We start from the raw sequence: 72,089 nt of genomic DNA on the forward strand, positions 1-72,089 counted from the left end.
AACTGCAGCTTGAAAGATCCACAGCTCCAGAAAGAGTTTCCAGAAAAGGAAAATGCTGTGGAACATCAGAATATACAGATGGCAACCTAACTGATCACATACCGGTGCAGCGAGGGGTACGACAAAGGTGCATACTTGTGCCATCACTCATCTCGTTGTGCAGTAATCTTGATTGTGGGTGTCAAGGTGTACAGGAGATACAAGGCAAAGAAAGGGGTCTCTCAAAAAAAGGAAGACTGAAGCCAGAAGGGAAACAGAATGAATATTACAATGAAAGTAAGCGTTTGGAGGAGTTTAAGAGAATTGCAATTGCCAAGGCAAAGGTTTACTTGGTTAATCTGATATAATCAAAACATAAGATTAAGAGATTGTGTGATGGCTTGATTCGCTATCAGAGGAGAGATTGGAGAAGTGTAATCTTGATCCCATCTGAGATACCGTAGTAGAGCATCATAATCATGAGTAGCCAGCACTCAAATATATTCTGTGTGATTAATGTTACTAAGGATAGTGCAGTATTGCACACTTAAAGTACTCCATCTGAAGAATTTGTGTATATAATGTGATTAATAAAGGTGTATGTAACATTTATGTATTAATGTGAAAGGAGAAGTTAACAAAATATGTCCAGTTGTGAGGTTAATAAATTAGATTGTGTATGTATAAGGGAACATTTAAAAATGTATACATGTGGCAAGAATTTTTTCCCCTGCAGCTGCATTTAGAATGACATCTTTATAATCCTTTACAACTTATACTTGTCTTAAGAAGCAGTATTTATTGTGTGTGTAGAAATTGGCACATTTACTGTAACCCTGTGCACTGTTAAAGTTGACTAGAGTGGGCCTCGAAAAATTAGTTCAGTTCATGCTCATGTTTGTTTCCACTGATGGTATGGACACAACCTCATTAGTTAGCATAGTAAGGTTTTCATTAGATAGCAAGGCATGAGAAGATAAAGCTGTCAAGGAGAAGTGCGGTAATGAGCAAGGAGGCAAATTCTCATGGAATAGGAGAAGAATGATCAAGGACGAACAAATTTGCGTATTATCTATGTGGGAAAGCTGGTGCAAATATCCAGTTGTGCCGGAGCCGTGGAAATTCACCAGCAAGGATCACATGGGATCATCTACCCTGAATGCAATTGATATTTTATGCTGAAACATAGTAAGGGGCAGATAGTCGTCTTTCGATTTCACGGAGAGCAGATCTATGCTTCTGCTTTTTGTGGCTTTATGCTACCTGACCCATGTTTGGAGTTCCCTTTTACTGAACACTCCGACAGTTGACACCTTTCTATTTTCACCTTTACCAAATGCATCTTAGTTTAGGGTCGCCCTTTTAAGGTAGTGTAGGGATAGAAAGCTTGTTCATGCTGACATTAGATAATTATATGATGCAATTTAATACTCAATTATTTTTTCTGATCATCTGTATCGTCAACATAGATTTGGTTGCTTGCTTTGTAAATGTAAATGTAAATTGATACTTGTATAGCGCACTTCTCACCCGCAAGGGTCTCAAGGCGCTTGTACGAATACTGCTGTGGAACCCATCCTGGCTTTCCCTGTGAGGCGTCCACTCCTGGGCACCCCCAAGGCGGAGGCCAGGCATCCTTAGCATTGTGGGGGCCGTTGTGGAGATTAAGCAAGCTATTGCCCAGAGTTGCAGAGTGGGACTCCATGATTGGAATGGCACCGAGGCGAGAATTATCAGGTCCGTAGAATTTTTGAGCCCAAGGCGGGGAATTGAACCCTGGTCCCGGGCTAGACCTCTGCATCAGGGTCTGCCGCTCTAACCATTGAGCCACACTTCTCCACTCAGGTAAACCTCTTCAGGAGATTTGGACTTATCTTTCTCTTTCTGTATTTCTATATGGTCATCTTGAGATTGGTCTTTATTGATTTATTTCTAAATTTATAATTAAACCATACTAAACTTAGATAAAGTGGCTGTGTGGGTTAATGTGTGACCACATTGGTTACATTGTAATGAGATGTTAACAAGTGATAGTTTCCTCCCCTTACTTCTCATGCATCGACAATGATCATCGATCTGGAGATAAATGTTTGAGTGGGCCCGAGCTCCAGGATACATCTGCTTTGCATTTTGATGTAGGATTTGAGGAGGTGCCAATGTTTCAACATGGCCACCGTATTTGCAGGTCAGACATGGATTCACAGATAGGAAATCATTTTTTCATTGTTTCATCACTTTATTTTTAATATGTATTTTTCAAGAGGGTGTTTATTGTGTAGGAAGCCCCAACCACCCTGCAGATTATATTGGTATAGCATTATGTTCGGCTTCCCTGGGAAGATTTGCGTGGGCATTTTCTCAGTCAGCACTTTCTGGTTGTATGACAACATTCCATTATGGTTAACTGCTTTTTGGATAAACTCTAAGCTGAGAAGAGTTATCCTGATAGGGTATTAAAAGACCACAGGATGTCTTAGAGCCCCTTTCTTTTTTGATGAGGTCTTTATGTGTTATTGATGAAACAGTGTGTAGCTGTATTTGAAGGTAGGGGGTCTGCTCTTATGTGCAGACTCCACATAGCACAATCAGTAGCTTAAAGTCTTAAATCAAGGGAATAGTGTTTTTGCATTTATAATCATAAACCACCACAAGAGTTTAGCCCTTTCTAATGCATTTTGATGCTAGCGTTTATATACAGGGTTTGAGCATGTTCAAGCAGATATGCTAAGCATCAGTTATGTGGGTAGAGAAGGTTCTTTAGCAGGGTTTACTTTTATTATTATTCATTTGATGCAATCAAATAGTCTCTTGAATTCAGCTCTAAGCAAATTCTTTGACAACATTGTGTATATGCATGACTTTAGCATGAATAAGCAGACAGGCGAGGCATTAGTCATCTGGACAGTGAGTTCACTTTTGAGCAATAGCCAGATTCGTGATTATTAGGATTATCTTGTACACATCGAGCAATATTTCAGACATTGCAGAGCATTTCGTTGAGTTCAGCTTCAAGTTTTGCTAAATGATTCTATGAAAGATTAATCGCTGGGGCTGTTTTTTTCTTTTCTCATTCCTCCTTTTAGGCATTATGAATAATGACCTGTTAACCATTTTAATAGCCAAGTGACCCCTCAGATCATATTGCATTTCATTTTCAGTTATTTGGCCACCAATATATCTCCTAGTTCTTTTACTCCCTGTGGGGATTACATCCAATAAATGGCACTTTGATTTGATTTTATAGAGATGTTTTGGCATCTTGCCCTTTTCCCTCTCTTCTATCAAATTTTAGAGATTATTTGAAATTTGAGGTCCTTTGAAGTACAGAGAAGATTCTTGGATGTAAGTTCGATACCCTCTCAAGAAGTTTGGAAATTTTAAGAAACTAAAATATAGGTGTGTAATAGACCCTTGTGATAGCGGATGGTTTATGACGCTGGGGTGTTTGTCATAAGTATCCCAGCAGATGATATTTTTTCATGTACATGCCATAAAATTGGGTTCACTTCTTTAATGGCTTAGCTGGTGAAGGTTTCTGTTTAACTATCCTTTTGGGTGCTCTTTGGTGTCGGGCCCTACACTTACATGAAAAATATGTTTTCTCACGGCAGGTGGAGATCATTTTAATATTTATTTTGGAGTTTTATATAGCGCTAGCCAGACCCAAAGGTATCGGAGCACTTTACAACATTTGTCAATGACAGTTAAGTAACCAAAGAGTGGTACAGTAAACACAGTGTTCAAAGGTGGGTCATTGATCGGTATAAGTCATGTAGCATTCGGATGCCGTGTAGTAATGTTCGTGGTAAAAGTAGGGGGAGTACTGTGCAGGTCAAGAGGAAGATGCTGTAAGGAGTTGTTCTTTTCGTAGTGACTGGATCCTCTGATTGGTGGCAGAATATTATTGTAGGTCCGTTGTCACTTCGCGAGGGCTTGATTGAGGAAGAGCTGGCTTTTGAGTTCTTTGAAGGAAGGGTTAGTCCTGATATGTATAGGGATGGCATTCCAAATTCTGGGTTCCTTTCCGGAGAAGGTCCGAGATAACGTCTTTTGTTTGCGGGTTTTCGGGGGGATGAGAAGCAGAGTGTTGGTGCTTCTGAGATTTCTTGTCTGTCCCGCTTTGTTGAGTTTGGCGGCTAGATAGGTGGGTTTACCAGTGTGCAGAGCTTTGTGGGTGAGAAAAGCAGTTCTGAAGTTAGCCCGCATTTCTATTGGGAGCCACTTAAGTTCTTTTAGAGCGAGGGAGATGTGTTCATATTTCTTTACTCCCATCACCATTCTGGCTGCTGCATTCAGGGGAGATCTAAGAGGGGCAAGGTGTAGTTTAGCCGTGCCTGTGAGTGTGGCGATCCCGTAGTTTAATCTGGATAGCACGAGGGATTGCGTGACTTGCTTAAGGTCGTTTGGTGGGATGAAGGGTTTGATATTGTTTAGTAGTTTTAAGTTGAAGAAGGCATATCTTGCCGTGTTCTTGATGTGTTTGACCATGTCAAGGTTGGGGTTTAGAGTGATACCCAATGACTTCACGGAGTCTGCTGGGATGAGAGTGCAGTCGAAAGCATCAATAGACTTTATCCACTCCGTGATTCGGGGGGGTCTGTTCTTTGTTGGCTATGAGGAGGATTTCCGCTTTGACTTGGTTGAGTTTCAGATGGTTTTGAGACAGCCATTTTTGGACTTCTATTAGGGTGTCATTGAGTCTTTGCATTTCTGCTATGGTGGAGGATTCGAGGTAGATCTGGGTGTCATCGGCATAGAGGTGGAAAGGAATGTTGGCTTCTTTGAGGATGATGGTGAGTGGCTCCACGTAAATGTTGAACAGTGCGGTTGAGAGAACTGAACCTTGGGGAACGCCTCTGATTATAGGGTGTAGGTCGGACGTGAAGTTACCGATTTTTATTCTTTGAGAGCGGTTTTGCAAGAAGGAGGTGAACCATTGTGAGACCACCCCTTCTGCTCCTACCCTTTCTTGGAGTACGTTGATGAGTAGTTTGTGGTCGACCGTGTCAAAGGCCGCCGAGAGGTCCAGGAGTATGAGTAGACAGCAGCGGTCCTTGTCCAATGATTTGTGAACGTCGTCAATGACATTTAAGATGGCAGTCTCCGTGCTGCATCCTTTTCTAAAGCCCGATTGGTGAGGGTCGAGGAGGTCGTTGTTGTCCATGTAATGGGTGAGTTGGCGGAGTACACATTTTTCTAGTAGTTTTGCTAGGAATGTTAGATTGGAAACAGGCCTGAAGTTGTTGAGATCATTAGGGTCAGCACCTGCTTTTTTTAGTAATGGTGTTACCTGACCGATTTTGAGGCAGTCAGGCATGATTCCTGTTTCCAGGGAGCTATTTATAATCTCTGACCAGAGTCGGGCTAGGGAGTGTTTGAGTTTTTTAGCCAGTTGGGCGGGGAGGGGGTCCTCAATGTGTGATGAGGGCTTGGATCTGGTAGTTAGTTCAATAATTTAAGTTTCAGTGATGGGTTCGAAGGTTAGCCAGTTGTTGGTGGATTGCCTGGGTGGGTTCATGTCTTCTTTATTAAGTAGTGGGTCTTCATTTGAGGGGCAAGAGTGGTCCTTAAGTGAGAGCTCAATCTTTAATATTTTTTTATTGAAGAAATTGGCAAATTTGTTACATAGGTCTTTGGAGGCCGGAATTGCAGAAGGTGATGGTTTGGATGTTTGCTGTCTGATGATATTGAAGAGTTCTTTGGGGCGGTTTTTAGCATTATTAAGTGCATCTCAGAAGAAGGTGCATTTTTAATGTGCGATGTGCTTTTTATATTTCCTACGTTCCTTTTTTAGTAGCTCGAGGTGGGTTGAGGAAGGGTTGTTGCGCCAAAGTCTTTCTGCCGCTCTTAGTTGTCTTCTTTCCAGATTTAGGTCAGTGTTGAACCACGATCTCGATGGGAGGGTCTTGTTTTATTTCCGTTTCAGGGGGGCTATTTTGTCCAGCATGTCGGTCAGAGCCGCATTTTATTGTGAGGTAAATTCTGTTGTGGACCTGTCTCCTGCGTTGGAGGGGACGAGTGTACTTAGCCTTTCTTCTAGTTCTTCGAAGGGGATCTGTCTTAGGTTTCTCGTCCAGTGAAAGTGATCATTTGAGCGAGGCAGTCGATGTGTCTTTTGATTGATATGGAAGAGAATGAGATGATGGTCTGACCAGTCGACAGGGAGGGTACAGTCGATTGTGATTGCATCTTCATGAGCTTTGATGGCATCCAAGATTGAGCCTTTGTTGTGGGTTTGTTCGGTGCAGTGTTGGGTCAAATTGTTATTGTGAAGGAGCTCATTTAAAGTTTGTATCAGAGGCTTGTTAGTCTCATTCCTGTGAAGGTTTAGGTCTCCTAGAATTAGGTTGTTAGCGTTTGAGAGTGAGCAGTGTAAGATCAGGTCAGCCAGATGTTCACCAAATACGGAAGTGTTGCCTGGTGGGCGGTAGATGAGGTGACAGTGAAGCATTTTGTTGTCTGACGTTTTAATGGTGGCGGTTAGGTATTCCAGTGTGTGGTATTTGAAGGAGTCAGTTTCTGTTATAGAGATGTTCCTTTTAGGTATGATTGCTGTCTCCCACCTCGCTGTTTTTTTCTGTCCTTGTTGAGTATAGAGAACCCCGGGGGTACGAGCATATCGAAGATGGGGGGTGAGGATTCGTTCAACCATGTTTCTGTGATGAACGTGATGTCTATGTCGTGTGTTAGGATGGTTTCTGCCAGTTTGGTTGCGTGTTTGTTCGCAGATCTGGAGTTTATGAGCATACATTAGCCACCCTCTTGTTGTTGAGATCCTTATTTGGGGGAGCCATAGGAATATTGGTGAGGTGCACTGGAGGTCTCACTGTTTTTGGAGCGGTAAGTTCTCAACCAAATCCAGTGATTACTGGGATCACAGAGCTGGGGGTGACTGTTGGAGCTGCTTCATAGGATTAGGGGAAATTCCACGCCTCTTGCATGGACATTGCAGCGCTCGTCCTTTTGGGTCTATGTAGCTGGGTTCTAAGGAGGTTGACTTCCATCTGAGTTTTTGAGTTTTGTGGTGGTATCTGTGTTTATTAGGAGTGCCAGTGAGTGTGAGGGGTGGGCGTTGGGTGGTGTAGGTGTTGCGGTTGGATAAGATTTTGTTAATACTCTGGATAACTATTTCTAGCTGGTATTCTAGTTGAGCCAATCTTTGGGTTGTATTCATGGAGGGAGCAGTGGGGGAGTTTGGTCTCGGTGTGCCCAGAGCCAGGCCATTTTTGGCTGGGGGGTGCCTAGTTGTGTTCGGGAATGATAGTTTGTCTGTGTGGGTGCGACTCCCTGTGCCTCTAGTATCTGAGTGGTTTGTGGGGGTAGTCGTGGGGGTAGGTTGTGATAGATTGTTTCGGAGATTGTGCAGCAAATTCACTGGGTTTAGTGCAGGAGGGGAGTTTGGGGCTGTTGTCTATGGGTCGGTTTCTTTGGTTGCTAGTTGGGGGTATTGGGAGAGGGGGAGACTGGAGAAGGGCTGTAGTGTGTCTTCTTGGATGAGCCTAGTGTTGGGTGTCTAAGAGGGATGATTTGCGTGGCTTAGGGGGGGAGTTGAAGGGGATGGTGGGGCTGGGGGGAGATATGTTGGAGAATTGGGATTGAGTCGATAGATTGATTTGATGGTTTTCCTGGGACGCACGACTTGAGGATAGGGTTGCTTTCGCAATATGTGCAGATATGTTTATATCCCTTTTTTTACACTCAGAAGGCTCTTATATTATGTTCGCTGCAGGTCTTTTGGTGATAATCTTGCGACTCGACTTTATATGGCTTTACTGATGAAGACATGTCCTCCGAAAGGTGGGCATATATTTATAGCCACTCAATGAATATAAATAAATGTATTAACTATGCAATTATCTGCAAACCATATAGGGTGATATTTATAGTCACTCACTGAATATAAATAAATATATTAACTTTGCAATTATTGTTGAAATTGGGCTATTAGTTGTTAGTTGGCCATCACAATCCAGCATTGGTCTCAGTGGGAACCAAACAACCTATTGCAGAGTTTGACTCTCACAGAGTTGTGAAGCGGAGCAGTCCAAGGCCTAATCAAGGGAGGTGGTGTGGGCTAGTTATCACCAATTACTGACACGTGATAATGATTGTCCAATCATTACTTATTATTTAGAACAAAAAGTACATTTATTATGCACACATTACTAAATACTATGCAGCAATTTCCAAATGTACATTTGCAGATAGAATACCATAGATGACATTGTGTAATCACTAGTGACCACCCAAGCATATCAAGTGAGTTTCAACAGTAATTGTGTAATAACTATATTACTTTGTCATGAATCATTGTCAGAATTCTGACAATTATTAATCAATTAAAGATATGCAATCATCAGGAAAACCCACTAAAACATTTATCAGAAATAAACTTTGGGTTGGTGCATTCTTTCATATACTTGGTATTAAACTGCAATGGTCACAACAAGCCTCAGAGGACATCACAGCAAAACAGCATTGTGAAAAAAGTGTTGCAACCATGCAAACAGCCCTTAGAGGGTATAACTACATGAAAAGTGCATTATACCTTTTTAGGCCTTCCAGGCCTTCTAAAGTGTTTGCTGGCACCACCCGGGCACCCCAGAGATTGCCTCAGTCGGGAGGCAGCTGGAGTAGCCTACTCCTGGTTGCCCTCACCGGCTCCCTGCTCTGGCAGTACAATTGCATGCTACCACAGGAGCCAGAAGTCCTCTTTTGTGACTAGGCAGACATTTGCTGTTGTGGCCACCTCCTGCTCCCCCCTGATGCGGGGAGATTGGACCGTGTGGTAACCACCAGGCCTCCTTACCTCTAAAGTGGTGCAGTTCTCAAAACGTTCGTCCTCGTGGCTCCCTCCGCCAGTTCTCCTTTGTGACGTTGTTGGTGGGCACAGAAAAGTCCAGGTCTGCCCCCAACTGGTCCTCATGGGGAGTAAAGGGGCCAACCACACTGGCCCTTGATGCGATCTACTGCTCCTGGGGTCAACTGGGCAGAGTTCTGGGTCCTCAGTGGGGGTCAGGGGATACCTCCTTCCAGTTCTCCATGGCAGTACCAGGATCTAGCAGTGAAGTAAGTAGAAAATCCGCAGTCTTGAGAGTCTTTCCCCTGTGCAAGAGTTTAGAAAGTGGAGAGGAAGGTTCCAGAAGGCAGGCACCCCTATCCAATGCTGGGGTGCCACATCATCTCTCTACCCCTGTTCCAACCCTCCTGCACAGCATGTTGGGACAATCCAAAATGGCATTATCCAGGAGCCAATGGTCACTTCAGCTCCTGAGGTCTTAGCTCCGCCCCTTTTTGAGATCCCTGCCATGGATGAGCACACTAGAATTTGAAAGAGAGCCCCCTCTTTGTTGGCTCCAGTTGTTTGGGCGCTCTCTTTTTTTCAGTGAGCTTGGGTATGACCATCCCTGATACAGTGTAACAGTTGAGTGATTGATGGAGATCCTTCTGCCCAACTCCTTTCCTCCTCTGGAGCTAGGCGAAGTACTGCTAATTGCTCTCTTCTTGTGGGGTGGCCTTTTTTCCTGCCTATGGAGCGAACTGTAATTAACTGGACACAGCAGGGTGACAAAAGTCCTGGGCTCAGATCTTGAGCAGAACCAGGAAAATATGGAAGCTCTGAATGACCAATAAGGTGTACAGTTATCATGTTGGAACTTATATATTTGGTATTCTTGCACAGGTTACACTCCTATTCAAGATATTAATGGTCTCTGTAGGCCAAGGGGAGGAGAAACTACACTCTAAGGCATTACTCAACCTCTGTGTTTAATTGGGTGCCACTATAGTTATAACGATAAAGCACACTGACTTTCCCTATTAGTGCACACTACCCTTATAAGGCCTATCCCAGCTAAATACCTATTCGTGCAGAGTGCCTTTTGCACCAGGCTGCCTGTGCGCTGTTACAGGGCTGTGCAAGAAAGTAGTCTCCCACGTGCAGCCTGCACATTTGTGTTCATACTTGTTCACGTTTAACCAACCAAGTGCTCTTTTCCCTTGGTGGATCACAGCGGCCTTATCTTAAAAGGCTGACGTTGGCCGTAACTAAACCTGGGCAAAGCACTACGCTACGCTCGCGTAGTTTAGCGAAGTTCGCGCTACTTTGCACTACGTGAATTGCACTAAGCACAGTACAAACATGCGTAGCGTAGTATTGCGTAGTGCTGCGGTCATTTTTTGCTTGCTCGCGGTCCTCAACGTCAAGTTGGCGACCTCGAGCAAGCAAAATGACATCCCGGCGAGACTTTTTCCTTGTTCGCGATCAGCAACATCAAGTTGGCGATCGCGAGCATGGAAAATAAACCTCCCGGTGAGATTCCCAACGTGAGGAGGTCAGGTTTCTCATTGTGAGTGGTTGCGTATGCTTGCGACCGCTCGCGATGAGAAACTACCAGTTTGCGTTGAGAAAGCTGCCGCTCGAGTAAAAATCTACTCGAGCAGCAGAAAACTACAGCTCGCACTGTGCAAGATGCCATTTTCAATGATTGCACAGTGCCGGTTGCTTGTCCGCACAAGGTACTACGAAGTTCGTGAAGTGCTACGCGTAGCTCGCGAAGTGCACTTTGCGTAGCTTCGCGAAGTGCTACTTCGCGAACTACGCCCAGGGTTAGCCGTAACACGTGCAGTCCGTTTGCCATGTGATTACCGTGGGTGAGACACCAATAGTGAGACTCATCAACAGTAAAAAGTCAATAAACCGGGTAATCAGAAAAGCAATAAATACGGGCGCACTACAGGGGCAGAACCCAGTGCAACAACGATCCACAAAATATATATGGTCCACAGTCGCTTCAGAGCCTTGAAAATAATTGTGAATTGACTCTCATGTGAAATATTGTGGAAACTTGTGGGATATTAATTACTGTTGTGTTTTTACTTGTAGTGAGGATGTGAAATATGAGACTGTTATTATGACTGCCGTGTTTTAAGTTTGTAGAGTGTGTGTTAGTGGAATTGGAGGTCTGCTTTTTATGGTTTAGTATGTCTATCACAAAATTGAAGAACTTATGATATGTACTTCTGCTAAAAATGTACAAATGTAAAAGTATGTTTATATTTTCCTTCAAAAGGAATAATAAAATATATTGGAAAAAAGAAAAAGATTTGCAATAAAAACATATGTATGAACAATTGAACCTTTTGAACATGTGGCATACAAGCATTGATTTGTAAGGTTTAATTGTGGGAAGGTCAGACGGAGGTGTTCTTGTTACTTCCCTGCCCCTGTACCCCATCGATACAGTGGTCCTTTGTCTTAGTTCAGTGAGTCTTCCTGTCTACAGTCGTAATGAAGTGGATGTCTACTTAGTAAAGCAATGAAGCTCATATTTGGGTGGTAATGTAGTGTCTTTGTGCAATCATTAAGGAGTACTTTGAAAGCAAGGACCCTGCACACAGCTGTTACTTGTCTATCTTACTCAAAGCATCCTCTCTCTGTCTCTTGTCATCACGCAGCTCAAGCCTTTGCTCCCTGCTAATAACTTGATCACTGCCATCCTTCCACTCTTTGCTTCTGCAGTCCTGGATTGAATTTCCAACATCCTGTAACCGAGCCCAAGGAAACTGCAGAAAAAGAAGCAGTGTGGGTGTAGTCACAGAATGGAAATGCGCTGCTGTACTTGGGTAGCAGCACAGTCATTCAACTGTGTCAGACCATTGTAAGGAAACACAGATTCAAGTGGTGCTCTTACTGCTGAGCACTGGCTGCTGTGAGAGGTAAGTGAGAGTACCCTAGCTGAGCAGTGGTGATAGTTCTGTCTTCAGCTACATACTCGAGGCAGGAAATAGGCAAAATGTGATGAATCCAGCACAGCAACATCACATCCAGATTATCAGCCACACCAGGGCTCCTAATGGTGTAGCTCTTGGACACTCTTAACAAAGCGGAATGTCCTTCCCGTTGTTCCTTTGTTGTAACCTTCCACATCGTGGATGGACACACACGGACAACAAACTAACGCTCGGTGTGCATTTCCTATATATATATATATAATGGGAAATCTCTCCAGTGTAATGTTACTGTGAGCATCAATGCAAAAAATATATATGAAGCCAACCCGTACCTCGGCGGGTGGAAAGGGAAAATAACCCTTTTTCTTTTAATTGCCCTCACTCACTCTAATAACCATCAGCTCTACAGGGTTACAGAGGCAGCAAATTAATGTGCCAACCTTAGATTAAGTGTGGGTGGTGTTGTGTTGTAGCAAGCAGAAGGGGCTACTGTAGGAGGTGAGGCCAGCATCCAAAATATTGATCAAGGAGGAGAAGAGGCACTGAGGTGTCGTGGTTATTCCCATCGTCAAGAAGCATTGTTGGTTGTCAAAGATGTGGGGCAGGACATGGCGCTCAGCTTGGAGCATCTCTGCGAGCACCAGATATCTCTAATTGAGGGCCACTCCAAAACAAACTATCCCCAAGTATGCTAGGAATGAAATTAGAATAATTTTAGAACATTCCCTCCTGGCTTGTAAAACAACTCTCCTATAATATGTGCATGATTCATCATTGCTGCTGCCTCTTAAATACATGTTGAATATTGTGGGTCAGACATACACAGAATTAATGGGTTATTTGCAAGAGAATGCTTAAGGTTTGAACATCCCAGGTGATAGCTCTCACCGCACAGGGTTGAAGTGTCTCTTGTTGAAGAAGAGGTTACTTTAAAAACCTCAAGCTGGCTGATGTATTAACTCCTGCTGGTCAGGGCATTTGCAAACTCCATGCACTAAGAGTCTCCAGGGGGGCATGGCTAGGTCTAAATAATTCATTTGTTGAGATTGGAAGTATATATCTTGTATGAATTCACAGATGCTCCACTGACAAAAATATCCTTAAACTGTTAAATGCCATGCATCATTGATTGACATTGCCAACTGTGAATGGATAAAGTAAGTGGTCGTAAGAAATTGGGTTATTGATTAAGGGGGTGAAAATCCTACCCAAGCAACAACCAAAATCTTTGTCAAGTTGAACCACAAAAGGTACTGAATTAACCTATGTTTAACCCTCTGGTAGCATGGCACAAAAGCAATCATGCTTAACTTAGATGCACTGTGTGGAGTATTTATGCAGTACTAAAACAGTAATAAAAACACCACACAACAAAATTCCAACACAGATTTAGAAAAATAGAGAAAACTTTAATAATAAAATGACATCAAAGTAAATTAAATCCAATCAGTGGAAACAGTATTGAATTATTAAAGGTTTCTATGAAATATACTGCCTAAAAGATTAAAGCACCGACAGCAGGTATCTGGTCACGTAAGACCAGGGCAAAGTCAAAAGTTAAGGCAAAACTGTGGTAAGCGTGGTTTAGATACAAGAAATGGATTGGGCCCGGTCTCAGCTTACCTTTGGACTTAGAAGACATTCTGAAAAAAAGTCAAGGAGAAGGTAAAATTCAGCGGGGCAAGGCAGCAAGCTATGTCTTAGGAGGAATTGTTGTCCCTAGGAAGAACTGGACAAGGTCTTGTTGAAGGTACCGATGATTGAGTGAAAAAGCTCCAAGTGGGAGAACCTGGATTTACTGGATAAGGAGGTCGTAGTTATTGATGGGAGCCTGTCACTGTCAAGCCTGGTTAAGATTTTTCCATTTGGGCTTAGACAAAGTTTTAGAAGTTGAAAACCTCCAGCGGGATGAAGCTGCAAGCTGTAGTTGAAGGGGGCCCTGTAAACGTGGATACCATTGCTCAGAGGTCCTGCTGAACAGGCTTTGCTGCTGTGCTGAAGACAATGGTGTGAGCTACTGCAAGGTCAGACTGGATGGTGATGGATCATTGGTGGATTAGCTGGCAGGTAGGTACCAGTCTTCTGTCAGTTCATTTGGTACTTTTTGGTGTAACGTTTTCTAGGTCCCAACTTTTAGGTTTAGGCCGGATCAGCACCTGTAATACTACTTCCACAGGTCCAAGACATGGGGGGCACCACTTAATGGGTTTGAACTCACTCCAGCTGAGGCCAGTTGCAGGATTCAAGGTCTCGGAAGCGTTTTATGTCACTGTAGCTCACAGAGGGAGCCAACCAACTAGCTCTTGGAGTCACTCTGGGAGCCCTGGTTTCAAGGAGATGGTCCTCTTTCCTTCAGCAGCAAGGCAGAGCTCACACAGCAGGGCAGTCCTCCGAAGAACAAGGCAGGACTCAAGCAGCAGTGCTGTCCTCTGCAATACATGGCAGTTCTTCTGAAGTCTTCCACAAGTTCAGGAACGTACTGAAGAGGTGGTTCAGAAGGTCCAATATTTATACCTGTTACCAGCCTTTGAAGTGGGGTGACATCCTAGCTAGCCCTGCATCTGGTTCGGGAAAGTTCTTCCCTTTCCCTGCCAAGTCTGCAAGTAGACTGGTGTCAGGTTCCTTTGTGTGTGTGCTAGAGGCAGCCCTTTGGAATGTAAATGGGCCAGGGAACAGCTCCAACCAACCCATCCCAGCAGTATAGCCCATCCTGCCAACAACTTCCACCTCTTTGTCTCACAGTCTGAGAGGAGTATTCTGACAAACTTTTCAGTCATGTGACACAGATCCCGGGCAGCAGGCACCAAATGGTTTGAACAAACAAATGTCAACTTTTGAAAACAGAGTCCTAATGCCAACAAAACGACTTTCAGTAAACAGGAGGGGTGAAGGCAAATGGTGTGGTGTGAAGAACACACCAAGGATGGCAGGTCTGACAGTGGTGTGCCACAATGTGAATGACTATCATAACAGTATTAACTCAGGGGTGCTTCTTCACTTATTGCATTGCTATGAAAGTCTGCCACAGCTGAAGTAATACATGCAGACTGGAAACCACACAAAGGTGCCAGTGGTTGAATGAGTTATCGAAAATATCTCGTGCAGGACATGTGATAGATGTGGTGAGAATAATTTTTAAAGGAACTTAATATTGCCCGCAAATATCTCGTCTTTCTGTATTATATTTTGCAAGGATGGATAGCTAATTAATCTTGTATGTGTGTAGTTTCAGGGCCTGTGCACATCCATCGTTGTGAATTCCCAACCACGCGACTTCCCTAACCACTTCTGTTTCTCCAAGAAGGAGCGAACACAGCAGACATGCATTAAAGCACAGCTCAAAGGATAAGAAATCCTCATTGCAGACCTCTCAATTTGTTAATCGCATTCGGACATTAGTGAGTTTCACAAAACCATATCAGGACCACACAAATTAAGTGTCCCTTACTGCTTTGCATTCAAGTGTGCCAATTAGTTAATGACTGCACATGCATCAAGAAGTGAAAAAAGAACATCTGACATTTCACTGCACAGACTGATGAAGAGCCCTCGAGGAAAATCCTTATTAAGGGATCTTAAAGTTCTGAGTGCTTTCATGATGGCCTAACCTGGGAAGATAATTGAGATACTCAAGTGATGTCTCATAGATGTAGGGCTTGCAGGTGTTTTAAGTGCAAGCTCTTTTTCCACAACACTAATTTGGCGGCATTTGTAAGAATTATATTTTAACATTTAATAAAAAAAGGTTTCAAAGATGTTCAGCAATAGGAAAACAGGATTAACAAAATGTTTTGATGGTGGAGCTGAGATCATAATCCCTTTGAGTCTGCTATGTACATTCTTGTGGTGTGATAGTGGTATCGTGCATTGTGTTGTGGTTTTTAAAATAATGACTCTTGAGACACAATCCCTCTCTCAGCGCTCACTGAGCAGCTATGTTAAAAGGCAGGCAACACAGCTGGTCCTAGTGTTTTTTCATAGGTGTATCTTAAGACAAATGCCTGCGCCTAGTCTTTAAATTGGTGCTTGTTTGATTTATAAGTCACATAGTAGTCAAGACTAAAGGAGAATTTTTTAATTGTGATTGTATTTTTCAATTGCAGATTTCTGAATTAAGAGCTAAATTGCACGGGCTTTCCTACAGCAACATAAAGTGGTGCAGAATATGATACGAAATAGTTTCACACAATTGTTGCTGTATTTACATAAAAGGAATTGAAAGACTGGCTATTATATGGCAAATAATGTTGCTTTTATTATTTATTACCTGATTGGAAGAATAAGTTTCCTATATGTGAAACAAATGGTTTGTTCATGGAGAGGCATTTGCTTGATACCTCAATAATAATATATAACAATCCACATTTGTAAACCGCGAACTCACCCGTAAGGGTCTCTAGGCGCTGTGGGCCGTAGGGAAGATTAAGCAAGCTATTGCCCTGAGTCACAGGGTGCTGGGCTAATCTGCCGCCAGCGCCGGAAATCGAACCGTGATCCCCGAGGCAGTCGCCCTGTCCACGGCGCCACACCTCTTCCCAACTGAAATAAATAGTGTGTTATGTTTCATAATGAAGTCACAATCAATTTTCTAATTTTTCATGTGTGCAAAACATTTCCTGTGATATAGGCTGGGTCAACATTTGGGTGCTCTATTTGAATACTACAATGCAAGCAAGATAGTTTTGGCCTATTTTCGTCCCATCTTTTTAAAGTTTTAGAAATCGCCCCCAGGACATCAACAGGGCATTCACTGCAACCACCCTAAGCAGATGTATGAAAATGCAAATTTTCGGATGTCACTGGACAAGTTAATGATGCAATACATAAACAGATATGTGAGCAAGTTCAAATATTGAGCTTTGGGTAATGATTAACAACTTAAATCTAAGTCAGTGAAATTGTTAGTCGTAGGACAGTTTCCTCCCGATTATATAGACGATATTTTATCCCATGATCGTTGCTACACTATTGATTGTTTAAATTGGCGGAATTTGATTTAATATTTAATTTATTTAAAAGCAGAAGGAATTAAAATCCTACCAATGGTGAAATGGGAATTGGAAACTGACTTTAGAAGTAACAGTAGGCGTTACAGTACTTTAAATTGCCAATAACATGAAGTCCCAAAATACAAGTATGGGAGACAAATAGCAGATCTTTTGAATGTGTTTTTGTTGTCCAAGCCAAATGTTATATCGAGTTGAACGAACAATTCTGACTAACTTATTCAGGGGTCGACAAAAGGAATACTATTCTGCAGGAAATATTTATAATAAAACATATAAATGGAAAATTCTATTGTCGAAGACTATATTGAAACAAAATGGAAAACGTCGATGTCAAGGACTATATTAAAATAAACTAATATTGTGAATGAACGATGATTTTTCCACATGCGTTCCATCAAAATCCCAAAACATGATTTGATGTTTAAATGAAAATATTTTCTGCCACAAAAGTACTAGAATGGAACCTGCAGCCACCACAAAGGAGGAACAACGACTTCTTACAGTAACTCATTCTTGATCCTTAGTAGTAGGCACTGCCACAAGATTCCTTTCTTGTGTGGTGTGGAGTGAGAATAAAATAAAAACAAAATGAAACAAATAGAATACTGTACAAATAATTAAGAAAAAAAAAATCCAGGCTAATAAAGTCAAGTCAAGAGGATTAATCAATTAATAAGGCTAAACTGTATTAACCAATCTTATAAAAGTCATACATACAGTAAATTGAGAATGTAATTGTGGAGTGGGTTGCAGGTGGTTGTCGAAACACAAAAAAACAATGCAAGTTGTGTAGTATCACATTTATCCATTATGACTAAGTGCAAACTGTTAATGATGCACACCCTTTATTTCATTACATGCAGCAAGAGGCTTACTCATTAAGTCCCTTCTCTGAAGAAACCCTCAGCAGGTTTTGGAGATATTGATGACTAAGGGACAGATATACTAAATATTGCAATGGTTGTAAATACTCAATTTCAGTGTTTGCTACAGTTAAATTGATTTTGCTAATGTACTAATTCCATTTGGAGTTAGAATCGTATTCCCAACTCCTTAAATTGGATTGCAGATAGATAGCGCTTCTTTAGCTGGAAGGAGAGTGCTCAAGGCTTCCCCTCCATATGCTGCACCCATGTCTAATGACCCAATATTTTGTGACTGAAATCCAACTGCAAAACACTGATATTTTACCATTTCCTCATAGGAGGTGGTAACCCATTTACAAAAGGGAAGGGGTCCTCAGACAACCTCTTCAAAATTGGGGTAGTGAAAAAATATGATTTGGAGAAGGCACTGGTCCAGGGGAACACTGCCTCCTCTTGAACAAACTTTTTAAAAAAGCACGAAAGAAGAATTTTTACAAATACAGCCCTGCTTCCTTTAAGGCGAATGCCTTAAACAGCATGGGCTTGCGAGTACTGAAATGAAGAATAGAAAGTAGAAGCCAATACCCACAAATCACATCAAAGATTAGCTATAAAGGATTTAATGTGGATTTCCATTGCTAAGTTTCATCAGATATCTTATTTCAAGGTATGCTCTAATCCGTCCAGCAATCATGCTATGTTGAGAAGCACCCTCAACCAACAGAGGGCCTAATTGGAACAAGACAAGCATGTAGGAACCCAGGCTAAAATAAAACCTATTAAAAAGTTAAATGGTATATAACAAATTACAACCATTTTGCACTAATTAACAAAACATCTTCTAGGAGACTTCATTAAGAAAATAGGAATCCAACTGCAGAGGACCGGCCCCACTTCCTGTTGCCCATAACACAACTTCTAGCCCAGGAACATACTTCAGATCTCAAGGGTGTAAATCACAAATGCCACACTTCCACAGGGATGAATGTTAGGCTGCTAAATGAGAACTAAGTAAGCTCCTTAGGCTCCAAAACCCACACATTTCTGACATTGAAATTAAAAAGAATAAAAAGAAAGAAAAACATTACAAGAAGGTGCCTGAAAGACATTGACAATGCATATAATTTTGGCTCCTGCTTCCTTGCCTCCAGCAATGGAAGATTATGGGTGCTTGAGGAATAAAAGGAGTTAGGATCAACTACAATTTAACAATTACAGTGTAATCCATTTGGCCTCAAAGTAAAACTCTGAGTCGGAAGATGGAATTAAGTATTGATTTATTACAAATTCAAAGCCAAGCTGATATAAATTAGGCTCATAAACATAGTATATAAATGCAGCATCCCTAAAGGTTTTATGAATCTTCTGACAATGTGCATCCCCAATAACAGAAAGCAAATGAGGAAATCTGTAGGTGCAATACAAGGAATGAGAAACAAAGTCTGGTTTGTAGATTGAAAGTTGTGATCCTCTTGTTATACATGAGGTTGTCTAAGAAAATCTATTAAGCCCTAATCTAAACTAGGATTCAGGAAAACCCTCTTTAAGTAAGGGACGTAGAGAAAGATGTTAGCATAGCAGAACCTCTGTAGAAGTGCTGTAAAAGGAAAGAATATTGTATAGCATGAAGCAACACAATAGATGTTGCAAAGAGGTCTGTAACTGTCAGATTCTAAAGAAAATCTGAATAAATCTGAAGTATATTCTCAAGTATAACTACAACAGAACCTTTGAGAATCCCATGTGACATGCCTCATTGTTTTCCATCTTCAAACAACAAAACTTGGCAACAACATTTTGGTCCACACATTAAAACATCCTTGAATTCCACCCATCTTCCTATTCCGCATGAACAGTAATCCTCCCTTCGTTCGTTAAAACTCCATATCCTTGCCAAAAGATACTCCTGTTGAGCCTCACTATCACTTTCACATAATGTGCCTTTCTTGAACCATGAGCTCAAGCAACTGCACATGCAGAGGAGAGAAAAACAGGAGTGTTTTACCAAAGCTAGCAGGCACTGCAAAGCAAGTACTTCAATTTGCAGACTATGTTATTGAATCAAATCCAATCAGTCTGCAAAGATCTCTAGAAATCCCTGTTGAGTATTGCAAGATGAACAAGATCAAAACTAACAGTGGAAAATGAAAAAAAATAGAAATTGGCAGTGTAATTATTAGGAAAGGCTTCTGGTTCAAAGAAAAAGGAGAGAATAAAGAGGGTTAAATCTTACAAATATTTGGGAGTTTGGATAAACAAATGGGGATAACTTTGAACTCATCTGAATAAGTGCAGGAACACTGCAATTGCAAGGATCTGTGCATTCCTTTGGCTATCAAATAATTTAACACATCCAGATGTGGCAGCTCTATGCACTGTAATTAGGAGAACATTTCAGCCCTCAATAACTTCCTGGAATCCCTGCTTAATGAAATAAACTGAGCAATTGGCTTGAAATAGTTCAATATAGATGTTATCTTCGGCTACCCCATCTCTCTAACTACACAGACCAAATCTGCCTTGAATTCAATTTATAAAGGCAAGACCTAATTCTTTATACTAGATCTGTAATGTTGTGTGAGAAATTAAAAGCAGCTGAGGTAAACTTGTTAAAAAACATCTATTACAGGACAGTCTAAAAAAGTCAGAAACATGTCCTTGGGAGGATTACCTCTAAGAAGCAATCATATCCTTGAAAGCCCATGAACCATAATAATGATATTATTCCCTTTCAAGACAGCTTTCAGGGGTGTTATTGAAACAAGCAAATCTAATATCAACATCCCAGGTCCTTCTGGAACTTTAAAGGCAGATGCATTTTGCCAAAGAGTTTTTATGATCACCTGAACATGCCTGTAAATCTAAGCCAACCTCTTCCCCTGGCTACAAAGAGACAACGTGCTTGTCTAAGATTCGGCTGTGTCCCCTGTTAGATCTGGCATCCTTAGGGTGGTCTTCCTCTAGACCTTTTGGCTTTTACCTCCTGTTTTGTTTTTGATGGCCTTAGGACTCTGAACACTCTACAACTACTAGCCAGTGCTAGAGTGGATGTGCTTCTCCCCTAAACATGATGACATTGATGTATACCTGAGTGGAATATGTGATTTACTGATAATTCCCCTGTAATTTGGTATAACATATACCCAGGGCCTGAACTTCAAATGCTACTAGTGGGCTGCTGCTCTGATTGTCCCACCCACAGAAGTAGCCTCTCAATGTAAGACTGTGGTGCATCCACTCACCTGAAGTTCAGGTTGTCTGCAGGAGTGATGAACTGACCCCTCTCCTCCTAGAACACCTCTCGGCACTACTGAACTTGCTACAGGAGTCCCGGCAGGTGTCCCAAAAGGGCAGCGGAATGGGGCGAGAAACAGTGAGAAAACACACAGCCTGGCCCAGCCAGACACCCTCGAGGGGAACTGTTTGCAGAGTAGTGTCGCCTTTTTGAGGACTTGCCTTTCTTAGGTCCTAAAGAGGAGCTGAGATACTCTCTCAGCCTTTGTCTGTAGGTTGCAGGAGAACACAATCCAAATAATAGTTCTCTAAAAACAATGCTGCCAAAAAGGAGTCACTGGCTCTGATTATGTGTCATATACAGCCAGGTAAATGAATGGCACCTAGACACGCCATTTTGTTAGCACAAAACACCCATAAACAAATATTCACATCTGGGAACAGGCACAAAGGGCTACATAGCTACATGAGCCAGTGCCCCTGCAATATGATGATCAGAGGGGTAACAGGATGATTCCATGCTCAAAGCGTGGTATCAAGTTCAAAATGTTCATCTTAATATCAAAGTTCTATGCAAATTGAATAGAAACAAAACTCTCAGAAGTTGGGAATGAGTTGAAACATAAAATGACCCCAAGTGCTAAGTGCATTACAAATATGAAATGAGTTCAAACATAAAATGACTCCAAGCGCTAAGCGTAATACAAATATGAAATGATTTCAAACATAAAATGATCCTGAGCGCTAAGCTCGAAACAAATATGTAAATGCCATAGCCTTAAATCTTAAGTCACTTGTGCAATATACCAGATGGGCAATTTACATGGCAAATATACAAGGACGAGCCTTTCCTATACCAACAGAAAATGTAAAAGTCACACAAACTTTAACTTTACTCACAGCCTTGAAGCGCGCAGCCCTTAGCTGTCCGATGCTTTCTGCTGTACCGGTGCGTGCTTCTGTCCAATGGTGAAGGAGGAAATCCTGAAGCGGTGACAGAAGCAGTCTCCAGCTGAAGCAGGAACCAGGAGATTAAGCCAAGCCTTGACAGGTGCGAAGCTTGGGCTTTTATAGCCAGTTCAGTGTCAGTTAACCACACATGGCTAGCCACGCCCATAGGCATACTAGGTGCCTTTGCCACGCTGATAAGCATAGCAGGTGCACATGTCCAATAATGTGACACTGTTACTAGCACCCGTAAACAACAAGCATTGGCAAAACAAGCACTGGCACCAACATATACGGTAAAAAGAAACAAACAAGAAAAGAAAAAAAAAAGAAAAAACTTAGTGGACAGAAACGCAAGCAAGCAGGGACTCCTGAGGGTGCTGACATACCAGACAGGACAGATGTCTCCTGACACTCAAATCTTTCACAGACCTGCCACTGCACTGCCTGTGTGTGCAGTTTACTATCACTTCACCTTGGCATTTACAACTACTTGTCAAGCCTTAAACACCCCTTTAATTACATATAAGTCACCTCTAAGGTAGGCTCTAAGTAACCCTAAGGGCAGGGTGCTATGCAAGTACAAGGTAGGACATGTACCTCAATGCTTTAAATGTTATGGTAGTGACAAACAGCCTTTTTTTGTGTTTCACTGCTGAGAGGCCTACTCCTCTCATACGCTAGCATTGGGAATTCCTTAATACACTTTTAAGCTGTAATTTCTGATCAGAGAGGAGTAGCTTTTTAATGTTTTATGTTTGGAATAGTAATGATAAATCTTCTTTACTGGTGAAGTTGGATTTACCATTGGTGTTAACATGCCACTTTTAGAAAGTGGACATTTCTTTACACTGCTCTGTGTGCCTGATAGTCTGTCTTTAATATATGCCTGGAGTGGATGACAACTACACTTTGTGCATTCCCTCTAGACATTCATAAACACAAAAAGTATAGATGTGTCTGGGTATCCATCTGCATAAATCTGTATTCTGATAGACTTGCTTGGGCAGGATGGAATGAAAGGCTAACACTTCACTTGAATAGGCTGTGTCCTGTCCCCACACAAGCAACTGATTACCCCTCCCACCCCCACAGAAAGCCTGGCAGACAGGACAGGGTAGAAAGGGATACTTGTGCACTTCAGAGAGTTGCTTTAAAGCCCCCCCCCCCCCCCCACAACAGGCACTTTTGGGTATCAATACTGGTTCTTTGAGCCCCTAAAATCAGACACTACTGGACTTGTAACTGAAACTCTGCCAGATTAACTTCTGTGCTGCTTAAAGGACTCAATTGGACTGCTGACCTGAAAGAGCTAATTTTCTGTTTGTTGCCCTGCTGCACTCTGACTCTGCTGAAGGAGAGCTGGAATCTGCATTCACTCCAAGTGATCTCCAAGGGCGTGTTGGCTTGCCTCTTGTTCCTTGAGACTCAGGGATGATAAAGTCTCCACCTCTGCTCCTATGCCTGGCTCATTGGAAGTGGCCCAGATACTTGCAACAGGGATTTTGACACATTTACTGTTTGTGTTCCAGAACCGGCAAATCGACCTGGTTGCAGGAGTAAAATCGGCACATTGCATTAGAACTAGGCCTGGGCGGCGGTTGTGGAATTCTGTGTGAAAAAAAACTCTGTGGAGTTCTGCAAGTGGCGGAGTGCAGGGCTGAGTGAAGCGCGAACTGCCGTTAGCACTGATCTTCCTGCTGCTTGAGTAGAAATTCTGCCGGAGCTGTAGTTCGCGCTCGCAAACTTACTGTTGGCAAGCGCGAGTTGGGTAAAACTATGCTGCACTACGTGGAGCATAGTTTTCTGTACTCCGCGAGCTCCGCAGAGCGTAGAGTGCGAATGAAGCAGAATCCACTAACCAGGCCCAATCGGAACAAGCGATTTGCCTCTGGAGATAAATGCATCAGACAGCGTATTGCTGCCTCTGCAGCTTGGCGAGATCAATGAATCTCTTCAACTGCATGGCAGAAACCGGTGAATCGCTCCATGCCTCTCAACTCCGGCACCCATCTTCAGAACTGACACATCGTCTTCACTGCATGGAGAAGATCGATGCATTTTGCTGTTGCGATCAGGAAAGTTATTTTGTTCACCGAGGCCTACGTAGGTCCTGTAGCCCACTGGTGCTTCATCATGGTCGTCCAGAACTTTGACTTTGTCCCGGTCCAGCCTGACTTTTTTTTAGCGCTATTTGCTTCTAAGTGCTTTACTGCATTTATTCCTTTATAATTCAAAATCTAACTTCTATACATTGGATTTTTGACATTTTGGCCTTGTGTTGTTCAGAATATAATAATCTGTTTTTCTAAACTTATGTGGCATCTTTTCGTGGTGTATTCATTGTGTTTCTGTGTGAGTGTGTTGCACAAATACTTCACACATTGCCTCTTTAGATAGGCCTGACGGCTCTGTGCGAATCTTCCAGTGGGTGAGCACAGGTTATCTTTCAGTGTGTACTTGACATTTTTCTTTTTTTCAGACACTGATGACAGAGATTTATTATCTGCATCGGATACTCCGTGTTATGATTTATTATTTCTGTACTCGCCAGACATCTGGCTGGATAGGCTGGATATATTGATTACTGATGTCACATATGCACACTACCTTCCTTTTGCACATCACTTTCACAATCCTTTTCATGCACTCACTACCCCTCCCTTTTGCACCAGTTTTCATAAATATTTAATTTTGGCATACGATGTTTATAATCTGGCAAACATGCAACTTTGTGATGCAATAAAATCACAACCATTGATGGTGAATAACTCAAATGGTGGTGTTTAATTTTGATTAAAGTAACAATGATTTTCTTGTGTTCGGTATAATACGTAATTGTTTCCCACTGTGACATTACCTCGGGGTGCATACCTCAGCCAACCTGGAATCCCATTTCTAACATCTCCTTTAAAGCATATCACTATGGTGGCAGCACAGACCAACAATGCTGCTTATGCGACCTGGCTCCTTAGTCATTAATTCAAATAGTGTGCATTTGTAGACCTCTAGGGGCACTTGAGAGCTACTGGAAACTTCTGATTGTCTGTTTTCTAAATATACTAAATTGAACAATGGCAACCAAAATCTGTCTAAAGGGAGGCACTTGTCAATTGTCAGTCCATGTTTTGAAAATTTGTGAATTGTTCAAGAATTGCACTGAATAATACCATGGATATCTCAGCTAGTAGAGGAGAATAAACAGTGCTTTAGTAGGACCGTAGCCGAGTTCCATAGACAAGGATTTATCTATTGATCCCCTAGTTTAAAACTCTTGAATGCAAGCTTATGATCTGATTTATTTTACATTGAGCTCCTCCTTTATTTACCACCACCTTTGGTTTCTCAATTCTTTATGCGTGTTTTCAGATATCCATATCAAATTTAATTTTAAAGGACCATTTACATTGTATTGCACTTTAATAACCTGTATTTTTGCACACATTAATGAGCTTTCTTCTTTGTATATTGTGGTCATGTGAATTCTTTTCATACTCTGTGTATGTCATGTTCTAATCTCTGTCAAAATCCTTTTTGTACATTAAGTAATTTTAAGATCCATGTTCTTTGCACTTATTAATTAATTTTTACTCTCATGTGTCTTTAATTTGTGTGTTTATCGAATGTGTAACGAATTTAAATATTTGTACATCAACCATTTATCAGTTCAGTACAAACACGTTGACCATAAAATGACAGAAATGCAACATTAATAGCTTAAAAAACTTAAATGAGAGACACAAACAGGGCAGATAAAACATTGTATAGGCATTTTTTGAACAGTGACTATTATGGGTTTGCAAGTCCACTGTTTTGTAGTGGGGAGATACAATACATAACCTAGTCCTACCGCAATCCTAAATAAATATAACCATACAAAGACTCAAAAACACTCAATTCCATATGCAACAAGCTTAGGGAACAACTGTAAACTCTGCTTTATGGTCCCAAGAAGCACAGTTCTAGGTGGTATGCCTTCAACTCATCATATACTTCTAAAATAAAATAAAAGTGCATAAAATGTATATGGTTGATTTTAAACTAAAAAGTAATGTTTTTCCGAACGTGAACTGCACCTCATATAAATGAGACAATACTAAAACATACTAAAGGGTCCATCAGGGCACATAGGAATTTTAAGGTGGCCTTATGACCCTGGACATTATTTGCCATAAAAAGTGGTTTCAGGTAAAGTCTCTGCAACCCACCATAAAAACAGCTATCTATCTATCTCTCTGTCTATATCTCTATCTATCATTCTATCTCTCTATCTCTCTGTCTGTCTGTCTGTCTGTATGTCTGTCCGTCCATCCGTCCACGATCCATCCATCCATCCATCCATCCATCCATCCATCCATCCATTCATCTATAGGTAAGGAAAACGGGCTATATTTAAAAACAGAAAAGCTTTCTTTAGTTGTAAATTTTCACAGACATGATGGTCTGCTGGCCCCAGGAGGCCACCATCACACTGATGGCCTCCCAACATAGGGAGGCACCGTTTCCAAACTGCTTCATTAATTTTCATGCGGTAGGTCAAGCTGTGACCCACTAGGATTGCTTCTTTAAAATGTTCACTGGTTGCAAAAATACTGGTTGTAATTTGCAAACAGTATTTTGCAACCAGATATTCATACATCTGGCCCTAAGGGCCTCATGTACAAACCCTCTTATTCAATAAATCAGAGGGATTGCAAATGGTAAAATCGTTTTTCAAATGTATTAATCCCATACAATGATTCTGAATTTTTTTTATGACTCAACAAATGGATTTAGAATAGGGGTGCATGTAGCTGGCATAGTTCTCCCTAGCGTAATTACTCGTACTTACCTCAAAGTTTCTCTTAATTATGTGTACTTCCGTGAGAAGCATAATCCAGCATTTTATGTTATTTTCTTGTTAAAAAGTGGTCTAGATGATGAATTTTGCCATCTAAGAAAATAGCACTAAATGCTACAGGACATGAACAGCAGTAGCCAGCCGCTTACTCACTCTTAGGTAATTCTTCCTGTGCTGCTAGAGTAGGGGTTTTGCTCCAAATTACTCTTAATTACTCAAGCTGGTTTTATCACATAATTTCACATAACAAATGTATTGGGGTCTTTTGGATAATGCTTTTGCCTTTAATGGACTAGAATCTAGAAATCAAATAATCTATTTGCTTGATTTTTAAAATTTAAATACACCGTTTCAAAAAGTAAGTACAAAATCTGAGTATTCATAGCTAAAGGCGGAGACTATAATGTATCCTGAACTTTAAGGAGAGCCCACTTGAGAAATGGAAAATAATGAGACACTGCAATGATGATGAATTTAAAGGTTGACATAAGCCTTTGTCCTTTGTGGCAATGCATAATATATTGGTTATGTGACAATTGGGAAGAGGTGTGACGCAGCAGCCAGAGCGACTGACTCCGAAACCCGGGGGCTCACGGTTCGATCGTCGGCGACAGATCAGCCTAGCATCAGGTGACTCTGGGCAATAGCTTGCTTAATCTTCCTGAGAGCCCCCAGTGCCTTGATACCCTCGGGTAATTGTTTGCGCTGTACAAATACTTTACATTTACATTTACAATGCTTGCATATAAAAAAAATTGAATGCTCATGGTACAATGCTGGCTACGATGAGCGATGGAATAAAGTGGGGCAAGAATTTAACGTTGGGGAATTGAGGATTTGAAACAGGAAATAGAATGGTTTATATGGGAGTAATAAGGTTAATCAGGGGAGGGGCTGCCCGAAGAAGTCAGACAAGATTTGAGCAGGATACAGAGATGCCTACAGTCAAGTCACCGAGTGCCAGAAAGGAAACAGCGTTTGTACAACGCTGTCATTACATCGCGCTACTATTAGAACGCGGTTGTTACAACAATCGCGTTTTTAGTACGTGATGCATTTACATTGCAAGCCATTACAACAACTTGCACTAGGTAGCACTGAGGTATTGGAAATTAATTCCAACACCTTCCCTACTGTTGCGCAAACTGGAGTAGGAATAGTAATTTATACTATACCTAAGTCCAGCATGCGCCCTAGTGTAAGTCGTTGTAATGACTTGCGATGTACATGCATCGCGTACTAACAACGAGGTCATTGTAACGACCGTGTTGTAAAAGCACGCGATGTAATAAATCGCTATGTAATGAGCCATATTAGTGCCAGACTGGTCTGGTACCCCATATTTTTCTTATAGATACTCCTGTATTGAGGGCTTAATACAATATGTGAAACATCCTTTACTAAACAGATTTTCAGGTCCAGAACCATGCATATCTATATGCTGCATGTCGAATATTATAATGTGTTACCATTGACACACCATGACAGAGAGGGTCATTTAGAACTCGGAAGAGCAACAGCACCACTGTAAATTGACAGTGGTTTGGCCCCACCACCTGTGGTTCTCCCACTCCACTTAGAATCAAGGGAAGCACTGGATTTACACAGGTGGGACCTCAACTGGCTCTGCCAGCATATACCTTTTAGATGATAGCCTGCTCACCACAGGACTGTCAAGTCACAGTGACAATCACTCCAACCTTTATAAGTAAGGTGACCACTCATTTGCCCTACCAGGGACAGGCATGCTAGGCATGGTGATCCAGGATACAGAAAATGCAAAATGGCCTCCACACATAGGGAGAAAAGTCACTGCACTTTAAGGCCAATGCTCCGCAAAGTTCTCTATTTTTTTTTAATTTTTTTATTTTGAAATCCTTTATTGAAGAAATCAAACCGCATGTTGCATTACAGGTCAACAGCAAGGGCGATGAAAAATTGTGGTGACACATCTGATGCGTACACATTTAGAACAATCGTGCTTGTGCAGCCCAGTACATTGCATGGGAAAAGGATATATGGAGCTAGACAGAAATGACAAGTGGTCGAGATGTTGGTAAAGGTTATTGCATAATTTCGTGAGATCGTCGAGGTGGAGAGGCTGTGCGTGGTGAGCCAGCGCCGCTGTCCGCATCAAGTGAGGTACAAGTGCAGGGCGAGGAGGGCAGCACAGGGAGCAAGGTGTTTTGGCATTGCTGAAATATTTTGAGGGGGGCCCAGATGTCAGGCGGTCTGCCAGTTGCCGGCATACAGTCCCAGAACTTGGACAGGAGTGTCTGACAGCGCGCCTTGACCTTGGGCGCCGGTCTCCGTCCCCAGGGCATGGAAACCCTGCGCCGAGCGAGGACCAGCAGCATGGCAGTTAGCTTGTGGCATGCGTCTGGACAGTGTTTAACGTAGCCTAAGAGGCATACCAGTGGGTCGGGAGCAACGTGCAAGGAGGTGATCTCGGTGATGATGGCACACACGTTCCGCCAGTAGGCAGAGACATTTGGACATAGCCAGGCCAGGTGGGAGAAGTCGGCTGCAGGAGCGGAGCACCGCATGCATCGATCGCTAGCAATAAGGCCTATTTTGTACAGTGTTACAGGGGAACGATATAATCTATGCAAATATATCAAGTGGATGAGCCGCAAGCGATAACTGGGGGACAGATGTTTGGTTTGGTTGCAGCAGTACAACCAGACCTCCTGGGGGTAGATCAGTGCCCAGGTCCTCGTTCCAAGCAGCACGGGCATGGTCAGTGTTGACCGGAGATGCCACAAGCGTGAGGGCATAGATCCTTGTGACCACATTATGTGGGGAGCTAGACGCGTATATCAGGTCGAGGGCCACTAACGCGGGGGGGGTTGAGGGAATGTGGGATGGATCACCCAGCAGGACGCTCTTATTTGGTGATACAGCAGCATGTCCAGGGGGCCAGACTCGCCGGCGAGGGTGAAAAAGGTATTGTCAGGGTAGACACCGTAGCAAGTCCCAGACGAGCAACGCGCTTGACCATGCCGGCAGTTTGAAATGGTAGAGAATGCGGGGTTATGGGCCAGGGACATAGCGTTGGTGGAGAGCATGCTGGAGCCAGTGTACCGCTGGAGTCCATTCCAGGCCCAGCGCAGGTTCTCTACCATAACTATCTTGCTGCGCGGGGGTTTTGGTGGGGCAAAGAGAGCGGTCAGAAGCAGCCAGGGAGCTGCAAGATCATCCTCCACCGCAACATGTGATTGAAACGGCATTGGGTGCAACCAGAAATGGAGGAAGCTGGCCTGGGTGCTAAGTGCATATAGCTTAAAGTCTAGGGCTCCCATGCCCCCGCGGGACAGAGGTAGCGTGAGAATGTTATGTGCAATTCTGGGCTGACGCCCAGCCCAGACAAAGGTGATTACGAGCGAGCGGAGTTTGCGAAAAAAAACACAGTGAGGGAGACGAGAGCGTTGATGAAGAGGTATAGGAATTTCGGGAGTACCACAATTTTCACAATGGCGATACGTCCCGCCAAGGACAGGGGCAGCCTCTGCCACAGCTGGATCTTGGTCTCCAACCAGTCCACCGTGCAGCCAAAGTTGGCCCTCCAAAGTTCATCCATGTCCCTACCAAGCCAGATGCCCAGATATCTAGTGGGTCCCGACGCCCAAATGAACGGATAGTCTGGGGCCAACGGAGTAGTGGCAGCCGTAACAGGAAAAAGAATGGACTTACCCCAGTTGACCTGGATGCCGGAAAGCCCCCGAATCACACAACCTCGCGGACCATAGGACCAAGGTTCTCCTGTGGATTACTGACATATAGCGTGATGTTGTCCGCATACATGGAGATGACAAGGGCGCGAGCAGCGAAGCTGAAGCCTCTCTGGGTATGGTGCTGCCTTTGCCTGTTGGCGAGGGGCTCCATGGCGATGGCGAATAGCATGGGCGAGGGTGGGCACCCCTACCTAGTGCCCCTGGCGATGGGAATGGGCTCCGTGATCTGACCATTAATCCACAGGCGGACCGTAGAGAAGCTGAACCTTGGGCAAAAAAATGGGCTAAATCCCAGGCGTGGGAGGAGATAGAAAAGGAAGGGCCACTCAAGGGTGTTAAAGCCCTTGGTGGCGTCCAGGAGAGTGGCCACGGCCGGGAGAGAGGGATTGATTTGATGGAGAACAGCAAATATGGTCTGGAGATTGTGAGAGGTGGCGCAGCTGGGGATAAAGCCGGACTGTTCTGGGCGAGCTATTAAGGACATGAGGGGGAGGAGGCGGGAGGCCAGCAATTTAGCGAAAATGTTATTGTCGGTGTTAATGAGCGATAGGGGGTGGGAGGAGTCGCAGAGTTCGGGAGACTTGTCCGGCTTTAGGAGGAGTGTGAGCAGGGCCTCGCGGAGCGAAGGGGGAAAGTGACCGCACTCGAAAGAGTCATTAACATGGCAGCAAGGTGTGAAACCAGGAGGGGCGCCTATTGCTTGTAGAAGGATGCTGGCAGTCTATCAGAGCCGGGAGCTTTGTCGCCCGGGAAGCCATTGATGGCAGCCATGATCTCCTCCTTGGTGAAGGGTTCATCGAGGTATTCCCAATAGCTGTTGCCCAGCCAGAGGAGCTCAATAGTTTCAAAGTACTGATCAAGGAGTTTGCGTGGGGGCACCTCCCCTACAGTGGAAAGCTGTGAGTAGAAGGCGGAGAATCTGGCGACCACCTCACTGGGAGAGGTCGTTCTGTCTGGGCCTCCGTCCTGAAGTGCGGTGACAAAAGAGGCGGCGTGTGGTTGACGCAAGAGGTTGGCTAGAGTCTTACCTGGGCAGTCCTCCTCTCCGTAGCAGCGGGCCCTCGCCTCCCTGCCCAGGAAGGAGATTTCCCTTCTGGTCTCGTTGTTGAATTCAGTGAGTTTGCCCCAGATCTGTGACAGGATGTCGAGGTTAGGGTCCTGAGATTGTAAGGAGTCCAGAGCATTGATCTCTCCCTCTAAACGCTCCAGAACACTCCGAATGGAGCGCAACACACCCGAATGTTTGGAGATGCATTTGCCCCGAATCACTGCCTTGACACCCTCCCAGAGTGTAGAGGGAGAGTCGACAGAGCCTGAGTTGAGTTCGAAATAGTTGACGATTGCCGTTTGTATCTTATCGCAGAATACAGAGTCACGGAGTGCATTGGGAGGCAGCCGACAGGCAAACATGCGTCGCGGGGTGTGCTGGACTTGTAGGCCTAAGGGCACGGGGCATGGTCAGAGATGGTATGGGACATATGTTTAGCGGAGGTGACCCACGCGAAGGCATCGTGAGTAGTGACCCAGAGGTCCAATCGGGACCAGCAGCCCCGCGAGCCTGTCACGCAAGTGCCCTCGAGCACATCTGGATGGGTATGTCGCCATGCATCTAGCAGGAAGTTATCAGTCAGTATGGAATGTAGAAGTGAAGGTGCGTGAGGGTGCAGTGCGTGCAGCCGGGAGCGATCAAGGAAGGAGGAGGGAGCAACGTTAAAATCACCACCCCAGAGAAGGGCGGCGGGTCCCAGGGAAGAAATGAACTGCCAGACCTGCGTTAAGAACTCAGGACGGTCAGAATTAGGGCCATAAATTGCTGCAAGGATGAGGGGTTGGGCAAGGAGAGTGCCATGCAGGATCACAAAGCGACCATCCTGATCTGGGATGGCCTGAGTGGCGTGCCATGGAAGCCCCCTGCGCAGAAGGATGGACACTCTGCGGGAGTAGCTGGAGTAAAAGGAAGTGTGAGTTTTGGCCCAATAATTGGAGTGAAACCTTGAGGAGGTAGCAGGCAGCAGGTAAGTCTCCTGAAGGAAGCAGATGTCCACCTTGTGTCGGATGAGATGAACATGTACCAGGCGGGCCTTGCGGTGGTCGTTAAGACCCTGATGTTCCAGGTCCAGAGTGTAGTGTCTGTCATACTGGGGTGTTGAGGCTACGGGCGACGGATAGAAACAGATGCGCAATGTGATCAGTGAATGTGTGTGGTGACGAACCGGACGTAACTTACAACATATTCCAAGAAACATCACAAAAGAAATAAGGTCTCTGAGGGGAGGCAACAAATCTGATAGAAACACACCCCTCAACCCCCCACCCACTCCAACCCCCCAATAAGGTTGAGTAACCCACCCCACCCTTCCCAGGGGACCCAAACAAGGAAGGGAACTTGGAGTCGTTGGCATGGAGGTCATCCCGTGGGGGCATGGCATTGCCTGGTGAACATCCCCATCCAAAGGACAGGGTGGCCAAGCCAAGTTGGAATTTGGGCATCGATCATCTGTACGGAAGATTACACCGGGGTGTATTGGGGACCGGCGGGCATCGCCTCCAGGCTGAGGACAGCCCCGGCCAGCAGTTTGTGAGGTGCAACATGTGGGGCATATATAGCCAAGGATTCCCTGGGCAAGCAAAAAAAAAAAGGAAACTCAGCCACCCCGGGGCACAAGAAAAGAGGATGGAAAAGAGTAAAAACATAGAGGGGGCTACCCCAAGGCGGCAGATATCCAGGCTTGTCATTGTCACTTGTACCACCACCATCGACCTGTTGGGAGCTGGATGATGGTAGGCGCTGTTGATTCTCCAATTTCTTCATATATGCCAGGGCAGCAGAAGGCTCAGTGAAGATGTCTGTGTGGGAGCCATCTTTGATACGAAGCTTGGCGGGGTAGGCCGGAGAATAGGAGACCTTGTGCTTCTGAAGCAGCTGCTTGGCCAGGAGGAACTCTTGCCGGGCAGCCTGCACCGCCAGCATGAAGTCCAGGTAGAAGGCGAGAGAGTTCCCCTGGTGGCGTACCTCCCCACTTTCGCGAGCAGCACGGAGGACCGTGTCGCGGAAGTTAAGCAGTTTGGCAATGATTGGGTGGGCAGGCGCGCCTGGGGGAGGACGCTGTCCAGAGAGTGGTGCGCCCTCTCGATGATGAAGACTGGGGATGGGACATCACCAAATAGATCATAAGTCCTCCATCTTAGTTATGTTTGAGGTTTCAGGGACGCCCGTAATGGGAAGGTTGCTCCGATGGGAATGCGCCTCCAAAATCTAATTTTTGTTCTTGATGTGCTCCAGCACTTTGTACGTTTGGAGCAATTTGTGACGGTCCCCGGTCACGGTGTCCTCAATATCAGAAACCCTGGACTCAACGTGGGTAATGCGAGAGTCATGAGAGTCCACCCTGGCTTTAACAGTGTCCAGCCAGGCAGAAAGTTTGTCTAGCTGAGTCACAATGCCAGAGAAGGTGGCCTTGACATTCAACATGATCACCTTCAGGTCATCGTCCCACCACGTGCCGGCCTCGGTCTGTGTGGCGGCCTCCCCAGCCTCCAATGTGGCTCCATCCTGACGAGTCTGTCTGCGCTGGTCAAACACCAGCTTAGGCTGCTTGGGGTCCACCTTCCCCATGGGCACTGCACCTCAGCCGGCCGGGGCCCGTCCAGCTGCCGAAACGTCCAAGCGGAGAAGTCGCCACAGGCGCCGATAATGGGGGCAGTCAAAGAGTGAGGTGATCGCAGTCAGGGCACCAGCAGGCAGCAACAGGCGAGGCCCAGAAAGCAGAATTGTGAGACCAGCGGCTCTCCCAGCGGGCAGGCTTCCTCAATAGTTGGTGCGTGAAGGCAGTGCCACGTGGGCTGCAGGGGCTGCAGACGATCACGAGGCGGAGCGGGCTGCAGGTTAGGATGAGATGGTGCCTCAGATGCAGCGAGGGTGCTGGCGGCGAGGGGGGAGCAATCCCGACTTCCACAGCGGGTGTCCAGCGCAGGTAGGCCAACTGTGGCAGGGAGGAGAGTGCAGCAAAAGAGAGGAGTGTGCCCGGAGGCTGCGCTGGGTTCACTCACCAGGGCAGCTCTTAAAACCAGGCCGGAGGCTCGAGTGGGCACATGAGCCAGGCGCCGAGGGCGACGATACCCCAGAGGGTCCTGGCGTTAGAGTTCAGAGGGCATGGGGGCCGTGACTGGTGCCCCACGAGCCAGGGGCCGAACGCTGCAGGGAGACACGGGGGCACGCCGCCCATGTCGCGGGGCCCTTGGCCAGAGCAGGAGGGCACAGGGCAGCAGGAGCGCTGGGTGACACTCACCAGCAGAGCGGTAGCCCAGCGGGCCCCACGGTACAACACATGCACCCCCAACCCGCAGAGCATCACTCCAGGCGCCGCTACCCCTCACCTGGCAGCTGGAGATGTCTCGGCAGAGCCCAGCCAAGTCGCCCACAGGTTCCGCCGCAGCAACTCAGGCGATGAGGGGGGCCTACAGCGGCAGAGCGCCGATACTGACAGTGCGCGGCCGGGGAGGCCTGAAGGCCGTGCGAAGCAGCTGGGCACCCCAGTCAATTTCTCGGCGCCACCGTGGTGGATTCCGACCACAGGCAGTAGAAGTAAGGCCCCACATTGTGGAGAATATGGATCAGTGGGCGCAGATGGTCAGGTCCACGCCAGCCCAGAGGATACTTGTGGATTTTAAGCTTGGCTGGCAGAGCCCACTCAAAGTGCGGCCATCTTGCAGCCGGCTAAGCCACACCCCCCAATGCTCAGCCAAATGTAGTGACTTAAGTGAAACCGCCACAGCAGCCGTGATGCTCCAGACACAGAAACCCACTCATGCCTAGAGGGGATCTCTAAATATGGTAAGCAGTCCTCTGCATGCAAACAGAGGCCATATCTTATCTTATGTTTCGGTAACTTTCTTATTCTTTTGCCACATTGTGTTAAAAACCATCAATAAAATATAGCTTATAAAACTTGCAGAAACAAGGGCAAGAATAACCTGTAACATTTATCATAAGCGAAGATCAGCAATGCAACAGTTATGTTGGGAGGGAGTACTTCAAAAGGGTAAGGAAAATATTAAGAACTTGAACATCTTTTCTGGTGAGATTGAAAAGGCAAATGCAAAGCTAGTAAAGTAATAAAACAGCTTTGGAAAGAGTAAATAGTATTTTTAGCTGTCATTAAATTGTGTATTGGAATGCCAGTGATTTATTCCAGAAAACTCTGACTATGTAATTTTCCTTATTCCATGGCGTAAATACTGTGAATGAAAGAGCAAATAGCACTGGGTCTACTAAAGCTGAGGAGTGTCATCGTTCGAAACCGTATGTATCTGGGTTTTTTAAATCAGTCATATTGGATTCTGGGGAAGAGAAAATGAGAGGTCAAGGGAGTGGCTTGAGGTAAAACCATGACCAACAAAATTAAATTGATAGTATTATGGATAAGCACAGGTGTTTTTAGAACAAATGTATTGCTTGTTTTGTGGGTTACGATACAATACGTTGATGTAAGGCCAAACTCAGGCATTTGTTGTCGACTAAGAAAGCAAGTTCTGTCCTTCTAAAACCAACCAAGAATGAATGAAGCAACAGCATGCCAGCCAAGAAACTTCACTCAATTGAGACACCAGAAAAGAAACACCTATATTAAGGTGATTGTCTCCTATTATAAATGTGCTTTTTGCAGCTGGAAATGTTGGTGATGTTTTTTATCAATAAACACCGACGACACTCTCAGCACCGCCAAACACATGCACTTCCAGATCCACACGGACCCCAAGACCACCCTAAGAGGCACCCTCGTCTACAGACCACCCGGACTCCGACCACAGTTCAGCGACGCCATCGACAACTTCATCAGCACACACGCCCTCGCCTCCATGGACTACATCCTCCTCGGGGACCTGAACTTCCATCTGGACAACGACAGCAACTCCGCCACCCTGATAGACAACCTCGGATTGAAACAGCTCGTCACGACGCCGACCCACATCGCCGGACACACGCTCAATGCCATCTTCTCCTCAATCCCACACGTCTCCTTCAGCCATGTCTCTCAACCCACCTGGACCGACCACCACTGCATCCACTTCACCTTCCGGAAACCTGTCGCACATCACCGCACCCTACAGATCCTCCGTCGCTACTGGGGCAAAATCACTGAAGTACAACTACAGACAAACCTCACACTCAACCAACCGACCAACCCCTCCAACCCGACGATGGTGCGTGCACCCTCAGACGATGGATGGATGACTGCGCCAACACCTTAGCCCCGCTGAAAAAACAAACCCTCAAAGACACCAGCAAGAGAGCCAACTGGTTCACCCTGGAACTCCTAGCGTCAAAGCGCACCTGCCGGAAGTTGGAGAACATATGGCACAGCGAGAAGTCCCCCGGCAGCTGCGCAGCCCACAAAGACGCCATCCGCAACCACCAACACCTCATCCGGACCGCCAAGAGAACTTCCTTCAAAGACCGCCTCGACAACAATGCACACAACAGCAATGAGCTCTTCAACGTCATGAAGGAACTCTCCAACCCCAGCTCCAACACCAACGACATCCCGCCGTCGCAAGCCCTCTGCGACTCCCTCGCTACCTTCTTCCACCGCAAGATCACTGACATCCACGATAGCTTCAACCCTCGGATGACCCTAACAGGCCCCAACACGCCGGAACCACCACACGCCACCGACTACGACCCCTGAAAACCTGGGCCAACGTGAGCATCGAAGACACAATCAAGGCCATGGGCACAATCCACTCCGGCTCACCGTCTGACCCTTCTCCACACCACATCTTCAACAAAGCCCGCAGCTCCATCGCACCCCACCTACGCAACATCATCAACTTCTCCTTCGAGACCGCGACCTTCCCTGAGAGCTGGAAACACCCCGAGACCAACGCCCTACTGAAGAAACCCAAGGCGGACCCGAGCAAACTGAAAAACGTCCGGCCCATCTCCCTGCTTCCATTTCCCAGCTAAGGTCATTGAGAAGATAGGCAACATCCAGCTCACCCGCTACCTCGAATACAACAGCATCCTGGAGCCCTCCCAGTCAGGATTCCTTAGCAACCACAGCACCGAGACCGCCCTCATCACCGCCACAGACGACATCAGGATCCTACTGGACAACAGCGAGACGGCGGCCCTCATCCTCCTGGACCTCTCCGCCGCCGTCGACACCGTCTGCCACCGCACACTACGCACACGACTCCACGATGCAGTGATCGAGACAAGGCCCTGGACTGGACCTCCTCCTTCCTCTCCGGCAGAACCCAGAGAGTCCGCCCCCGCGTTCTGATCTGAAGCCTTCGAGATCATCTGCGGCGTACCGCAGGGATCCTCCCTCAGCCCGATGCTGTTCAACGTCTACATGGCGGCGCTCGCATGCATCGCCCGACAGCACGACCTCAACATAATTTCCTACGCTGATGACACGCAACTGATCCTCTCCCGCACCAAGGACCCCCTCACCACCTTGGGGATGCCCAGTATGGGTTATCTCACAGGGAAAAACCAGGACGGGTTCCCAATGCAAGCGCCGAGATGCCCAAGGGTAATTTGAGCGCTATATAAGACCGCACATACATACATACATACATACATACATACATCCAAACTCCACCAGGGAATGAAGGCCGTCGCCGACTGGATGGAGGATAGCCGCCTTAGGTTGAACACAAACAAGACGGAGATCCTCATCCTCTGCATGGGACAACTCCTGGTGGCCGGCAATGCTGGGGACTCCCCCCGCACCCACCAACTACGCACACAACCTGGGAGTCATCCTCGACTCGAAACTCACCATGACCAAACAAGTCAACGCTGTCTCCTCCACCTGCTTCAACACCCTCCGTATGCTCCGCAAGATCTACAGATGGATTCCGACAGACACAAGGAAAACAGTCACCCAGGCCCTAGCCAGCAGCAGACTCGACTACGGAAACGCCCTCTACGCCGGAGCCCCGACCAAGCTCATCAACAGACTGCAAAGAATTCAGAATGCCTCTGCACGCCTGATCCTCGACGTCCCACGCCGCGACCACATCACCCCCACCTGAGAAACCTGCACTGGCTCCCTGTCGACAAAAGAATCTCCTTCAAGCTCCCGATCCACGCACACAAGGCATTCCACAAGACCGTCCCAGCGTATCTCAACAGTCGACTCTCCTTCTACGTACCCAACAGGAAACTCCGCTCCACAGACCTCTCTCTGGCTACCATCCCACGCATCCGTAGAACCACAGCCAGAGGCAAATCCTTCTCCCACCGCGCCGCGAAGACCTGGAACACCCTCCCACTCATCCTACGACAAACCGAAGACCTTCTAACCTTCAGGAGACAACTCAAGACCTGGCTGTTCGACCAGTAGCAACAGCACACCCCCCACCCTCAGCGCCTTGAAACCCTTGTGGGTATGTAGTGCGCTTTGCAAATTATTTGATTGATTATCAATAACAAGCTGTGATATCCATTAGAAATGTGGACTCTCTGCGTGTCATTGTTGATCTTACTCTAATTTCAGCAAAAGTACAAGTTATTCTGATGTTTACTTTAGCGCATAAGGCAAACAGGTCAGCAAAGAATGTACTTTCGTTAATGAGGATGTTTTTCGGCTGTTTCTGTCAAGCTGTGGTTCAGCTAGAGATGTAATTGGAAATGGACACAGCTGTACTGCAGTATTTAGCTCATTTTATTAAAATTAACACGAGGGGCGATCTCAACATCTTGTTGGGTCTACATTATATGTCGTACCTTCTATGAGGAACTTTGTTGAAAGAATGGAACCGAAAGTATGGAAGACTAGCAGAAGCATATTTATTTATTTATTTTTAAATCCTCAAATAGACAAATGGCGTGGGGAATCCCTTGATTGTCCGGTATCGCCCCTCTAGCATAGGGTCACTTGCTCCTGAACCGACCGGCCTTTACCCAACATATCTTGAAAGTTGCCCAAACTGTTGCAGTCCTCCTCCCTTGTTGGTTTCTGTCTTTAATCACAGGACTTCTGGATTAGTGCATACATTTTTCCATGAATGGCTCCCATATTTCAATCCATTTATTTCAACCATTATTTCAATACATTTTTGCTAACCACTGAGAAGACTTGACCCATGTAGAACCCATTGGAGGGAGACTGTACACCCATTTCAAAGGCTATTTAGTGTGAGTTGAAGAAAGTGACACAGTAAGCTTGCTTTAGAAAGTATTTTTCTCACCTGTTTTGAGCTTAGGTGTGTAAAATAAAAAACTTGAAATGATAAAATCCCAATGTTTATTTACAGAAGCCGGATGAGGGTACATTTTCATTTTAAGGCACACATGCAAATGTTGAACGGTTGCAGAATTACATCATTCATAGAGGTAGTCATAAGCTGAAATTATAGGTGCACACTCAAAAACGTTCAAATCTTGTGGGAATTTGTACACCATGCAGTTTGTTTCCTACAATGGAAATGCATGTAAGTTTGCTCCTGACAAAACCAAACGTAAGTATGTTTCCTCATTTAGAATGGACAGAGACCAGTATTACGCATAAAGGAAGTACAGGAGACAAGATTTCTTCACATTGAATGTTCCCCTTCGAAAATAAAATGTAGAAGTTCAAATGCAAATTTTAGCTACATTTTCAATCTGAGGGATATATAAAATACTTGATGTATCCCACGACTTCTACAATTGCCATAGATTTCACAGAGTAGTACTTGGATGGTTTAAGAATTCAATGAACTCCATGATATTTTAGGACACGGGGAGTGAAACCAAACAGAAGATCAACATTGCTTTTTTAAATGTTGTCCTCATAACACCATTGTTGCAAATTACAGCCTGACATCTGACCTGTACGCCCCAGGCTATTTACAATATCCCAATAGTCCTGGTTGCTAGTTCCACGCAGGTGTAATCATAGGACTCATAGGGTTAAGTTCTTATTGTGCCATTCCAGATCAAAAAATCCTCCCAAATCTTGGAATATATACTGGTCTCGAGTTCTATGTCCATTTTACAAATAGTTTTGACCACCTGGAACCATTCCAACCCTTGGGGTGGTACAGCATTTGTCCATTTTTTACAAATTTGTCTCCTAGCAAGAAGAATCAGGTAAAAGAGTAGGGCCCGCCTATTCTTTGATACAGGCAAAATCGGTTGATCCTCCAGCCCTAACATGATCAATGTTAAACTGATTTTTATATTAGTACAAACAATTTCATTTATTGCCTTCTCCACTGAAGACCAATAGTCCTGTAGTAGGGGACATTCAAAAAACATATGTCTATCGTCTGCTCTCAGCATACTACATCTGTGACATCTCGGGGCAAGATCTGTTACAAATTTTGCCAATTTATATGGTGTCCAGTATAACCTGTTGACTGTAAAAAAGTGGATTATTTTTAGATTTGCTGATTTGGTGCTTTGAGCTTCCTCTCTTCAAAGGACACCAGGGTCCGGTACCAGTCATTTACTTCCTTCCTTTTTGGGGCCTCGTTCCAAAATTTCTTTTCAAACTCCCATAATCCTCCAGTCTCTTTCCTGTTTGCCTCCCCCCAGGATCTAATCACAAAAGACATGGGTATTCGCTTTAGGATCTGCACATCCACAACAATAGTTCAATGTTCATCGATATGTATATCTTGGATTTCACATATAGAGGTGCTCAACGGTGTCAACAATACCCACCCATCAGGGTATCAACACATTTAGGACGAATCCAAATGCTACATATATATACACAATAAACCTTAGCACACCCAAAAAGAGTAACTATAATCCTAAGTTTGTAAAAAAACAAATGCACAGCATACAATAGTCAGTATTTCAAGTGTCCTTAAACACAGTCGTATGACAAGAAACTCTCCAATCAGGTCCGGTTGCAGATTTTTTAATGATCAAGCAACAACGCAGAACAGCAGCAGTCGACGCGCGTTTCACCCTCTGGGCTTTTTCAAGGCTTGAAAGTCGAGGTTAGACGCGCGTTTCACCCTCTGGGCTTTTTCAAGGCTGCAGGAGGATACATATATGACAGTCAAGGTACAGTGATCAGATATGACCAGTGGTGACCCATTAAGAGTCCCCACAATATGAACACACATTGAAATGCCCTAGACAACACATTTCTATTGCACATGAATGTACATAGGTCGAATATATCATCCGTTGCATATCCCATCTCCCTATACTGATTAAGCCTGAAACCGGAGGTCTAAGGATACAGTACTCAAACCTTTTAAAATTGTATTTGTAACAAAAAAACACTTAGTGCTAAATCAACAAATATAAATAAAAAACAGAAAGCACATCAACCTGATTGCAAATTTAAAATACAGAACAGTAATCTCAGATGGCCAATCACCATGAGGAAAGTACACCGTGGCAAGCTTGAAAGTGGAGCAGATTGCCTCACTACGAGAAGAGAAAGCCACCACCACAATACCGATAGAGAAAACTAAAGACAAATTATAAGGCTCTAAAAAAATGACTTGAGCAGAGAAACCCGTGGTCGACACTGCGTGTAGAGATATTCCTCTCACCTTGAAAGTCGAGGTTAAGGCTCCTAGCTAGTTCAGAGTCGAAGAATATTTATCATCACTTGAAAGATTAATTCTAAAGAGAAAAATAAGTATTTTCGGCAAAACAGCTATATAAACACAGGGTATATTTCTGGACACGTTGTGTGATTCAAGTCAAAACTATGACTTTTCCTTACCCCGAATCACCGCCGCCTATGTTACTCTTCGTGTCACATGTGAATGTGTGCGGCCGAGACACGTTCTCAAAAGCGGTTTGTCGTCATGGTAAACACACCGGACCTTGATAAGTCCTATATTAAAAAATAGAGTAACGTGATCTTAGTAAAAATTGCAGGGGCCAAAGTACTGAGAAAAACAATGAGCGCAATTAGTATCGTTGTGAATCATACACCTTGGTACGTATGTCTAGCTACACAGTGCATGTTAAGTCGAATACATCTAGTCGGGTAGGAGAGCAACTGCAAATATTTAAACCTTGAGAGGGACCCCCTGTCTTTGCCATCAGCATTTCCCATGGCACCACTTCTTTCATCACCATGAGATCCCCCCATAGTTCAATTCCTGCCCGCCTTAGTGGGATACTTAATTGATCTTGCAAGCATTCAGGCGTATCTGGTGAGTCCCATATTGGTGCCTCCCCAGTATGTTCCTTATTCCAACCCAAAGAATAAGTGCTGCCTTAAGCGTCTTTAGTCTGACTTTTTTGAAGATTTTTTTTGCCCCGAATTTATAGAGAAACCCTTTCGTTCCCCACTCCTTAACCATCTCCTCTAACAACCCTCCCCACACCATGGGCCCCAGTGTACCTAAGAGATCTCTGAAATTCTTGAACTGAAATGCCATACAGTGTAGTCTTAAGTCTGGGAGTGCCAGCCCACCTTCTGCCAGTTTACGCCACAATTTCTTCCAGGACATACGTGCTCCCCTAGCTGCCCAAACAAAACTACCCAATTTGCCCTGTATTTTATCGATCAGGCCTCTGGGGAAAGTAAGAGGAACGCAGTTAAAAAGAAATGTCAACTTAGGAAGTAACACCATTTTGATTAGATTTACTCTTTCATATTATGACAATGGGAGGTTCTTTCATCTAGTAAGTGATTTCTCAATGTCCTTTACTACCCTCTCTAGATTATGCTGGGGGATTTCCTCTAATGAGTTAATAATTCTAATTCCAAGATACCTGATCTCTCTCTGGATACTTCCCCTCCAGTCTGGGATATTCCAACATATAATCCCGGTTTTCTCTTTGTCTATTGAATATCCCGAAAAAGCACTGTATTCTTTTGTTAAGAGCTCCACCCTGGGAATTGTTACCGCCGGTTCTGCTGTATAGATTATAAGGTCGTCCGCGTATAACGCAATTTTCTTTTCATATGCTCCTGTACAAAAAGCTATAACCCGTTCATCCTGGCGAAGCATATGGGCAAATTGTTCGATATATATATTGAACAATAAAGGGGAGATGGGGCAGCCCTGTCTCGTTCCTCTAAGAATCAAAAAACTCCCAGCGAGAGCATCATTAATGAAAATCCGAGCTCTAGAGCGGTGATATAAAGCCTTTGGTGTAGTTATACAATGTGGCCCAAACCGCATAATTTCCAATACTGCCCATAGATACTCCCAGCAAACATGGTCAAAAGCTCTGGGAACGTCCAATGTTACTGCCACCAAAGGGACCGTCCTTGATGTAGCTATGTCAATACACCCTATTAGCTGTTGGATCAATTTGTGCATCTGCCTCCCAGGAATAAAACCCTTTTGGTCTTCATGAATAAGCTTAGGGGCAATTCTGGGCAACCTCCCTGCTAAAATGCTGACAAAGATCTTATAGTCTGCATTCAGCAGGGATATCGGTCGATACGATTCAGCTTTTACTCGGTCTTTAACTGGTATTAATATCAAGACTATGGAGGCCTCCCTCCATGATTCTGGAGCCTGTGTCTTGCCCATATATATCATATTAAACAAACTTTCCCATACAGGCAATACTTCTTCTAATGCCATTTTATATATTTCTGAGGGGACAGCATCTAAACCAGCGCCCTTCCCATTCTTAGCTCGTTTAATTGCCCCCCTAATCTCTTCCTATGTAATTGGAGCTTCCATAATTTTTACCCCTTCCTCATTCATTACTGGGAGGCCAAGCGTGCTAAGCCAACTTCTTAACTTTTGTGAGTCTGGTGCAATATCTTCCTCATAGAGCTGTGAAAAAAGTGCCACTACATGCTCCTGCATGGAAAACCAGCTGTCAAGGACCCCCCCATGAGTCCGACTCAGCTTCTTTATCTCATTTCTAGATCTTTCTACTCTGGCTTTCCATGCCAGCAATGCTCCCGCTTTCTCTCCGTACTCAAATTCCTTCACATTTCCCTGCTTGCCATCTTGCCTTTCACTTTAGCTCTAACCTGATTTTAAATTTTAGTTGGACCTATTCAAGCCTCCTTTCCAACCTCTCCCTTTCCTCTCCCACACTTATGGAATGCATGGCCTCCTCAAGGATCCCGACTTCCTTCTCAATATTCATTAATTCTGCCCTTTCTTCTCTGCCTTTTGCACAGGCAAGGCTTTTCAGGACCCCTCGAATATATGCCTGAAAGGCATTCCACACTATACCAGGGGAGGCAGTATCTTTATTATTGATGAAGTATTCTACTGGGGCTTTATTCAGAGCTGCCTCGACCCCCCCTTCACGGAGAAGGGCACGCTTTAGCATCCATCTCTTGCAAGGCTGTGGTCCCAGGGCTTGTAAAGGTATTATTGCAACTGAATGATCCAAAATATGAGCAGGGGGATGCTGGATCTTTTTAATCTTAGTTGCAAGACATCTATCAGCTAAAAAAATAATCTAGTCTTGAAAAGTGATGATATTTTTTGCTTTGATATGTGTACCCTCTCACCTTCCCTCTCAAATGTCTCCACACATCTAATAAATCAAAATCCTGGATCATGCTTTTCAACACATTCCTCATTCTAGGCACCGAAGCACTCTCTCTCCTCGTTGAATGATCCAATACAGGATCCAACAGTACATTAAAATCCCCGCCCACAATTGCAGGGGCTGACATATCCGCCAGCCTCAATTCTAATTCTATATTATACTGTGGATCATCCTCATTGGGTCCATAAAACCCAACGCATATGAGATCGCTATCCGCCCATTTTATTCGCGCTAACGCCCATCTGCCCAAACTATCCATGCTCCATGACTTAAGCTCGATCCCACTTCCACTCCTGATTAGAATTGCGACTCCCTTACAACATTGTGCTTGATCAGAAGCAATGACATTTTGGACCCATCCACATCTACCAAACAACTCCTTACTTTCATTTGCTAATGAGTGCGTCTCTTGTAAAATAATAATTTGTGCCTGTCTATCTTTTAAATAATTCATCACTTTCTTCTGTCTAGGTTTAGACCTAAGACTATTCTCGTTCCATGTAAAAATATCAATACTCTGAATTTTAGCCATGATACTTCCTAAGATATTCTACTTCCTGCTTCATTACTGCATTATTAAAATTCTCCTGCATAATAGGTGCTGAGGACTTTTTTAGTTTTATCCCGCTGCTCCCCAGCCACCTTCCCGATCCACCCTCCCGGCCCAACCCTGGGGAACCCTCCCGACCCAACCCTGGGGAACCCTCTCTCGCTTTTTAGGCATAACAATGCCTATGGGTGCACCATTGGGGAAATTTCAATTAGGCTAAATAAAAAAAAGAGAGCGGCCTATCCTGTAATCCACCTTTGCTCACTTAGCAGTATCTCCCTTTTTGATCCTCTCAACTAAAGATTCTACATTTTCTACTGTCCAAAGATTATACATTTGGTTGTTCCACATAATGTGCAACATTGCGCGGAATTTTAACTGGACCTTTGCTCCCAACTTCTGAAGTTCCTCCATCTGCTACCTAGCTCCCACTGCCTCTGTTCTGTGGCTTTACATAAATCCGTTCAGACTAGCAGGGAATACCCATCTACCGAATAAGGGCCATTTTTTAGAGCCCTACTGAGTATCTCTTCGTTGATGGTATACGAGAGAAAGTTCACGAGGATCTTCCTAGGTTTGGTTCTTTTAGGGTTGCGACGGAAAGGCTCTCTATGCACTCTCCGAACTTCATGTTTGAGATTTATCTCTTCCTTGCCCTTCAGAATTGTGTTCCGTAGCAGCGAAATGATAAAGACCTTCATATCCGACCCTTCCTCGGTTTCGGGGACATTCAAAATTCTCACATTATTCCTGCAAGAATGGTTCTCCACTCTCTCAATATCTTCCCTTAGGATTTGATTTTGCCTTTCTAGCACAGAGATCTCAGAGGCGTTCTTCTCCACATCCTGTTTCACTGTATCCACCTCATCCTCCAACTTCTTTGTGCGAAGCGCTACCTCATCGAGCTTCTGTGTTAGCTCCAGGCATGATGCTTGTATGCCTAATTGATTTGCCTTCAATACCTCAAAGTGATTTTTGATATCTTTTTTCAGGCCCAATAGAATACTCGCCAACAAGGCTTTTGTATCCTTACATACTTTCGGCGTTCCTGCATCCGAACTGCTCTGTCTGCTTTCACTAGGCACTTGAGCCGGAGTTCCTAAATCATTGTGCGGTGCAAGCCCTGAAAACCTGTTACTCACAGGGATTGTTATAGAATCTCCATGGAAAACCCTGGCATCGCCACTTAACGCACTTATTTCTGAGAAACCGCAAGCACTATTAGCGCCTTTTTTCATATTTTTTGTGTTAATTACGGTTTCCTCTGAATTAACACTATTGCTGGGTGTATCTGATGTGTGTTCTTCTATAATGAGGCCTGAACCACCTGCGTCATCTTTCTGCATACTTGGGAGTATCGGAAAGAAGACTTAAGCGAGGGGGTGATTTTTACTTTAGTAGGTACAATAACAAATTTTTTTGTGTTATTCCACTCCTTAATTTTCCCTTCTGCTGCTGATGATGATGGCTTTCCTAATCCCCTGCTTTGGAGACTCCCTCCTTGGCGTCCCCGCTTCGCCTTAGCGGTCACTTTCACTCCTTGCGACGACGCTACTGGCAGAGAGTCCGACGAAATAGGAAGGAAATTTGCCTTACCTCCAGTGTTCCTGGTCCTCAATGTGTACCTGGAGGGTGCCTCACCTTCCTTGGTAACACCTGTCTCCATATGCAAGTGCTGCCCCACTCTCCCACACAGCTCTCCCCTCTTCTGCTCTCCTACTGTGCAGCTCCGGTCTCCCACCGTATTCCTCTCTTCCTCGGCGTGCTGCTGGGAAGCTCGACTTGTTCTGCCTCTGCCACCTGAGCTGATTCCGGCCTCCCAGGCACGCCGGTGCTCCCCCGCTGCCTGACTCTAGAACGTCCCTGGGGAACCAAGGATCAGCCTCCGGTTTCCAACAGACCCGCCAGATCCATGTTTCAGGATCATTCCGGGACTCCGTGAGTGTTTAGAAGCTTCTACGCTCGTTTTTAATCATAAAATTACCGCTCTCCTCTACTAACGCTCCCCCTCAATATAGCCCACGGCCGTGAGCATCTAGCTCGCAGCCTCCATGTTCCCCTTCAAGATGTAGGAGATCAACATTGTTCTTGATAGCAAGATTCTGGAATGAGTTCCGAACTATGATTACAATAGACTGGTTTAGAGAAGATCAGTACTGATATTTCCATCCAATATTAGAGGGAGTCCAATTTGACCTTCTCTATGAGCACCTTCTCTAGTACTATTGTGGGGATGCAACCTGCTCAATACTATAACTTCCACATTTTCTACCAGCGAGCACATCATCTGCAGTGTAGACCTTAATTCAGGATTTCTGATTTGCCACCATGTTTGATAGAGTTTATTCCATGGGAAACTGTCATGTTAGCCATGTCCCTTTTGCACAAAACTGTATGCACCTTTCTCTGGAATGCTTGGAGAAAACTCTCAGCACATGATAGATATATTTATGTTTATATTGGAAAGGTACACCTACTTTGGGTGTATATTTCTTGTGACCACACATTATGCCAGCCTGCTGCCTAGACCAGAGGGAATTGCTGTCACTGACTTTTTCTCCTGTGGCGGACTGTCGCCAAGGTGGCAGAAGCTGCTTCAACTTTTAAATACCTGCAGTTAGAGCAGCAGTCCCAAAAAGTATTATATTATTCTCTGCTTTGGTGAAGCCGACGGCTTGACCACTGCTGCATAAGTCAAAATATTCTCCCTATATCAATCTCTAGATGAGGTAACACATTTTGAAACCTTCTAGAGAGTATGTTTGCACTAAATGTAATATACCTTAGTTCTGCATAATGCTGATTATAGCTTATTATTCTTCCATTAACCAATAGGTTCCTTTCCAGATAACCCTGAGGTAGTAGTAAAAGGTAATTACTGCTGCTACTCCACACGGATGAACCATGCCTCTTGGCCCTGCGTTTGGAAGGTTGGGCCAAGCACCTACACAATTCCCTTTTCCTTAAAAATGTGTATATCAATCCTAGGAGGAAGACTGTAACAGCAGGCAAGCTCATCTAAAAAATGCACACCATCTACCATATTGGCTAGCCACAGGAGATTTCAACCTCAATGTATTTCACCATTCAAATGAGGAGCATGCAGAGGTAGTTGTGCCTCACCCAGCCCAAAATATGCCACATTATAATCAAAAGGGTAAGATTGGAGAGAAACTAGTCAAAGCATGTGACCTAAGTGGCCTGCTTGCTGTGAATGGGCATAAGGCAGGTGATATCTCTCCAGCATGGACCAGAGCATGGGCCAAATAGGTCTCCTTTTTAAATTATACACTGGTGGCACTCCCACTATACAACCTAGTGCAGGATTTTAGAATAGCCCAGCCCAAGGAGAGTGATCATCACCTGCAGGTAATCACGGCATGAACTATTCTGCACAGGCACAAGATCGCAACAGGTCTACAGGGAGAGATGAACAATGAAAATCTGAAAAACCTGAAGTGGAGCTCAAGCTCAGTCAAAGATCAGGCAGAGAAAACAGTGATCAGCTTAGAGAATATGGCTGCAGAGGGCACAAACCTGAAACCAGCATGGGAAGCATAAGCAAGGGAACTGATATATAAATATCCTGCCAGTGGAGCGAATAAGGGAGCCCATCTTGGGCGCCATTAAAGTATTGTTATGCCACAATTCATTTGCCTGAGAAGAGCGATTGTGGGCAGGCTCCTTAGGCAACTATGATGATCCCCTGGGGATGAGAAACTACCAAAAACCCTGCGTAAGGTGAGAAGACTACTAAAAAGAGAGATATGAACCTTCAAAAAATCATAACAGGAAGTGCTGTGATTCAACTGCTATACGCCTCAAATTCAAGTGACTCAAAAAAATCTGGAACTTATTAACAACATTGAAAAGGGCCCAATAGCAGCCCACAATGTAAATATATAAGTAAGAGCGACTGGGTCGAACATATGAAGTCTCACTTTAAAGGAAGCCCCTATGATGCAACAAGCCTAGATTGGCCCCAGGTGGTTAACTGGGTTGTCGAGCCTTTGGAACATCCAACATATACCCCCTCGGATATTCCCAAGATCATTAAAAAATCTCGGTTTGATTGTGCCCCTGGCCAAAATGGGATATCACAAGCGCTCTTTAAACACTCAACTTCGAGATGGGCAATCTTTTCGGCAGCAATGCCTAATTCGATTTTGACAAAAGGAATCAGCTCAGGAAGTTGAGAAGATTTGATAAGACACCCCATCTTTAAGGGATGTGCTGAATCCTCATCGAGCAACTATCGCCTATTCACACTTTTGGACACAAGTTTTAAGTGCTTCTCTACAGTGTTACTTCATGATCTGGAAGTGTGGGCATCAGACACTAGCAGACTCCCATTCAACCAAACAGGATTTACGAAGAGCCAAGGCACTTTAACAAAGCTTATTGTAGTAGGACTGATCCTCACAGACACCCCTCTTTATATGTGGCTTGTTGACTTCAAGGCAGCATTTGACTGTGTCCTGCATGGCAGATTATGGGCAAAGCCTCAACAAGGGAGAATCCCATGTGGGTTAACATTAAAATCGGGGATGGTACCCACCTGTCAAGGTAAGTGAAAACATCAAGCAGACTAAACCAAGGTTGCATTTTAGCACCTCTTCTTAATAAATGATATATTGCAGACCTCTCCATGAAATTAGATGGGCAGATATCTCACAACCAAGACTTGGTGGCCAGCAACTTTCAAATATTCTGTACATGGATGATCTGCTATTGCTTAGTATCTCCAGAATAGGCCTTCAGAGATTACTGAACTGCTTGGATCATACACAGAGGGCAAAGAGCTGAAAATAAATCACAAAAGACAAAAGTCACCCCCTATTTGTCCGCATTTAAATCAAAGCAATTGCCATCTTAGCGGAGACACAATTGATGAAACATCTGCATATGTGTATCTAGGAGTCATGATAGATGCAAGAGCTATGTATGCACCCCAAAGAGAGGCGATGAAGGGAAAAGTGCAGGCACTCAACTATGCCCTTACTTTGCTAGCAAGATCCATTTGGGGACATAATCTCGAACCTTTGGTAGCAGGAATGAAGACAAAACTGCTGCCCACCCTCTCATATGGATCAGAAATAAAGATAGGTATAGAAGCTAGCCTCCTTGAAAAAATCATGATAAGATCTTATAAACAAGTCTTCTGGCTACAGAGATCGGCATTGCCCGCCCACGCCAGGCTGGAGTTCTCACTGATAAAACAGTCACTTTCAAGGCCTATGACATTTGTCAAATGCTGTCAAATTCTGGTTAGCAGCAGAGGGTACACCGGCTAATCTAGTCTGGTATGAAATTAAACTCAAATGGTGAATATAAAAAACACTTTGAAAAAAGCAATGAAATGCTCGAGTTGGGCGATCTACGGGACCCTACTATATCTGGCCAAGCATTCAGAAGAGCAGTGAATAAAGCCATTTAATTGCAAATCTGGATTGACTATAAAGATAAGGTGTCCTAGCGGTCGCATGTGTTGTTGATACTGAAATCATACGATGTTCAAAAAGAGTCTCCCCTTCCGGAGGCCACGTACCCCCTGAAGATTAAACAAAGAATAATGACATTAAGATTTGGCGATATTCCAGCCTTTGACTTTCTTCCAAAGTTGGGGGAAGATGGCCAAAGATAAGACCAGCAATGCCACCTATCTCATCAGGTAGGTGAAACACTGCAACATGTCATCTGTATCTGCCCTGCTTTGACCCGACAGCAAAGAAGTATTTTGAAAAAAGAAATCAATGCACTAGGGATCAGATCCTGTAGATCAACTTTAATTGAGTCATTTGATCCAAGGAATACTTAACATTCAATTGGTACAGTTCTGGAACATTTTCAAATCACTAGCCAAGGAAGACCCATGGACTCAGGTGGGGGTCAAGACTGATAGCGATTCAGGTATCTGTTAAGAACTTTGAAATGTATTTACACCATTGCCGGCTGCTACTGATCATGTAACCTTGTTGTTTCATATCCTGCCAGCTTGGGTTCCAGCCCGAAACTCCCCCCCAAATGTTCTTATGATCAAAAATTAGCATTTTCCATGTGGTGCAAATTTGCACACTCCATAGCCCTCCACCAACTTTACATACATATCAAATATTAGCATTTTCCTGCAATTTAGTGTATTTTTGCTCATTTTACTGGTCCCTGCCATTTCTGATGCCACTGATCAACTAAGAAAGAAGATCTGCATGGTTACACAATACACACTATCTTGCTCATGCTGATAACATTAGAACTAGCCAACTGCACTTTCTGCGTAATTTTGCACATTTTACAAGACCCCACCATTTTTAGGTCGAGCCTAGAGTCCGCGTGCATGCGCTGCACTGCGAGGCATGCAGTATTCCCTCAGTGTGGGTTGACCACACCCACCACTTTTGATTGGTTCCTTTTTGTGCCTTTCCAATTGCCTTTCTTTTGTATGGTCAATTGGTGTCATTTGTCCCTCCTTTGGGTACTTTCTCACGGCCATGGCGACTGGCCCTGTTTCATGGGTCAGTTCGCTTCAGCCAATTTCCTATTTGGGCTGCACTCTTTTTAAACATTTGTTTATGCTCGGAACACTAGCGCGTGTGTTCAGAGTTGCTGTGGGCTTATTTGCTCAGCAGTTAGGTAGTGATAGCCCCTCCCACTTGTTGCAGCCCAGCATGCAGCGCTGTATCTTTTAGTATGGGGATGCACGTTTCGTTTGTTTTCTAATTATCTCACTTTACTCTGAGGTCGTGAGATCTCTTTGCTGCACCGAGCTGTTCCAGCTCCTGTTTTCGGCGCGCCATGAGTTTCAGCTTTCACGAGGCAGCTTCAGATACAGAGATGCTCGGGGAGAATCTCCTATCTGCCAGGCGGTGCTGCGTTTTGCAGCACTTAAAAGTATACTAAATGGCGGCAATGTTTTTGGTGAGTATTCTGCTCCACTCCTCCCAGCACATATTGAGGGTTAGAGCCTGCCTACTCGCCGGGAGCCCACCCCGGCGGTAACTTCATATAAAAAAAAAGAAAAATCAAGAGCCGGAGAAAGAGCTGCCTCACCTGGTGCCTGGCAGAGAGCGTGAATAAATAATATAGTTCCCCGGTGAAGAAAAGGCCAAATCTTGTTGCACACGAGATTCTTGTGGCGGCCATTTTGAAGTCAGGCAGAGCACCTGAACTAGCAAACAAGCACTGGCGAGTGAAACGAACACAGCAAACAAGCACTGGCGCATGCAATGAACATAGTAAACACGCACTGGCAAGTGCAACGAACATAGCAAACAAGCACTGGCGAGTGCAACGAACATTATAAACAAGCACTGGTGAGTGCAACAAACATCATAAACAAGCACTGGCGAGTGCAATGAACATAACAAACAAGCACTGGAGAGTGAAACGAACATAGCAAACAAGCACTGGCGAGTGCAACAAACATAGCAAACAAGCACTGGCGAGTGCAACGAACACAGCAAACAAGCACTGGCAAGTGCAACGAACATAGCAAACAAGCACTGGCGAGTGCAACGAACATAGTAAACAAGCACTGGCGAGTGCATCAAACAGGATAAACAAGCACCGACACGTGCAACAAACAACGAGATAATGGATGTCGCTGCGGCCCCCATGGGTGTGCTGGGAGTTTCGTTCCTACGCCCTCCAGAGCCCCTCAGTCTTGAATCGGGCGGGGGCATGGGCCTGCGGTGGCAAGAATGACTTCATGAAAGGGTCTCATGTAACGGACATGGAACAGAAAATGATTGCCCTCAAGAATTTGGTCGGCAAAGAAGTTGCACAGATAATAAAAGAACTGCCTCTTGAGTCCATTGGCTCATATGACAAAGTCTGTGACGCACTCAACCGCAAATTCCTACACAAAAAAAATGTTGACTATGAGCAATACATTTTCAACCTAGCGTCACAGGAAAGAGGTGAAGAAATGGGTGCGTTTATCACACGTCTGAGACGTCTCGCAAGATACTGTGAGTTTGACAATTTCTCCACCGAAGATGCGCTCCGACTAATGATAATAGAAGGCTGCCTATCAGAACATCTGAGGCGCAAACTGCTAAAGAAAAGCTACCCGCTAGAAGAAGTTGAAGAAATGACAAGAGTCGAGGATCAAGCAGATGAACACGCAAAGAAAATGGAAGCCGGGAGAAGTGAAAAGCGTGAACAGGCATTCAGAATGCAGTCTCGACAAGCGCATGGACGGTCCTCACCTCAAGTGCGCTCCTCCAGATCCAAGAAGCAATACCACTCGTCAAGCAACTCACGCCAAAGCGCGAACCACAGTCAGAAACGATCAGAAAGACAATTGAAATGCTACAGGTGCGGATACGACTTCCTGCACACAGACGCTTGTCCGGCACTAGGACAACAATGTCGGAAATGTGGCAGGAGCAACCATTTTGAAAGCATGTGCGGCACATCACACAAGGATGACCAACGAAGACAGGCCCGGCAGCACCATCCCTCGGGCAGTCGTCATCACGTCAGAGCAGTTCAGGACAAACGAGACTCATCCACAGGGTCGTCACAATCGAGCTGTCACTCCTGCCGGACCTGGCAGTCTCGACGGTCGTCATCGAGAGAATCCAGCTCCCTCTCACCCATCCGCCAAGACCGAAACGAATATATCCACTTCGTGGCTGATCGTGACCGACTAAAAGAATACCCATGACTAGACCTCAGAGTTGGCTCTCATCGCACCAAGTTCGTAGTGGACAGTGGGGCGTCACTAAACTACCTACCAGTAGCGGAATATCAATGAATGCGGACGCCTCCCAAACTAGTCGACGCCCATGTGCAGGTGTACACGTGGATGTCAAAGAAACCACTGCCATGTCTTGGGAAGTTCGCAACGGATCTATCGTATCGCGATCGCACGATACAAGCCTACATTCACGTTATTGAGGGGCCAGAGGCAGACAGTTTGCTAAGTCTGCCCACTGCAGAAAGGCTAAAGCTGATAGACATACTATACAAAGTGGATGACAAAGTAGATGTCATTCAAGAGTTCCCCAAACTCTTCCAAGGTCTCGGAAAAATGAACAACTGCCAAGTCAGATTGCACATCAATGAACAAATCACACCAGTGGCCCAACACCACAGAAAGATCCCATTCCACCTGCAAGAAGCAGTAGAGAAGGAGTTACAGGATCTACTAGAGGCTGACATCATAGAGAGAACTGATGGGCCCACCCCATGGGTCTCCCCGGTCATAGTAGTCACAAAGAAAGGAGAGACAAGCCAAGTCTGCCTGTGTGTGGACATGAGAGCACCCAACACAGCGATAGAGAGAGAGAGACACCCAGGCCCCCACATCAGCGACATGATCACGTCACTCAACGGAGCCAAATAGTTTTCAAAACTAGACCTCAACAAAGGATATCACCAATTAGAGCTGCACGAGTGGTCCAGATACATCACGACGTTCTCAACACACCTAGGGCTGTTCCGATACAAAAGACTCAGTTTTGGGGTGTCCTCAGCAGCAGAAATATTTCAAGAAGCCATAAGAAGAACTATTCATCATGTGCCCCATGTACTTAATTATAACGATGACATCCTGGTATACGGAGCAACAACTCAAGAACATGACAGAGCGCTAGATCGGGTTTGTCATGCACTGACGGAGGCAAACCTCACACTCAACATGGACAAGTGTGAATTCCACAAACCAACGCTGACATTTTTTGGACACATATTCTCCGGAAATGGCATGAAGCCAGAGCCTGAAAAAGTAGCAGCGCTAAATGACCCCCGAGCCCAGAGGACGTTGGCGACGTACGTTCATTCCTAGGTATGGCCAGCTCCTGCTCCAGATATATACCAGACTATGCCACAATAAGTCACCCCCTGAGAACACTCACCAAACAGGGGCAGCCGTTCCTGTGGTCCACTCACTGTGAAGGGGCGTTCAGAGAGATAAAGAAAGCGGTAGAGTGGGCTAACAACTTGGCCTACTTCAATCCAAAAAAAAGACAGAGATCACAGTGGACGCCAGCCCAGTGGGGCTAGGAGCAATCTTAGCGCAATATGACAGAGAGGAGGACCGGCGGCACATTGTTGCATACGCCAGCAGGAGTCTAACAGGCACAGAGAGAGCATACTCCCAGCCAGAAAAGGAAAGCTTGGCTGTCGTATGGTCGTGTGAACATTTCCACATATTCATCTTCGGAAAACACTTCACCCTGGTCACTGACCATCAGGCTCTGATCACAATATTTGGAAACCCTCGAGCAAAAATGCCGCCACGGATAGAGAGATGGGGCCTCAGGCTACAAGAATACACGTACACCATCATACACAAGCCCGGAAAAGCTGAAAACCCTGCCGACTATATGTCCAGACACCCGACCAAGACAAGCCGATGCGAGCAATCGATCGCGGACGAATACATTAATTTCGTGGTAGATCAGGCTAGGCCCCCTGCAGTCCCGCTGGAAGCCATCTGCGAGGCGACACAGTCTGACGTCACCCTACAGGAAGTAAAAAGCAGGATACAAACGAACAGCTGGCGACAGGCGCACACCAAGGAACAAAATGACCAAGAGATGGCAGCGTTCAAGCACGTCCATGAAGAACTGTCCATAGCGACCAATGGTCTCATCTTAAGGGACACGCGAATTGTGATACCACGACAACTAAGACAAGGGGTCATAAACTTAGCACATAAAGGACACCGGGGCATAGTAGCAACGAAAAGAGCACTCCGCGAAAGAGTCTGGTTTCCAACACTGGACCAAATGGTGGAAACAACACTGAAGGACTGCCCACAATGTCAACTGGTGAGCCGTCCAGATCACCCGGCACCACTACAAATGTCTCCACTACCGGAGGGCGTCTGGCAACACGTTGCCATTGATTTCTTTGGGCCATTCAAGTCAGGCCAATATGTGTTGGTCATCATGGACGAATATTCCAGATTCCCCATTGCACAACTATGCACATCTACAAAAGCATCCAGCGCCATATCAATACTAGAGGAAGTCTTTGCTGCGTGGGGCATTCCTCAAAAGGTGAAATCCGACAACGGGCCCCCATTCAACAGCCACGACTTCGCCAATTTCGCCCAACACCTCAACTTTAAACACCGGAAGATAACACCACTATGGCCGCAGGCGAACGGAATGATTGAACGTTTCATGTCCACGATCAAGAAAGCAATCCAACAGGCGGAACTCACTCGAAAGAGCATCCAGACAGCACTGAACGAGGTACTAAGAGCCTATCGAAACCCACCCCACTCCACCACGGGCAAGTGTCCGGCCACCCTCATGCTAGGACGGCCAGCGCGCACTAGACTACCAATGATAGGTGCCCCCGCGAGTGAACAATACCGCGACTCTGACCATGAAGATATTGCAGCCACAGACAGGCTGAAGAAAGAGAAAATGAAGGACTACGCGGATGAACGGCAACATGCCTCTCCCGCGGAGATCAGAGAAGGAGATTGGGTGTTAGCGCGACAAGAGCAACACCGAAAGACTGACTGCAGATACCACGAAACTCCACTGAAAGTGGTGCAACAGAAAGGGACTATGATCACTGCGGAAACTGACGGAAGACGAGTCACTAGGAATGTGACATACTTCAAAAAGTGCAGCCCGAATGTCAAGGAACTACTAACTGAACTGCGAGTTGAGAAAAGAGAACCCGTGACACCGCCTCGCTGCAGTCAGGCCCTGATGGAAATGACTTGCGAACATGAGCGAGGTAGTATCGATCATCAATCACGCCCCCAGTGGATAATAAAGAAACCGTCTCGCCTGATTGAAGAACTGTAAAGTAACAAGAAAATACTTTCTTTTGTTGTTTCTATTTTTGTTGTTTACAAAGGGGGGAGATGTAATGATGTAAGGGGCACTAGGACCCTGCCGAGAGGAAACGAGGGCGGGGGAAAAGGGAGGAGCCGGGGACCAGGAACGGCAGTTAGCCGATACCTGAGATACAGTGTGGACGAAAATAAAGGAGCTCCATACCACCCAGAGTGTCCGTGTTTTACGTGTCCCTGCAGGACATTACAGGCACTTCGCCTCTGACCTCACCCTGGAGCAGGAGGGTGGGGGAAGACCCGGAATTACTGCGAGAGTCAAACATTAAAATTTTACATCTTTATAAATCACTAGCTTTCGTGTCACTTCTCCCGCAGCCTGTCTGTAGGGAAATTGCCATAGGTGGTGATAGCATTCGGCATTAAAAATGTAATCATATAACAGTGGCCACACCCCGCTGTTCTCCACAATCATTACATCGCACAATGCTGGTCAAAGAAGAGAAAGGTAAAAGCGTGCTTTCTCTGGCAAAAATAAACATTAAATTTCCCTGCTCACATGTTAAGCCAAAAAATATAGTTGGCTTTCTTTTTCTCACAGCTTTTTCTCGAAAATAAATTATTTCATTCACACTAATCCAAGTTCCGATGCGCTGTGTTTTCCGATTTTTGTTCACATAAAAATAAGCATCTGTTTGTTGTCACCCTGCGGGAAAGTCAAAGTACTCCGGTTTAGGAATGTAGAAATCTGTTTCTCACTCAAAAGTTCCACTGAGCTGCCTTGCTATAAGAAGCATATGTAATGCAATAGGTCAATGCATTTGCGAGAGTTTAAGCTATTAGTGAGCTATAATTCTAATGCCAAGAGCTCAAACTAGCGTAAATGCGAGACCTATTGCAATGCAAATGCTTGTTGTATTAGTGCAGGCTGTTATGGGATGCCTGATAGAACTAGAGCTTCTTGGTTTGCTTCTAAAGTTCTTATGATCAAATGTTTTTGTACGTTTTGTATAATTCTGCACACTGCATGGGCCTCTGCCAGTCTTACACATTAAATATTAGTATTTTTGTGAAATTGTTCTCATTGGTATAGCCCCCAGCCACTCCTGTATGAGTGGCCACAGGTCAAATAAGAAAGAACATCTGCATGGTTGCACTTTGCGTACTATTTTGATATATACTGGCAACATTAGAACCAGACAAAATGCTCTTCTGCATAACTTTGCACATTGTATAGGCTTCTGTCATTTCTGTATTCGTGCTAGCCATCATGAAAAGCTCGAGGACACTAGAATCATTCAGCTTGCCCTCTGACGAAATAAAGAAGATAAGCCACATGGTTGCACTTTATACACCATCTTGCACATGCTGGCAACATTCGAATTTAGCCAAATTGATTCTGTATTTAATCATTGCATATGATTGATTATCCTTACTGCAATTTGTAGCTCATTTATTCTTTTTAAATTGTAACTTTTAATGATTATGGTGTTGGTTGACTAATACATAAATACTACTACCGAGGGAGCCTCAGACTGCAGACCAGGCATATTGAACATGGGTTCAAGGAATATGTGCTTCCCTCTTTTATATCCACAAAGCAAAGTGGGGGTCGGAATCTCAGGCCCTCTGTAAAAGGTTCATCCGAAATCTCATGGAAGACACATAAGAACTGGGAATTGTATTTGAATCCTGTGACACCTTCAATCTGTGGCAAAACTGAAGGCTGTCTTAGTGCATATCTGTGCACCCATATGGAACAGTAGGTGCAAAAAGTTCCATCCATCACTGACCGTTATCCATGGTAATCTCTGGCATGCCTCATCTTGGCCCAGCCATGTACACAAGCATGGCCAATCATGTTCCATTTAGCAATCACAACTCACACTGAATACCTTCTGATGACCCATGCGAGTATGGGTGTAGCTCATGTGTGCAAGGTTATCAAGGTGAAGGGGCTCTGAGGTCCATGCATGACAAGGTTTGCATATAACAGTTCGAGATCCAATCCTGGGTGGAAAAAGCTATGCACATCTTTCCTGTTTCTGTGCAGTTACATTGGCCACTTGTGGGAATCTCTCTTCAACTGTGCAAATCATATTCCTATTTTGATTTGAATTTGTGCTTATTAGGAAAGTACAACATTCTTCCCTACATTTGTTTGCTTGTATTCCTTGGCGCTGTATGTTATAAGGAATTGCAATAGACTGGCGAGAAGTGGTGCGGATGAACTTGTGTGAGAGTCAGCTTGAAGAGTGTTTGACTGGGTTTTCCAGAGAGGGACGTTGCATAAGGAATTGTTAGCCAGGATTCAATTGATGAGTGTATGAATGAGCACAGTGACAGCATGCACCGAGGCTACTCCAAGAAGAGCTAACATAGAAAAGGTAGGCATAAGTTGGGGAGCAGTATTGAGTAGGATTTGGAATGTGTAGCCTGTGTGTTTAATTGTATTATTTATATAAATCACTATCCAATCACCCATTCATTATTATAGTTTAGATCATGATGAAAGTGTACGTAAAATATCCGACAGTAGTACACTCATTAGGGTTTCCATTCAGATATTCTAATGAATAGTTTGTAATATACAGACTTACACCACCAACATAATGTCATTCTACAAACCTGGGAGTACTGTAATATGACATTATGTTGGTGGTGTTGAATATATGGTTATTTTAACCACAGCCAAGTATTCCAGCTCCGGAGATCATTCATGTGTCTCTATAGTGTGTCTGTCACCCTGCTCCTCCTGTGTTTCCTCATAGCCTTCTCATATTTCCCCACATGTCACACATGCAATAAGAGATGTCACTGCTCATAGGTGCCAGTGGACACATTGGACTTGTAGCCCCAAGGGTATATACATGATGGAACAATCACCAATCGATCTTGTCTGCATTATAGGTGTGCATGGTTTGGAAAAACACATTTTGCTAATTTGGAGTCCCACTATTCCAGTTAAGGGGGCCATTAGTACACAGTATTTTTGACACATGGGGCAGCTTTATAACGGACTTGCGCCACTTTTACGCCGCCGTTGCATCACTTTTGTGACGCAGCGGCGGCGTAAACCCTGCGCCATGTTGCGCCCCATTTACAACATGACGCATCTAGGGAGATGCGTCACATTGTAAAGCTTGCGCCACATGTGGGCGTACCTGCAGAGGGGGGGGCGTTCCGGCGCAGGAACACCTCCGAAAAGTGGCTGAGTGAAATCTACAAGATTTCACTCAGTCACTTTTCCGGCCATGCTGCGTCAAAACCCTGCGCCTGCTTGAAGCAGGCGTAAGGATTGACGCAGCATTGTAACAATAGGACACCCCCGAGCCTTGCTGGAGCTGCGTCGCGCTTGTGACGCAACTCCAGCAATGCTCCAACCTTCCGCCATCAGATGCGTCACGCATCTGTTTATCCTTGCGCCACGATGCGCTGCATTGTAAATGCGGCGCATCTATTGTGGCGCAAGGGTAAACTTTCGTGACGCATCTTCCCTGGCGCATCCATGCTGATTTGCAGGGATGCGCCAGTGAACATAAATCTGCCCCTGTATGCACAATGTATGTCACCATAAATGGCATTTTGTGACAGTTGGGCAGGGTGTTTGTAAGTGACACTTAAAGCAGCGTCTGCCTCTGACACAATACTAGGTATCCAAACAGAAGACATAGTATATGCTGAGAATATGAGGCCTTCCGGAAGGACTACAATATCCCTTTCTCTTGTGCAGTCAGCTGTTGGCCTGTAGACACTGGTGTTGTGCGAACAGAAAACAGTTACATCAACAACAATTCATCATTTATTGTGGAATAACCTGTAGAATTACTCAGGCTGACACATATGGGTGTTGCTCCTGCCTACGGACATGGAACGCAAATCAATGTCAGTCAATAAAATAGGATATTTTTGGGAGGGCAACCTGAGTTGGCATAGAGCGGGATAACTGGGGGCGATGAAGGGATGGGACGGATGAGAAGGTAAAAAGATAGTAGCAAAGCAGTACTGGCACTTAATATCAGGCATGTCAAAAGGACTCCGTATGTCAGTGTATTTTACTCCACTCTAAGGGCTCCTCCTGTTCTGCTTACAACAGGACAGTTTGGGAAGTCAAGGCAAAAGTTCAACCTTCTCGGGGGTTAGGTGTGTCTGGACTTTCTTGGCTTGGCTCAGGTGCTTGGTCTACTATTCAAACAGGGAAAAGGTGGCATAGGACGTACAATACACCCTTTCTGCTTTTATATGAAAGCCCAAACAATATTGTAGGTCTATTTTTTGTGCGTTCCTATACCAAGGTTCAAAGAGTCTTGATTACACTTAATGAAGTGTCTACAGCACATACGTGGATGTCCAGAAAAAGAGCAGAAATCCCTCCCCCACATTGTGTTGCATGCTTCATCGTTGGAGCTTGCATCTCACCAGCAGTCGTTGCTGCATGTGGGCCTGTCCATGTGCTCTAGGTGATTTTTAGGTCGAGCCTAGACAACGCTTGTACTGTCTGGAAGATCTGTTGTATGTACTTCGTGGGATCTAGAGATCAGCCATAGGAGTTGTCTGCTTCCGCCTTTGCTTAGGGTCTTTGTTTTCTGTTCAACTGCCTCTAATTAACTGTCTTGATGGAAAACGACCAGTAGAGGTCAGTAAAATACCAGGATTTCTTTCTGCTTAGGTACTTATTTTTTAATTTTTCTGGCAACGGCCTCTATTTAACTTTCTTGATAGAAAACGACCAGCGGAGGTCAGTAAAATACTAGAATCACTTTAGCATCCCCTAGACTCCACGCCATAGAAACTTGTATTCAACGAGCACCCGCAGACTATAATATATTTTTCAACTCTTATATTTTCAGTGATATGACCAATGAAGGAGCTGATTTTGTCTGAGAGCTGGGTCAGAGTATTCAGTTGAAATTCAAGCACAGATGTTCCTTCTCTTCTTGCTGCTGGACAGCTGAGAGAAATGCAAGAGGACCCACTCCCCAGCAATGGCTGCTTTCCTCAGAAATACAAGCTGCAACTCCGTCACTCATTTCCTCATCCAGTGGGCAAGGTCAATTGTGGACAGAAAAGAAGGACGTCTCCAGATGGCATACTATCAAGGTGTTATGGCTGGGCATGCTGGTGGGTTGGCGGCACTTTTGCTTTTGTAACATATTTAAAAGTTCCCCAAGGGGGGCGTGGTCTCGCTACACATGGAGTGAGATGCACGCAGAGAGAGCTCCAGCCAGCGGCTGCCTTAATAAGCTTTTAAAGTGACATTGGGGCTTCCCTGACAACACTGCTTGGAGCGCCTGGACATTGGCTGGGGTTGCTGGCTGCGGTGTTTCTAGCAGGTCACGGTCGAGACCTGGCCCGAGTGCACGCAGCTGCTATTTTGCGCCTCCCAGGCCCAGCAGAGTCTTTGGCCAGTGATGGCCCGCACCATCCTCTCACTACCACACCCGGGGGCCCTACCTGATCTTCTGGGGTCTGTGGCAGAGATCTGGAGACCCGGAACCCCCTGTTTTTGGCACACAGAGGGTGTGCTACTCCACAGCGGCTGCTATGGCCATCATCTTGGGCCCTCCAACACGGTTTGTGGAGGCGGACCGCAGAGTCCTGGCCTGGCCATCTGCCATCCCCTGGGGACGCCACCTGTGTGCCTGGACGCTGGAGGTCTCTAGCCATTGCTTGCTGCCTCAGACTGCTGGCAGCAGTGCTCCTGGTGGCTCAGGGTCAGGTCCCGGCCCGAGTACCCACAGCCAACATTTCGCACCTCCCAGGGGTGTCCCTGACCTGTGAGGGCCTGCACCATCTCCTTATTGCCGCACTTGGGGGCCATACCTGACTTTCCGGGGTCCGGGGCGGAGGCCCGGAGGACAGGACCCCCCTGTTCTGGCGCACGGAGGGTGTGCTGCTCCGCAGCAGCTGTTATTGCCACCATCTTGGGCTCTCTGACGCGGTCTATGGGAGTCGGCTGCAGAGGCCTGGCCTGGCCCTCAGTCGTTCCCTTGTGACGCCGCCTGAGGTACCTGGACATCGCTTGCCGGTCATTGCCTGCCGGACATTACTTGCCTGTCTGGTGCACCCTCCTGGCAGCTGGTGGTAGAGTGCTTGGTGGCCCTGGAGAAGGGACCTGCAGCGGGGCCTTGCCTGGCCCCTGAGAGCTTCTGAAGATGGGGACCCGCCATTGACACTCTACTGCACGCAGGTGAGCCTTGTTAGACTCCTGATACCTTGGGCCTGCCGGCGCAGCACGGGGGAGCGAGCTTCCGAAGACTGGGCAGATCGTCCATCCTAGTGCCTGCCCTCTGGGGGTCCTGAGATGCTGCCTGCCTAGCTGAGGTGAGTGGCAACGCACACTGGATTTCTTCTCCCTATGCACACGGTCCACGTTGCAACTGGGCTCTGGACTGACCATTCTACCTTTCTGGCTCTGCCCCCCTGCCAGCCCTCAGTTTCCACAAGCCTCTGTGATCCTGGACTTATACTGCGCCCTTCTCCTTTGTCTGAGGTGCGCTTACGGAGGGCTCCTCTGATACAACTCTCTTGATCTCTGCTGTTGGGATATGCCAGGGAGGCCTAGCAATTCGCAGTGTGGGCCTGGCCCAGCGCGGGCCCCCCACTTGAACATGTTTGTGACACTCATTGCCGTGAGCTCTTGTGGGTGACCCCCTGCCCCTGCCACATACATGGCCTTGGCCCCTGTGGGTCATGGGGAACCACTGCTCCTGCTGGGGATACGCGGGTGCTCACAGGACTCTTTCCTTCATCCTGTTTGTGCCTCGGACTCTTACACACAACGGGGGGAGACACTGGGGGGCTGTACTGCTCGATTTTTCCGGTCTTATTGTGTTGAAGGGTGATTTAGGTGACTTCAGTCTCTTTCCATTCAAGTCTAAGGGTTAGAGTAGTGTATAGAGCCTATTTATTAGGCACTTCGACATGATCCTGTGTTCTTCCCCATAGATCAGGGTTTGCATACATATCCTAGGGGATAGATTCGTTAGCATTAGGGGTAATCTGTTCTGTAGTGAGGGTATTTCATGGAGCCGTGCTGAATTCAGGCCTGGTAGGCCTTAAACGGGAGAGACTCCATCTTTCCTCCTGCTCTGGCAGCTTGGGATGTTTCTAGGTCATAGGCAGTGTTTTAGTTAGGAGGTGTTATTCGCTTGGAGAGAACCGGTTCAGGCCGGCCCTTATCGAAGGATTGTATTTTTCTTCATGCCGAAGACACTACATCAGGCCGGCCGGCTGGGAACGTGTCCTTGGCACGGGGAGGTACAAGAATTTGGTGGGCGGCAGGTTACGGGCTGGAATTTTCCATGAGGAAATGCACATCTATATTAGTAAAAGTTTGAGGCAGATACTGGCACTTGCTTCTAGTCCATAGGCGGCACCTGGCCGTTGGTAGTAAAGCTGCTACTTATTCCAGGGAAGACAGATGACAAACTTGGAGGTGGAGAAAAGCCGAGAAATAGATATTCCAAAGAGAAGAGAGTAGCCGATGAGGAAGAGGTCCCAGTGACTCGGAGAGGAAGACGGGAGTAAACCCGTGATTGCGGAGGTGTGACTTCCAGGCGAAGCCGAGGCGCAGACGAGAAGGGAACCTAGATGACCATTGAGTGCAGGCTACATACGACCAAGGTGATGTCAACCCCTTACTATTAGAGTGTACAACTTAATCTTTCACTTTTCTTTGCAGGTTATGTGATATGTATTATGTTCCGTGAGAGTGCATGTAATAACTAAATAAAGTATTCAGTTTGTAGTAAAGCAATATGTGCTACGTGTTCTTGTGTAAGAGGGTAACCTATTCTTCTAGTCAGCTGTGACTTGACATGAACAGATGTTAATCCTGATCAGGTAGGTGGTAACTGAATAAGGGAGAAAGGAGCCCCTCGAACTGGGGAACAAGTTGTGCTCAACTAGCTGTCTTTGTGTGATCTGATATATAGTAACACTGATTCCCTTGTTGTATGTCGTGGTAATTATAGGATGAACTCGTGCTAAGGCTGCCGTCTGGGCAGGAAGTCCTGGGTCCGTTTGGGACCGTGAGGCTGTGGCTGCCGTCTGGGCAGGAAGTCCTGGGTCCGTTTGGGACCGCGAGGCTGTGGCTGCCGTCTGGGCAGGAAGTCCTGGGTCCTGGTCCGTTTGGGACCGCGAGGCTGTGGCTGCCGTCTGGGCAGGAAGTCCTGGGTCCGTTTGGGACCGCGAGGCTGTGGCTGCCGTCTGGGCAGGAAGTCCTAGGTCCTTTTGGGACCGCGAGGCTGTGGCTGCCGTCTGGGCAGGAAGTCCTGGGTCCGTTTGGGACCGCGAGGCTGTGACTTGTAGGTCTTGGTATATATAGTAGGAATTCCCTGTCCTTAGGTGGCACATATATGTGGTTATTTAGGTGTAAATAGGCCCTAGGGAGGGGGTAACGTTCTGGTTTGGGTTAGAGAGGCTCTGCTGAGCGGGTTCTATCTGATCCGAAAACCCAAGCAGAACATTTGGCGTCACAAACCGTTTACGAAACCTGTGTGCGTTGTGGTTGTCTTGTGTTTGCTTTCGGCGCGTGCGTGGTTTTGTTTGCATTTTATTTTTGTATATTTGTGTGTATAGTTTTTATTTTTTCTTCCTTCTTTTCTTTTTCTTCTTTTCTTCTTTTTCCTTTTTCACGATGTTTTTTAGAAGGTCTAAATCTACTTTTAAGTTGCCCGTTGATATTCCCGGATGGGATTCAACGCCTTATGAAGCCTTGGCCCGTGAGTGGGCTGATTCTACTGGTTTGAGTGAGAATTGGAATTCTTCTTTGGAGCTGGCAGAGCCGGCTAATGTGATTGCTTGTTTGCAGAAGGCACCCGTATCGAAGGGTGAGGAGATTCCCATTTTGGGGCGCAGAGGTTGGATTCTTTTGTCTGCATACAGGATTCTGCATGAGAGATTGTTGAAGTTACAGATATCTCTTAAAGATGTGGAAGCGCACTTTGTTGAGATTCAGAATTCTCATACTTTGTTGCGGTGTCAAAATAAGTTGCTTGATGATAAACTTGAGACTTACCAAACTATTGCCGAACGGGCGGCTGTGCGAATTGCTCGTTATAAATACAAGAACAGGCGCGGTCGGGTTTCGACGCGAAAGGTGCGTCTGGTCGTGGCGACAGCCGGGCTGGATTGGAATCCTGATGAATGGGATGGTAATATCTGGAACTCGACTGATTCTTGTTCCTCGGGTGAGGAGTCTGCCAAGCGCGAGTCTTCTCGCTCCCGCCATGATTGTAAGTCTGCTTCTCGCACCTTTGATGGTGCACCCCGTGATTACGCTCGTTCTTCGAGTGGGATCAATGCTTCTTACACTGATTGTCCCTCTATGAGTACTGATCGGGCTCCTTGTGATGCTCGTCCCGCGGTTTCTGCGCATCCAGTTTTCCGTCGGAAGTTGCAGCAGTCTCCCAATGCTCCGCAGGGTATTTCTTTGGACTGTTTAGAAGACTTTACTCAGCAGGAAATTAGTGATATTTTGCAGCGATTTCGGCAGCGAGCTGGTGAGTCCTTGCTCACATGGATGGTGCGCCTTTATGAACTGGGCGCTGCTGGTATTATGTTGGATACTGGCGATTGTTTAAAGTTCTGTTCCTTGAGTTTGGATTCTACTGTGCAGGATCATTTTCGTAACTATAATGGTGTTGGTCAGATTTCTTTACTCCAATTGGCGACTGAGGGTTGTAATCAAAAATATCCTACTGAATCTGACTGGCCTGTGAATGACAAGCCGTGGTATACTTTGCGTGATGCTGCTCAACATCTCAAAGAGGAGGTGATGAAAACGGCAATTTTTCTGGGTACTGCTGACAGGTTGCTTGATGGTTCATTGACATCTTCTGTGCGGAACCGTATCATTCGATCTTCCCCTGTTGCCTATAAGCAGGTCATGATGACTTTATTGATTAATCAGACTGGTAACGTGTTATCTACGGTTTTGGAATCGGTGCGCCAACTCGGTGAGTTGGGTGAGTGGTTTAAACCTGAACGTCAGTCCCGGCCTGACACTCGTACTCCTGGTGAAAATAAACTTACTAGACGTGATATTTTTTCTGGTCTTCTGGCTGATGGTGTGCGGAGGGAGGACATTGATGGTGAGACTACCGCTCGTTTGTGGGAGTTGTTTCGCAAACGTGGCTTGGATCGAAAGGAGGGTGCCCGGCGTGTTCGGACGACTGAGTGTGATCGTGGTGGTTCTGACGGTAGCGGTGATGACGACCGCCGTGGGCGCTCTGTTCGTCGTGATGATCGACGTTCTGCACGTGATGTGTCCCCCCGTCGAGAGAGACACAGAGAGAGAGAGGGGGAAAGAGAAAGGGGGAGAACTGACTATGTTTACAGCAGACGTAGAGATGATAGGGATCAATCCCCTGAGTTGAGGAGGAGAGAGGATCGTCACAGTTTGGTCGATCGTAACCCGCAGTACAATGCAGAAGATACGAATCCGTTCCGTACTGGGAATGGATATGAACAGGAGGTACCGATACCTAAGAAGCGTGAGAGTCTTTATCCTGATTTATCCTGGTATACAGAATGCAGTAAGAATGATTAGGAAAGAGGTCAAGCTCCGGTACACAGATGGGCTCACAGAGATAATAGACCCTATGTAGATATTGACATTTATTGGAGACATCGTAATATCCAAAGGGCCCGAGCATTGGTAGATACAGGAGCGGAGGCCACTCTTATTCATGGAAAATCGAAGAAGTTTACAGGTCAGCCTTTTACTATTACCGGATTAGGTGGAAAAGAAACCCCTGCAGTTCAAACTTTGCTTGAAATGAGAATAGGTAGAATTCCTAGAAAAGAGTATTCTGTACTAGTAATGCCACTTCTAGAATTCATAATTGGGATTGATATTTTGAGAGGAATGACTTTGCATCTAGATGACGGATGTTACCAATTTGGAATAACGCATTATATATCGTCCAGACCTATACGGGTTGGTCGTTTAAGAATGCCCCCCATACAAGTTCCCCATGCGACAAAAGTGGTTTGTCAGAAGCAGTATCGTATTCCAGGTGGTCATGAGGAGATTAGTACCACTATTCAGGAGTTAGTGGATGCAGGAGTCATAACCCCAGTTACTTCTGCTTGGAATAATCCTGTTTGGCCGGTGCGTAAGAGTGATAACTCTTGGCGCATGACCGTTGATTATCGAGAATTGAACAAGCACACACCCTCTTTGACTGTTGCAGTACCGGATGTTATTACACTAATTGAGAGAATCCAAAAGCATCCAGGTACATGGTACGCGTCCATTGATATTGCTAATGCTTTCTTTTCAATTCCGATTGCCCCAGAGTGTCAGGAACAATTCAGTTTTACGTGGAACGGGCGTCAGATGACGTTTAGAAGTCTTCCCCAGGGCTATGTGCATAGTCCTACGATATGTCACCGGCTGGTGGCAGAGCATTTGGCTGAGGTACCGGTTCATCCCCAAATTCAGATATGTCATTATATTGATGATGTTTTGATCCAAGGCGAAACACAAGAGGAAGTTCAGACCCAATTAGACAGAGTCATTGAGTGCCTGCGTGAGAAAGGTTGGGAAATCAACCCAGATAAATTGCAAGGTCCGTCCCAGGCTGTAAAATTTTTGGGTATTAATTGGCATGAAGGGCACCATGAAGTGATCCCTCAGGTTAAACAGAAGATTCTTGATTTTGCAGTTCCTAGAAATAGGAAAGAAGCCCAGAGCTTCATTGGTCTGTTTGGCTTTTGGCGCCAGCATATTCCTCATTTGAGTCAAATATTGGCCCCCTTGTACCGGGTCACGCGTAAAAAGAATGCATTTGAATGGGATAAACCACAGCAAGATGCGTTTAGTCTGGCAAAAGAGGCAATTCAACATGCTCTGGATTTATGGCCTGTACGTGATGGTGACGTGGATTTGAATGTGTCTGTACAGGGCCTTTATGCAAATTGGAGTTTGTGGCAGAAACAAGGCAGGAGTAAAGTACCGTTAGGTTTTTGGACCAAAAAGTTACCTGATGCTGGTGAGCATTACACACCCTTTGAGAAACAGTTACTTGCTTGTTATTGGGCTCTGGTGGATACCGAGCAATTGACTTTGGAACATGATATAGTTCTGCGTCCGGAAATTCCTATCATGCAGTGGGTTCTGAGTTCGCCGAAAACTCACCGAATTGGACACGCTCAAGAGGCGAGTGTGATTAAATGGAAATGGTACACACAAGACAGGGCACGTGTGGGCCCGAAAGGAGTTGCTTCTTTACATGAGCAGGTGGCGCGAGCGCCATCGACTGAGACTGAGAGTGAATGTTCCGTACCTTTAGCACAGGAGTCTCCTGTCAAGTGGGGTAAGCCTTTTGATGATTTGTCCGCAGCGGAAAGAAACCATGTTTGGTTCACTGATGGTTCAGCGAGGTTTATAGGGATGACACGGCACTGGAAGGCGGTGTCCTATAATCCGATCACACAGAAATTGTTGAGCACAACTGGTGAAGGTAAAAGCAGCCAATTTACCGAGCTTTACGCTGTTTACCAAGTTTTGAAACAAGAGTTACCTGGTACATGTCATATTTTCACTGATTCTTGGTCTACTGCCAATGGACTGGCTGCTTGGTTGCCAACTTGGCATTCCCATAATTGGAAGTTACATTCCAAAGAATTATGGGGAAAAGAGTTATGGCAAGAAATTTGGGAGATGCTCCCACAGAGTACTGTTACAATCTTCCATGTGGACGCTCACACCCCGATAGATTCTCTTGACAAATTTTTTCATAACATTGCAGATGAGAAGTCTAAAATTGCTGAGGCAGTGGTGGACAGGCAAGATTCTGATATTGCGGGATTGGCGAAATGGGCACACCAGAAGGCAGGACATTTTGGAGAGAAGGCCACTAGCAGGTGGGCTGCTGATCGAGGAATTTATATTCCCTTAGATTTAATCAAAAATGTTATTTTACACTGCCCCGTTTGTCAGCATATCAGACGGCGTAAGGTGCCCCAAATTGTTAAAGGTCATTTACATCGCGGCAAACTGCCCGCTCAAATTTGGCAGATCGATTACATTGGTCCACTTCCCATGAGTAGGAATTGTCAATATGTTTGCACTATTGTTGATACATACAGTGGCCTGCTGGTAGCCCTTCCCTGTAAGCAAGCTACCCAATTGAATACCATTAAAACATTAGAATTAATTATGATGTACTATGGTGTGCCATTCCAAATTCAATCTGATAATGCATCCCATTTTCGTGGAAGATTGGTACAGGAATTCTGTGCGGAAAACAATATTGAATGGATATTCCATATCCCCTACTACCCACAGGCCTCGGGCCTGGTGGAGAGATTGAATGGCCTGCTAAAGGACGGATGACAAGTATAAAAATTGGCGAGACTTTTTGCCCCAAGCACTATTGATTTTGAATAATCGTCCTTTTTTAAATGCTGAATCTCCACTTATGCGTTTGTTTCCCCCGAATGTTGAGGCTATGCCTAATGAAATCAGAGAAACTGTGATGTATTGGGAAATTACTCCCGGAGCTTTGGCTCCATGTAGAGCGACCCCAGGGTCGGCAGGTTTAGACTTGCATGCTATGGATGACATTGTTATAAAAAGTAGAGATCGAGTCATCATAGAGACAGGTGTTGGTGTTCAGATACCACCTGGAAATTTCGGATTGATCGCCCCTAGATCGGGGCTGGCTGTAAAAGGCATTCAGGTGCTTGGAGGAATTATCGACAGTGATTATCAGGGAGAGATTAAGGTGCTCCTGCTGAATAGCAGTGAGGTTGACTTACTGATACATCGCACTGACCGAGTGGCTCAATTACTCATAATGCCTGTTTTCAGTGGTGTATTAATGAAAGGCACTGCTCCAACGTTGCTAACTGTACGTGGCCAGAAAGGTTTTGGCTCCACGGATAATCCTGGGGCCAGAGTTTGGGTGCAGTCGCCTAAGAATCCCCCTGAACAAGCAGAGGTCATTGCCACCGGTCAGGACAATACCATTTTGGTTATGAGACCAGGGAAAGATAGCTGGGAAGCGGTCCCGGCTGATAAATGTTATTTACGAGAATGATTAATGCCTGTATTTGGTTCTCTTTCAGATCATTCTTTGGATTGTTGCTGCAGGATGTGTCGGAGCCGGACTGTTTTCAGACTGGTACGACGAGAAAGGAGGGATCCTATCAACCCGGGATGAACTGGGAACCCGAATGTTGCGTTCCTTCGCTGCATGGGATTCATCATCGAACTTTTGGACCGCACTAGCTAAGAGGGTGACTGACGCCCCTCACTTCTGTTTGACACCGATGAGATCTGTACATGATATTCTGGCGACCTGTCTGGTTGCTGTCCCCGCCTCATTGGAAACTTTAACTCATATTTTTAATGTCTCGAAGGCCCGTCCCAATATTCTCCTGGGTGATTTTGCTACCCATGTATATTGCCCCCTATGTATTGAATTGCCGAACGAGCAAACCCCCATCCAGTCCCAAATACTTACTTATAATATCACACAAGGTGATTTGTGCTTCTTTCTTACGTGTAATCCTAGTGCGATCTCTGAATGACTACGCCTCAAACTAAAAGGCGCCACTTCATTTACCGCTCACGAACGGACTTTGTGCTTTCAAAGGACACCGACCACATGTGTTTCAGTTCAGAACAATATGACTTGTAATAGTTTGGTAGTTACCCCCAGTCACTATCGCACGATGTTACTACCTGCCGGATGGCTTTTCTCATGTGGTAATACTTCCTGGCCATTTGTCCCTGCAAACATTTCCGGAGGCCCTTGTGCCATTACGAGACTCAGTTTGTTGATGTTCGCATCGCATCCGAATGCCAACTCTCGTGTGCTTCGAGATACTGTAATGTTACAGGAGGATTGTGACCCATCTTTGCATTTATATTCCAAGTCTGAATACCTTAGCTTAGCTGTTTCAATTATTGGTGTTCCTGCTTTGGCGGTTTATAATGCCAAATCTATTGGGAAAATGGCCT

Source organism: Triturus cristatus, chromosome 6 (genome assembly GCF_964204655.1).
Source record: "Triturus cristatus chromosome 6, aTriCri1.1, whole genome shotgun sequence".
Lineage (NCBI taxonomy): Eukaryota > Metazoa > Chordata > Amphibia > Caudata > Salamandridae > Triturus > Triturus cristatus.